At 37.7% G+C, this 72,089-nt stretch overlaps 2 protein-coding genes, 1 non-coding gene and 1 pseudogene across 3 annotated transcripts; 3 read left to right on the top strand and 1 right to left on the bottom strand.

Moving 5' to 3' along the window:
* Positions 1–22,691: 22,691 nt before the first annotated feature.
* On the bottom strand, positions 22,692–22,798 carry LOC145593388 (small nucleolar RNA R71). The gene has a single exon (XR_014102720.1). It is a non-coding gene; the product is annotated as a small nucleolar RNA R71 (small nucleolar RNA).
* Positions 22,799–43,334: 20,536 nt separating this feature from the next.
* Positions 43,335–47,629, top strand: LOC145590935 (protein MID1-COMPLEMENTING ACTIVITY 1-like). The gene is made up of 7 exons (XM_081647320.1): positions 43,335–44,377; positions 44,965–45,350; positions 45,573–45,682; positions 45,856–45,927; positions 46,854–46,960; positions 47,056–47,149; positions 47,254–47,629. The coding sequence occupies exons 1-7, from the start codon at positions 43,970–43,972 to the stop codon at positions 47,304–47,306; spliced, it is 1,230 nt and encodes a 409-aa protein (XP_081503446.1). The 5' UTR covers positions 43,335–43,969; the 3' UTR covers positions 47,307–47,629.
* Positions 47,630–48,716: 1,087 nt separating this feature from the next.
* On the top strand, positions 48,717–49,231 carry LOC145592219 (SKP1-like protein 4 pseudogene; annotated as a pseudogene).
* Positions 49,232–52,711: 3,480 nt separating this feature from the next.
* Positions 52,712–54,270, top strand: LOC145590936 (SKP1-like protein 1A). The gene is made up of 2 exons (XM_081647321.1): positions 52,712–53,020; positions 53,827–54,270. The coding sequence occupies exons 1-2, from the start codon at positions 52,712–52,714 to the stop codon at positions 53,998–54,000; spliced, it is 483 nt and encodes a 160-aa protein (XP_081503447.1). The 3' UTR covers positions 54,001–54,270.
* Positions 54,271–72,089: the final 17,819 nt, after the last annotated feature.

A 72,089-nucleotide genomic window follows, 5' to 3' on the forward strand; every position in this document is an offset into this window, starting at 1 on the left:
CTATGAAGTTCCTTAATGACAATGCTTGTTTTATTACTACATTTTCAGCATATGCATTATAACCACTTATTGTTAGGATCTCTGGAAGATGCCTGTCAATGTAATTTAAGAGGCTTCCTTGATTATTATTACTTATATACTTATCCTGTATAAAAGTATTGTACACTACTTTCAAATTCTATGATTGATATGAGAGTTGCATTTGGCACCATATATTAAAAAACAAAAATGCAGGGTAATTACATTATTCATTACACATTGCCTCATAAGGATCCTTAATCATTATGATCACAAGAGGCAATGCTTGCAAGTGAATGATTCTATCTATTTAGATTCAAGAAAAGCTTTTTTTTTAAAAAAAAAAATAAAACAAACAATAAAAAGTACAAGAAAATATGTAGTTTACATTTTTTTTGATACACTAAACAAATGACTAACTGGGATTATATTCTGCATGATCAGGTCTGAGATCATTACGAAGGCTAGACAGTCACAAATCTTCAAGGAGGTAGATATCAATAATCATTTGTCAATTCTCATTATATTACTTGCATGAGTCTATAGAAATCTATTTAAATTCTTGTTATCTACAGAATATCTGCAAATAAATGATCCAGTTGTTATACTTCACAAACTGATTTGATTTCATGAGCAATTAACATCCCTTATATCCGACTAATGTCAATTAAAATTTAACTATGTTTATTTCAGTTCTCCAACATCTTCTTGACAAAGGGAAATTCGAAAATCACATTTAACTTGGTAACAGACTTTTTGCAAAGGCTTTTTTTCCCTTAAATAATATACGTATTGACATATTAAAATTGTATCCTCTTGTATGTTAAATGGTTGAATTTTTTTTGTGTCAAGGTTGTAGCTAACTTTGAACGTGGACAGCTTCTCAAGCCTGATTATCTTGCTTCATCGGTATTGACTTCTAAACATGTCCTTTATTGATATGAATTTGCAGACAGTAAATTTATTCTGCTAATGAAAGGATTTTTGTTATGGCTGCAAATCAGATATATTCTTCCTTGGCAAGTAACAAAAAGACTTTGGATTTATAGTGAAACAATGTAAGTCACCCGTTCTTTCATTATAGTGTACCTGATATCATACAGGTTTCACAAATGCTTTAGTAAATATAGATGTTGCTATGATAACCATTTATAGAATATTTAAATCTTGTTTTGTTTAAAGGTTTACTTTTTTTCCCCCCACAAGTAGCATATTCAAATTTTAAGTTTACTGATCAGCAATAGAGGTTTTTGTGATTTTTTTATGCCCAAGTATTTGGGTTGTGTATGTTTGGATATATAAAATGGGCTGGGTAAAATGTAGCCCACATTAGAAGTTAGAACTCAGATTTCAAAAGGTAATTACATATGCTAAGTTAATACACTTTCCTTCATATTAAAAAAAGATGCAAGTACTGGTCAAACTCACTGTTCATAGTAACACTATTTTAAAAAATTAGTAAGCCAGCTAGCTGCTGTACTTTACCACACTTCAGCCACAAAAATTATTTACTTACTTCCTTATTGTATAAGTAAAAAGTAATTTCATGTACTTTGACTACAAAAATGTATTTGCTTTTTTAAATTAATGCAACAAATAACAAAATTTATACATTATTATAACACAAATTGCTTCTAGATGTACGAAGATGGTGTAAACAACAGTATCTTATTGTTTGGAACAGTAACCAGGTGAAAAAAAAAAATTTAGCCGCCTCTAAAACCTAGATTTCAGTTATAAATACCCAATCACCTTGTTTTTTTTTCTTCATCACTTAATTCTCTGTCATTCCATTCTCTTCCAAGGTATATTCTCCTTCTTTTCAGATCATTTAGTTTAGTTGCCTTACAAAAAAAATGATATATTTCTGTCACAGATTCATAGTTTACAACTACTAGGGAATAATATTAACTGTCTAATTTAATTGAATAATATTAACTGTCTAATTTAATTAACCACTATAGTAGACTATCACTTTTAGTATTATTCCATCTCCTTCACCTATTAACTTTTTAAATTGCAATTCCCTATTGTAGTTGTAACAAAATATGAATTACATTGCTTTTACATTATATGCACTTCACTGAGATTTACCTAGATTTTTTGCTTTTTTCAGTTGTACATGTTGTAGTTCTTATTAGAGACCTCTATTTGTTGTTATGTACACATGTTTCATGCAATTTCTTTTTCAACTGTATTATATATATATATATATATATATAATACTAGGATTTTTTCCTCAAAAAAACAAAAAATATAGCTTATATAATGATCACTACTAAGTTTGTATGGAAGCCCAAACTTTGCATGATATAGCTTATTTCTACATTATCTAGCCACTTTTTAAAGTCCATAAATACATTAATTTGTTCACCTTGTTTCAAAAATTCTTTAAGACAATGAATACACCTTCAAAAATGAAGCTTGAACCTATTTATTTTACATGAACTTAACACTCAAAGTAAAGACTACAAGGTTAAAGTGACTGTAGCTGAAAAGGGGAGAGCTCAACCTTCACCCAAAAAGCCTGGTGTTATTTTTCAGACAATCATCCCGGAAGATGAAAAGGTAGCTAATTTGTCATAAATTTACTTTACATTTGTTTTCTGTTAAAAGTTAATATGTTTATTGCTAATTATTTGGTTACCAACACTTAAATTAACTTAACAAGAAGCTTTGTAAGCTTTAAAAATTAATGGATCTACTATATTTTGCTATCACATCTACATTATATATTAATCTTTGCTTATATTCAAATACCATGTCCATTAAAGTGTGGTTCTCATTGCCTTACAAAGACAGCCTTACAATTTTTGAATAAGTTTGTGACTAACTTGTATTGTACATGTCTAAACAGAAAACAGAATGCGCTGTGCTCTTTTTGGAGATCAGATACATGCATATGAAGATGTTCTAAAACCAACTGGGCAATATGAATTATCAAAAGCTCCTATAACTGTTGTGGAAGATCAATACAAACTTAACCTTGAAGAAATTCCTCATCAAATGACTATTGGACAACAAACTATCATTCAGTGTTTAAATCCAGAAACTGGTCCAATTGAGCCTAGATATCAACCACTATCTACTACTCCAAGATCACCTGATCCAAATGGCAGATTTGGTAATGATTATGCTTTATTTCATTCCTTTTCACACAAACTTTTATGTTTCTGCCTACAGTTAGTTAGTTTATATTGTTATTAATGTCGTATAATTTCATTCTTTTTGTCTTTAAATAGATATTGTTGGTGTGGTCTTGTTTGTTGAAGATGCACCTCGCATGATATCTAACATCCGAGGTCGGGACAGTCCAGTGCGCGAAATATCTATTACTGACACAAGGTAACCCTGTACCTTTATACCTTTATTAGATATATTTACTTTTATTGCACCACCTAATTAGGGTAGCTAACAACATATAATGCATGATCAATCAGCCAAGGCCATGCTATGACCATTTCAGGATGGAATGATTTCACTGGAAAACCTTGTGATGCGATGAGTAATTGGGCTGAGAGATTCAATGTTGTCGGATTTACTGCACTGAAAACTCGGCATACAAGAGGTAAAATTGTTACATGTACTTTATTTATTTATTTATTTTTTGAGGAAATTTTGTATACTTGAGCAGTAGTAATGAAAATATATAATATAATCTGAAACAACTTTTCAACTAATTTGCAGGATTCACATTGAACACTACTATGTCTACTAGGATAATTATGAATCCTAAAGGAGAAAGAGCAGATATGCTTCGAGAATGGTAATTAATACATCTAACAACAAACAAATCATACATTAGTAAAGCATGTACTTAACTTATTTTATTTCAAATTGCAGGGTCAAATTATACCAACATGTCTTGCTTGATAGACAAGAAAAGATTCTGAATGTTAGATACCCAAGTACTGAGAAAAAAGTTATGACAATCGCTGAATTAAGAAGCAAAAAGGTTTATCCTTCATTCTATTAATTAAATCTGAAAACCAATTCCTGCTCACAGTTTAGTAGTTCTATATATGTTTTTATAAAAGGTTGTCTAATTGTAGGGAATATTTCAAGCATCCCACACTTGAGCCCCACTGTGATCATACACTTAAGCATGGTGGCGTCCAAAGGGAAGGGAGCTAGAGTAAAAGAGTCGCCAACAAGTTTTAGGAACTTGTAAACCGTTCACAGGGTGAAGGTTACACCCCTTAACGATCCAGGATATCGTTAACTTCATAGGTCTGGAACCATGACTGGAAGTTCGGGGATGAAGGTACAAATCCAACCTAAAAGAGATTGAACCTGCCCTAAAAATAGGCCTCTACTTTATTCTTCTCGTATTCATGTGCGCTTTCTGACTAGCATACAATCAATAGATTAACCCTAAACCTGTTTAATCTATGTTGGTTGAATATAATGCACAAGCAAACCTATTATTGGCGATCACTTGAATTCTAATCATATTAGCCTAAACAAGATTATTAATTATCTTATTAAGCGTGATTACAAGTACAAATTCCCTTTAAACATGCATAAAAGGCGTGATCAAGCAATAACAACAATATATATCAAGCAACATAATAATAACAATCATCATCATAATAATATTCTTAATCTCAATAAAGCATAATAATAATAGCAAGATCCTAGGCATGATACTAACAAGATTAATAACAAATCCTAGCATGTCACTAAACATTAAAGATCAAAGCTTTATTCCTAGTATGATACTAACATGATAGAAAGAAAGAATAGGAAGCATCATAGAAACATACATGATATTAGAAATTTTAATTATTATCCTAAACATGATACTAGGAAGCAATAAAACATCCTAACATGATACTAGGAATAATTAAAGCATGATTTCTATATCAAAATAATAACAATTTAAACTACTTACTTCGATGCCTCGTATCTCTTTCTAATAACAAAATACACGCGTTAGTAACTTCAAGGAAAATAATAAACCAAACAATTAAATTAAATAATTGAAATAGAGATTTGGGACCAAACCCTCAGAAATTATAAACCTTTCACGTCTAGGGCGAAGGCAACTCTGAACTTGGCTAGGTGTGTCTAGAACTCGTGAATGTGGAATTTTGTATTAAGGAAGGTTTAGAAAAAGAATAGAGAAGGAGAAAGCTTCTAGCTTTTAGAGAGAGAGAAAGAGATGATTGTGAATTGTTGATGAAAACGGGGAGATACGACCCCTATTTATAGAAAAATAGTCCAGAAACAAATCAAGTCCTATTCGGAATAAAATTGGCATCTGTCGCCAGGCGACAGACATCAGCGCCAGGCGACAGGATTAGCGCCAGGAGACAACAGCAAATTCTGTGTTTATCAAATTAAAATCAGGTTTATCATAAAACACTTATTTTATTCCAAATAAAACTCTTTAAAATATAATTATTAATCCTAATACTATTAGAATTTAAAAGAACCTTCCAAATATTCTAGAAGATTAAAATCAATCCTAATAACTTTAGGAATAATAATTAATAGGCTCTTCTCTAGATCATTGGGCCGCATATAAAATTCATTTCGAGCCAAATTTAGTTTAAGCCATAACTTCCTCATTATTCATCGGAATTGGGCTTATAATATATCGTTGGAAAGCTCTTTTTGAGCCCGACCCAACTACACTATTATTGGACCCTACATCATGGACCAAACTAAATTGGACCGGCTATTTTCATAAATAGAGTAAGAAAAGAAATGTTTTCAAAAACAGAAAGAGAGATATTTTAATAAAAACATCCACATTACTAGACTTTTCACACTTTCACTTCGTTCGATAATCAAATGACGTGAAAAGTATTCATCACTGGGTTTGGTTTTGGGGAGACACATTTGGGTGTCTACACTAATACATGTGTGGCTGAATTAATATAGGCATCAAATGCAATTCCAAATGAGGTAGCATGGATTAGAGTCACTATACCAGAACCTGACCTACAGAGAGTTAATGCATACATTGCGGCCTAGGATGTGGAAAGCGAACACACCTTCCTGTTAGAACTTGCTTCCCTTGCATTTCTTGCAAGAAAGGAGAAACTATGGCTGGTTATAGGTACTTTTTAAAAGCTTATTTATGTGTTATTCTTGACAGAATAAGTTTGTCTAACAATTCTAACTCCTTTATTGCATATATGTCCAGAGTGACTTTCAAGTTCGACGCTGCTGATAATAGTGGAGCAATGTCATTCATAACCTTTAATGATGACACGGAAAAGCTTTTCCGAAAAACAGCACTTGACATTTGGAATATCAAAACAACTGTAAGAATCAATAGTATTATGCTCTTCTGTTTTTTACGGTTTTGTAGGAACATATACCATATAATTTAAGCTGCAATGATACTATGTACTATACATATCACACTCAAAAAAATTAATTAGTCTTGCAACAAGCATTTACTCCGTGTTTTACCTTTTCCTTTTTCAGCTATTCCTACTTTATTTCCCTTTCCTCGGCCTTTTAACGCCGTGTTACTCTATTTGTTATTTCATATATTCAATTTTAATAGTGTATACATTACAGATCCTTCACTAACTATCAATTTTACTATTTCAACATTTCAGGGAAATTGGGAAGCTTTCAGACCGATTCAAGAAACTCTTTCTACTAAGCCTTTCTTCATCCAAGTAACTCCCACACAAGAATTAGCCATGAACAGTGTGCTTCTATAGACACTCAAAAGCATTGAAGTAGAGGATGATGAACCACATGCTCAAATTCCAGCTTCTGCAATGCCTCAAACTATCACTGATAATACAGAACAACTCTACACTTAACCTTATAAGTTCACAGCTAAAGCTCGTGGCAAAGCACATGTTGTTTCTGAATCTGAAATCACTGCTGATCAGAACAAAGATAGTACAATAGCATTTGATGAGGCATTTGATGAGGCATTCGCTGAAGCAGTGCAACTTCAAGAACTCAGGCTAGCTTCACAAGCATTTGATACAAATTGTTTCGATATTCCAGATCAACCACCAAGCAATGGCATTATAATTTCAGAATCAACTACTGAACTGCTTTCTTGAACAAAACTTTCTCGCCCAAGAAGCAATGTCAAGAATAAAGAACCTATGTCTGCAGATCTAGACATGGATACAGAAAATGAAGACCAAGTTCCCAAAAAGAAACTTCGAACAACTCTTTTCAAAGACAGTGCTGAAAAAGATAGTTCTGAAGACAAAGACTCTGCTACACCCAGCCTCAATGATGCATAAATGAAACACCTTAAAGTATAAAAATATACAACATCTTTTGCTCCTAAAATGTTGCTTAAAAGTATCATGGTTCGCTAAGCACTCAGCAACTTTTGGATGTTTAAAAGGAACATTTTGCTCACGTTGTGTTCCATATAAACATCAAATATGTATATAGTAATGTTCTCATGTAGTAAGGCCAGCTATGTAATAACTTTAGTATTTTGGACATCCTACTCAAAGTCAGATTAGAGCTTCTGTAATATGAATGTTTATGGTATCAACTAAAGCCTTATAAAAATAGTTGTAATATATATATTTGTATCCTTAAATCAGGATACATATTTATATAATATATATAAAATAAGTTATTATATTTGTTTGCTTTAAGCTTTTACTTTCCAAAATCCTTCAACAAACTGCATTGCATTACTTAGTTACCTTATCATTTACTTGGCTATAACAGTTAGTATTCATTCCTTTTTTTTCTATCTCAGATTCATGTTTCAGACCTGTAAAATAGACCAAGTAATAAATAAAACTTAAACTTGTAGCATATATGTTAGAACTGGTCAGCTTTTCTTATGCCCAAGAATTTATCTTTTGGATCTTGAAATTGAATCCAGATGTTGGAAATAGACCATGTTAAAAGCTCACATTAATTGAATATGAGTGCACAACTTTTTTTAAAACACAAAAGAGAAACTTATATTATATTAGAGAATACAGATCTACATGATTAAAATCATGAAAGCAAATAAAAAGACTTGAATGCATTAACTGCTCCTCAAAACCATTTGAACAAAAGAAATATACTGAGTGCAAACATAGGTAACTCAGAACTATCCAACTTAAAGAAACACTTAAAGTATTAAAATACTTTTCAGAATACACAAAAAATACACTAATTCATAGCAAAACTAATGTAGCAAAAGCTATTTCCAAGCACACAACTGCATAGACTAAGCTGCATAAACTTGTGGTATTTCAGATGCATAAGTCTGAAAAATCTCAGCTGTCAGGTAATAAAAAATAACTCTTTCTATTAGATTACCTAGATCACTACCCTTATATAATTTCAGGTCCTTGAATGCAGAAAACTTGTTAACTTAAAACACTTACATTGGTCCAAGTAGAAATTCAAATAAAAAAGGATAACCTTGTCGATAAACTACTAAAGTACCCACACCATCAATAATATGCTGCTCTTCATAAAACATGTTAACACCATTTCTTAACGAACAAGCAGTTATTACATTCCTTTCTCGAACTATATACAATTCAGTGCACCATTGTTTAATTCTATGCCGAATCAATACAACGGTACATGGTTGCATCTGTTGAAAATGAGTCCTAGCAAATAAAGCAGGAACAATCTGCAGACAATAGCATTTTGTAAGAATTTAAATATGATAAGCAACTCATATAAATAAAAAGCAAAAATAAACACCAAAAACAAATAATGAAACTAAATAAAAAAAATCACTGTAGACACCCAAACGTGTCTCCCCAAAACCAAACCCAGTGATGAATACCTTTTGCGTCAAATGAGGTGAAAGTGTGAAAAGTCAAGTGTTGCGGTTGGTTTTTATTAAAAATTCTTTCTTTCTGTTTTCAAAAACAACTCTATTTTATGAAAACAGCCAATCCAGTTAGGTTTGGTCCACGTCAAGGGTCCAATAATAGTGTAGTTGGATGGGGCTTGCAAAGATCTTTCCGGCGATATATTATAAGCCCAATTCCGATAAATAATGAGGAACTTATGGCCAAACTACTAAACTGAGTCCGGTTTGATCTTTACATGCGGCCCAATGTTAATTATTATTCCTAGAGTTATTAGAATTAATTATAGTCTTCTAGAATTCTCTAGAAAGTTCTCTTTAATCCTAATACAATTAGAATTAATAATTATATTTTGATAAGTTTTATTTGGAATAAAATATTATTTTATGAAAAATACGATTTCGATTTTCATACGGACTTTACAAATCAATTTTGATTCATAAGTGTACTCCGTGTTTGAAATCGCGTAGGAATCAAGGTTGTCGCCTAACGACAGGCCTGTCGCCACGCGACAGACCCTGTCGCCTGGCGACAAGGTCGGTTTTGCAGCGACAGCGTGGAGTTTTATTCCTTATCAAATTCTACCTATTTCCAGACTGTTTTCTTATAAATAGGGTCCTAAACCTCCGTTTTATTCATCTGTAATCATCTACAATCATTCAATCATCATCAATCATTCATATTCTCTCTATGCTCTTATCTCTCTAGCTTTTCACAAACAAAATTCCGCATTCACGAGATCTAGAAACACCTAGCCGAGTTCGAAGTTGCCTTCGCCCTAGACGTGAAAGGTTATAATTTTTGAGGGTTTGGTCCCTAATCTTTATTTCAATTATTTGATTTGATTGTTTGATTTTATATTTTCTTTGAAGTTACTAACGGGTGTATTTTGTTATTAGAAAGAGATACGAGGCATCAAAGTATGTAATCTTATTGCTCTATTCTTGTAGAAAGCATGTTTAAATTTGTTTAATTCCTAGTATCATGTTAGGATGTATTTATTGCTTTCTAGTATCATGTTTAGGGTGCCTTTTACTCTTTTCTAATATCATGTTAGTATCATGCCTAGGATCTTGCTATTATATTTAAGCTTTATTATTAACATGATTATAATTGTTATGATTATGATTATTATTGTGATGATTATCATGTTGCTTGATGCTTATTATTATTGTTATTGCTTGATCACACCTTTTATGCATGTTTAAAGGGAATTTGTACTTGTAATCACGCTTAATAAGATAATTAATAATCTTGTTTAGGATAATATGGTTATAATTCAAGTGATCGCCAATAATAGTTTTGTCTGTGCATTAAATTCAACCAACATAGATAAACAGGTTTAGGGTTAACCTATTGTTTGCATGTTAGTCAGAAAGCGCACATGAATACGAGAAGAATGAAGTAGAGGCCTAATATTAGGGCAGGTTCAATCTCTTTTAGGTTGGATTTGTACCTTCATCCCCGAACCCTATTTGGTTCAAGACCTTTTGGAGTTGACGATCTCATGGATCGTTAAGGGGTGTAATCTTCACCTTGTGAACGGTTTACAAGTTCCTAAAACTTGTTGGCGACTCTTTTGCTCTAGCTTCTTTCCCTTTGGACGCCACCATGCTTAAGTGTATGATCACAGTGGGGTTCAAGCTTGGGGTTAATGCTTGAAATATTCCCTACAGTATTTGGCGACTCCACTGGGGAGGATTTCTATTTTAATTCCTGAAATTTATTTCGGAAATGATTTAGAATGAGTGGATGAGACTCGAAAAGTTCTAAGTATTTCATGTGCGTAATTTTGATTAGCATTATTGTCATATGCATAAAAAAGGTCCTCATTGGATGTACCATCCGAAATGAGTAAAAACGTAGATACCTGCTGAGGCATGTAGGAACTAGCGTCTAGAAAACAGGGCTTGTCGCCTGTAAAGTGCTTCTGTCACCTGGCGACAGTTCTGTCGCTTGGCGACAGGGGTACTTTTGCAGCGACAACCCCTGTAGTCTGGCGCCAAGTTCTTCCAATACCGAGCCAGAACTCTACCTTCTTGTTTCAACCATTTCTAGCACTGTTGGCTCGATTCTACTTCCTGATTGAGTTTTTCTCACTTTTCTAAAACCCATATGTGTTCTACATATGGACATAACCCTCTGGGGGTTCACGCTCCATCTACCCAATCGAACGCTCCTGGCAACGATGGGTACATCCGAGTTTGTGAATCCACCAAACCGTGGAAGCAAGTTTTGAACTTGCGGGGTCCCATCCACTCGCGCCAACCCTTCCAAAGGTAAGGCTTCCGCGCGGTGCATCCGGACTCATAACCATGGACCCTCTTTGACTAACCCATATCCCGAACTTTAGAGAACTAGAGCCATGGTTAGGTTGCAAACTCATTTCAACATATTGTGACTATTTGAACTATTTGTGCATTCTTTGCTTGTGCATACTCTATATGTGCTAACCGTTTGTTTGACTTGTGTTTAAGTCTAAATAAACCAATTAATGACTAAAAAGGACTTTGTCTAATTAATTAATTAATTGACTAATTAAAGACTAATAAAATAATTAATCTGACTTAGTACGACTATAGGCACGTCCCCTTAGAGTAAACTTACTGGAAACATTCCCAGATTAATGTTCCAGCAATGGCGCAGGAGTTTGGGCTGTGGCGCCGCAGTTTAATGTTTGTCGCCAGCCGACAAATTTGTCGTCTGGCGACAAGCTTTAAACTGTGGTGACAGTTCTGTTGTTCCGGCGACAGTCCAGATTCTTACTCGAGTCATCACGACAAGTCTAATTAACCAGTCTGCTAATCAGTTTAACCAACTTGTTAATGGCTTTAGCCATGTTTAAGTCCTTAATTGAGTCTAGACACTTAGTCCCATGGTCATACATAAGAGTCAAAGCATGTCACTTGCACTCACTTATAAAGCACACACTTAACATGTATGTCACACCTTGACCATGTCTAGAGAGTCTTGAATGCGTGTTTTCCGTCAATTTTTTTTAGGGGGGTAAGTCGGATATTAATCCTCCAATTGAACCACTTGTTTGAACCCATTCCCAAAAATATGCACCTTATTTTTGCTTTTTAACCATAAAATCAAAGTCAACTTGAGTCAAGTCATTAAAACAAATATGGTTTAATCTACAGCGCGTGGTTAAGAAAGGAAGGGCGTTTAATCAAGGATAACACTTTCGTTCAAGTCTCACTTTTTGATAAGCCAATCAGTCGAAAAAGGAAAGCTAAGAAGACAATGGCAAGTCAGGAAGAAGTCAACGAACTCAAGGGACAGGTGGCTAACATGGCTGAAATGTTGAAGAATCTGACTCTTCAAATCAATGACCCTGCGAGACAACAACAAATGGAGCTCATCCAGGAACGTTTGAGCAGATTATCCAATGACTATAGATTGCAGGGCATTAGCTCACAAGGGGTCTCGATGGACAAGGATATTCTTCCGCAGAAGTTCAATGCCAACGACATCCCGAAATTCAAAGCAATGGATAACCCTTATTTTCATTTAAGAGCTTTTGAAACTGTAATGAATATTAAGGGAATAGACAAAAAAGCTTTTCATTCTGTGTTTTCTCTATCTTTAGAAACCGTTTGTCAGCAATGGTACTTTTCTCTTGACAAAGAAAAAACCTCTAGTTGGGAGTCAATTGTAAACGCTTTCATTGATAGATATAAATGCAATAGTCAAGTTGAAACTGATCATAGGGAACTTGAAATACTCAAGCAGAAAGAAAATGAAGGCTTTACTTCTTTCTTTAATAAATGGAGGGAAACTTCTGCAAAGATGGTTGAGGTGCCCAGTGAGAAAGAATTTGTGAGGATGTTCATCAAGAATCTCCAAGAAAAATATTCTAAGCATCTCAAATACCAAAATAACTTGCACACTTTCAAGGCCGTCTATGACATTGGTATCAATATTGAAGACGACTTAGCTAAACAAAAAGCTACTAACAATAGTAACTCCAATAGTGGCTGGAAAGGCAAGAAGAACGACAATCCTTATTCTTCCAAAACCACCCACTCGAACAATGTTAGCACCTTTAATTTGAATGAGGTCCTCGCCATGAATAATCAAGGACAAAAGAAACCACTTGGGAGGAACTTTACTCCTATTGGTATGAGTTATGACACCGCATTCGATCGCTTACATGAAAAAGGTTTTATAACTCCCATAGGACCATTTGGGGACCCACCTGTTGAAAAGAGAACGGCTAGCTGGAACCCCAATGCACATTGCAAATATCATCAGGTTAGGGGCCATCTCAGAGAAAATTGTTGGAAGCTAAAGGAAGCGATCCAAGATTTAATTGATAACAACAAACTTCCATTGCCCCCTGCAAGCAAGAAGCCAAGTATCAATAACGCACCACTGTCGGATTCTTTGGCTATTTCCGATGAGGAAAATCAGGTTGACCCCTCGAACCTCATTAAACCTGTCGAAGTTATTGAAGAAGAGGAGGAAGTCTTCGAAGACGCCGAGGATCATTTTCCTTGTGGACAAGAACCTGGGACTAAACAAGAAGTGTGTATTCTTATTCAGGTTGTATTGGAAGCAAGAGAACTATTACGCGAGGCCATGGAAATGGTAAAGGAACGAAACGAACTACTCAAAAGTAGACCTCTACCTAAAGAGAAGAAATCGTTCTCCCTCCAAGTAATTGACACACCCAAAAGGAGTAATAGGCCAACACTCCAATTGGAACTTCTTATGCAAATATGTTCAAAATGCTCTCCGAGAATGGTAAAATTCGACCTCTCGAACCGAGACCATTTGAATCACTAAAAAGGACAGATAGGTACTACTGTCCATATCATCAATCAGGAGGACATACTATAGAAAATTGTTTCAAGTTCAAAGACTTGGTTCAAAGATTGATTGACAACAAGAAGCTAGTTCAAATCCCACAAGAACAAGATGCTACCATTAATGGGATTTGGGATAGTGATGACGAGGATGTCTACCTCAAGGACGTCGAAGAAACTCCACTTTTGACAATATATCCAGTAGGTGACATTTGGGATGAAGAGGATTCGCCTATAGACGTCCTCACAAGGTCCGGGAGAATGCAACCTTCCATTACTACACAACCTATTCCCACTACTCAGCAAGTTCCCATACCAATCATAGAAGACAATGATGTTGTCAAACAATTAAAAAAGACTAAGGTCGAGATGAACGTGTGGAAACTTCTAACTACATCCCCAGAACATAGAATCGCGGTCATGGATTCCTTAGCTAAAGTAGGAATAGAATCGGACACCACTCCTGAGGGGTTGGCTAACTTCCTCACGAGTGATCTCCCAAGTCCTACTAATTTGATCACTTTTTCTGACAAAGATCTACCGCCGGAAGTTGACAAGCACAAAAAAGCTCTCAACCTCACAGTAATTTGCAAGAGAATGAACGTCCCTATGTTTCTTGTAGATAATGGATCGGCGATTAACGTTTGCCCACTTAGAACTGCGAGGATGTTAGGGATAAGAGATGAATATTTATCTCCATCAACAGAAGGAATAAGAGCCTACGATAACTCACGTCGCCAAGCATTAGGCACAATTACTATGAACATAACGACGGGAGTAATTGAGCATGCCACCACATTCCAAATGGTAGATATTAAGGCCTCGTTCAACTTACTGTTGGGAAGCCTTTGGCTTCATGACCTTAAGGCCATCCCTTCATCTCTTCACCAACAAGTGAAAGCCATAGTTAGAGGAGTACCAATTACAATCGATGCTTCACCCATGAGGATCAAAACAATAGAAAGTCCACTAATCAATGTGGAGCACGATGAGAACGATGAAGATCTGTGGGGCTTTAATGAAGAGGTCTCCTTAATCGAGGAGGATGAAAGGACCCCACTTCGCTATGACCTCCACTCCAATATGATAACCAATGCTATCCTGAGAAAACAAGGACACTTCCCTAGAATGACTCTAGGAAAGAAGAAAGGGATAGCAAAATAGATGGGACTACCTGGCCTCCCTAAATTAGACACTTTCGGACTTGGTTTCGAACCGATTCTCGAAGATCTAAAGCGAGCCCAGGAAAAATCAAAAGCACGTAGAAATGCTCGCGCACAAAAGAAAGTCATCCCAATGGATCAATACCCTCTTACTTTAAATGGATAGTTCATAAGAGAGGGAGAAGAATATCCATGTTATGAATTTCCAGAACCCTTTGTTGTAAACGGCATAAGACAACCTGGGTTCGAAATATTTCTAAATTGTTGCTTTCTAGATGAAATCCCAACTCCTATCCATAAAGAAAAGCACCTCCATGCTTTGACTTTAACGTCATGGGACTTCTCTTTGGGCAAGAAAAGAATGAGCCAAGATATATAGAGGATAACTCTTCACTCATTCAAACAGTCCTACAAAGCGAAAACTTCGATCCCTCCAAGCTCATCACCCCAGCAGAGGATTTAGTGCGCGGATAGCGCAAGACAGTAAAGGTGACTACCGCAAGCGGAAAGAAGATCTTAATAACTACAGGACAAGGGCCAATGTTTGAAGAATCGTCTGAGTTAGAGTCTGAGTTAGAGTCTTCCCCTATCAAGTCCTCTAAGTCTCTAGTTGTAGCACCTCCCTCTAATTCTTTTATTTCAACATCTACTCCTAGGATAGTTAGCAATCAAGTCCCAACAGACATTTCTTTATTCGATGTAATGATTTCTGAGTTTAATAATATGTCTTCTTCCCCTTATTCCTTGTGTTTCTCTTTAGCTCAAGATGACGAGTATTACTTAACTAACGATGAAAATGACAAAGAAATTATTAAAGCAATGGAAACACTTGAAAATAAGACACCAATAATTGAGGACACTGAAACGGTTGATATCTCAAAAGATCCAACCATCAAAAGAGAAGTTAAAATCGGACTCACGCTAAACAAAGATGAAAGAACTGGTTTAATTAATCTACTTAAAGAATTCATCGATGTATTCGCATGGTCATATGAAGATATGCCAGGCATTAATAGAGAAATAGCTCAGCACACTATACCACTAATCCCAGGAATGAGACCTGTAAAACAAAAGTTGCGTCGAATGAAACCCGACGTAGCTCTTAAAATAAAAGAAGAAGTACAAAAACAAATAACTGCAGGTTTTATCAGGGTATCCAAATACCCCGAATGGGTTGCAAATGTAGTCCCAGTTCCAAAAAAGGATGGTAGGGTTCGAATGTGTGTCGACTATCGAGATCTAAATAAGGCAAGTCCAAAGGACGTCTTCCCTTTACCACACATCGATATTTTGGTAGATAATACAGAAAACCACGCACTTCTCTCATTTATGGATGGATACGCAGGGTACAATCAGATTCTCATGGCCGAGGAAGACATGGAGAAAACAACATTCATAACACCTTGGGATACTTACTGTTACACGGTAATGCCATTCGGGTTGAAAAACGCGGGTGCCACTTACCAACGAGCAGCAATTGCCCTACTCCATGACATGATGCACAAAGAAGTCGAAGTATACGTGGACGACATGATTGTGAAATCTAAAGATCGTCCAGGACATCAAGTGGCCTTAAGAAAATTCTTCGAGAGGCTAAGAAAATACAACATGAGGTTGAATCCATCCAAGTGTGCTTTTGGAGTAACCTTAGGCAAACTCTTGGGATATGTCATAAGCTCTAGAGGAATAGAGATAGACCCAACCAAGATCAAAGCAATCATGTCAATGCGACCGCCCAAAACCGAGAAGCAAATTCGAGGATTTATTGGCCGGTTGCAATATATAAGTAGGTTCATATCTAAGCTAACAACAGTATGTGAACCAATATTCAAGAAGCTTAAGAAAAACGTGCCAGTAATATGGGACGACGAGTGTCAAAAAGCCTTTGAAAGGATCAAAGCCTATCTCGCCAATCCTCTCGTATTAGCCCCAGCACTTCCAGGAATTCCTCTAAGGTTGTACTTAACAGTCACCAAAGAAACAATGGGAGCTATGCTCGCACAAGAGGTAGAAGGAAAAGAAAACGGCATCTACTACCTAAGCAAAAAGATGCTCGAATATGAAGCATGCTATACACCACTTGAGAAATTGTGCCTCGCATTGGTGCGGGCCACAACCAAGTTAAGACATTACATGCTTGTTCACACAGTCTTTGTAGTGTCACGAATGGATCCTCTCAAGTACTTATTCGAGAAATCCACGCTTAACGGATGCATCTCAAGGTGGATAGTCAACCTAGCCCAGTTTGATGTGAGATTTATGCCTCAAAAAGCTATCAAAGGATCTGTAGTCTCGGACTTCTTAGCGGACTTTCCGATAGAAGATTCGACACCAATACACGACAATGAATTTCCAGATGAAGACTTAATGGTCACGGAAGATGATACTTGGACCTTATACTTCGATGGAGCCTCGAACCAAAAGGGATGTGGCGTAGGAATCCTATTATTATCACCTAAAGAGGAGCATGTTCCAATTTCAATAAAGTTAGATTTCGACGTTACCAACAACGCTGTGGAATATGAAGCATGCGTGGTAGGCCTCAAAACAGCGTTAGCATTGGGTGTAAAGAAACTTTGAATATTCGGAGATTCTTCTTTGATCATCAACCAAATCTCCAAAAGATGGAAATTAAGGAGCGAAAGCCTAGCCCCTTACCAAACCTATCTGGAAACTCTCACCGATCAACTGGAAAAGGTAGAATACACATATCTACCTAGAGAAGAAAACCAATTCGCTGATGCCTTGGCAAGACTAGCCTCAATGGTTAGGATTCCTAAGGAAATTGAGCAAATGCCTTTAACTATAGAGAAAAGACACAAACCAGCATACATTCAAGCTATAGAGGATGATGAAACAATCCAAGAAGAAGAAGAAGAAGAAGAAGAACCATGGTATACTGATATACTCAATTATGTCACCAAAGGAGAATACCCTCCTCATGCTGACAAAAGAGCAAAACGAGCTTTAAGACTTTTGGCTTCCCAATATGTACTCATAAATAATGAGCTACACAAAAAGGGTACCTAAAGGTCGAGCCCTATTATGTGTAGGCAAGAAGGACGCTCAAAGAACTATGAGAATAGACCACGAAGGAGTATGTGGAACACATGTTAATGGCAAAATGCTAGTCCAAAAGATAATGCAAGAAGGATATTATTAGACTACCATGAATAGGGATTGTCATCAATATGTAAAAAAATGCCCTAAGTGCCAAATTTATGCAAACTTGCAACATATTCCTCCATTTCTTGTCTACACCTACACCTCACCATGGCCATTCTCAACATGAGGAATTGATTTAATCGGAAAAATCACACCTCCTGGAACAGGAGGTCACGAGTACATCTTGGTAGCAATCGATTACTTCACAAAGTGGGTTGAAGCACAATCATATGCTAAACTCACTGCGAAACATGTAGCACTCTTTATCGAAAGGAACATAATTTGTCGATACGGAGTCCCACATGAGATGATAACTGACAATGGAACTCACTTTCAAGCCAAATGTGAAGAATTGTTGCAAAAGTATGGTATTCAACATCACCATTCTTCCCCTTATAGACCTCAAGCAAATGGAGCAGTTGAGGCAGCTAATGAAAATTTAAAGACTATTATCGAGAAAATGACAGAAAATTACAAGGATTGGCCTGACAAACTCCATTTTGCACTTTGGGGTTATCGCACGTCAATTCGAACGTCAACAGGAAACACGCCATTCGCCTTAGTCTATGGAATGGATGTCGTGCATCCTGTAGAGCTAGAAATACCTTCTCTACGCATTGCGTTAGAAAGTAAACTCGATGAAGTTGAATGGACTAGAGCACGGTATGAAGAGTTAATTCTACTTGATGAAAAACGACTAGAAGCTCTACATCATACCCAATGCTACCAAACCCGTATGGCTAGACACTTCAACAAGAAGGTCAAAACAAGAAACATCAAGGTTGGAGACTTGGTAATAAAAGCACTAAGGAAAAATGTTTTGGATCCAAGAGGCAAATTCAGGCCCAATTGGTCCAGACCATACATTGTCAAAACAATCTTGTTAGGAGGTGCAGCTCAATTAACTGACACGGATGGCAATGAATTCTCAAACATGACCAATCTTGACCAACTTAAGAAGTACTACCCATAATTACTTGAGTAGGACACTCAAGAGAGCTACGTTTGGCCTGATTCCTTAAGAAAGGATACGTAGGCAACCCTTTAAAGGGTGCGGCCACTTTAATTATCAAACATTTCGTGTCCCAGCATTGACAAAAGCAAAAAAATAAAAAATAAAAAATAAAAATAAAAAATAAAAAATTGTCGCCAAACAACAAGTGCGTCGCCAGGCGACAAGGCGAAAAGTCCGGCGACAGACTCATATGAGTAGCGCCAATTTTCTGCGAATATCTGGACAACTTTGGCGCATTCTGGAAAAAATTTTCGACTTCCGTACTTGAAGAAATTTTTCGAAAAAAATATTTTAGAGGCTCTACATTCGATTTTAGTATGGATACTCTCTCCCACAGCTAAAACTCCATGCTTCTTCTCTACCCAAACCTTCTTTTCTGTAGAGTCCACCATTCTTTTCCCTTTGTCTTTTTTAGCACTCTTCTTCTTAGGCGTCACAGGAGTCTTAAACTCAATTCTTTCACCTAGGCGTTCCTTAGCAGGAAATTTCTTGTCACCAAGGCGAGTCTTCACATTGGTCTTCTCTACTTTGGCTCGGTCCTTTTGAGATCTACCAGTCAACCACTGCTTCACATCATTGGACAAAGAAGGTGGAACCTTTTGGGTAATTACTTCCCATAAAGGCCTACCACACCAATACTTGTCAAATCTTTCAACTTCTTGTGAAACCGGGAATTCATAAGGGCGATGAAGATCTCCCGTAGGAATGGTTTGCGCAATCCCATATTGCCTCTTTACTCTACAGGGATAATAAAAGGTCAATTTTGACAAACTAGGAAGACGACAAAAGGGTTGGGCATTACAACCAATCATCTTTTCAAGCTTCCACCAGGGAACGACCCATTTAATGGAGAGGTCACAACAAGCAAAAACTTTGCCCCACTCTCGGCGACCCATCTTCAAGGAGAAACGCTTCTTTCGTCGAACAAAGCAATTGGGGGTATATTTGTCAATATTATCAGGAGGACTAATTAATTCTAGTCTCTCCATGAGCCACATCTGTAAAAATCATTGCACATAATCAGTATTGCTATACAAAAATATGTTATTAATTTTCGAAATTAAGAATATTATTTTTCTACCTGTAATAAAATTGGGGAGCCTCGAAGAGGTGCTTCTGGATTCTTTTTCAATTCATCAAGACTAAGCATAGTCTCTCCAACGATTAATGGCATTGGATTTCTCCCAGATTCAATTTGTTCTAGCACAGATATTATAATTGCTTGACCATCATTATTTTTACCATTAGTAAGAAAATATTGGCTAAGCATGCAAAAGAGGAAAGCTCTTCTCCTATAAACATGAAAAGATTCAGAGCGTGGTCTATCAAAATAAAAACGTTCAAATTCTTTTAAATCAACATTATTTCCATGCACTATGTTTTTGATAAGTGTTTTATTTGTCCACTTATCATGGCTTTTTAAAACACAATTTTGTACTCTTTCCCCTACTTTAATCCCTTTTTCTAACTCCTCTTGTGCTAATTTGCATCTTTTGGCTTCCCCGTTTCTTTTTATGTGTGTGCTCGTGCTTGTAGGTACGATGAAAAATGGGCTAATAGCATAAGCATGAAGAAATACTCTTTGGAAGCAAAGGAAAGCAGGAGCGGGCGTGCAGCCTTTTAGGAGCGGGCGCTCCTGCCTGAAATGCCACATTCTGTCTCCCCTGCACTTTTAGGAGCGGGCGTGCACCTATTTAGGAGCGGGCGCTCCTCCCTGTTTTCCTACAAACTGCCTCAAACTGGTGCAAGAGGGGAGGGGGTGCGGAGAGCCCAGGAGCGGGCGCTCCACACCCAGGAGCGGGCGCTCCTCCTTATAGGAGCGGGCGCTCCTTCTGTTCTGAAGCTCGATTTTGACGGATTTTACGATGTAACTTTTGGGCATATAAATACGACCCTTGGCTTCAGTTTTCGGCATCTTCTTTTCCTTTTAGTTTTCTTAGGCCCTTAGTTCTCTCAACCCTCATTTATTAGCTTAGAACTTCTCAACTCAATCATTGTAGTAGATTAATTGAAGATTGTTCTCTTGAATTCAACAATTTCTCAACTTTGAAGCATTTTAAGTAATCTCTTTCCTCTATCTCTTACTCTTTAATTTCAGTTTTTATTTACTTTGAATTGTTAATTTCTCTCTTGATCTTGCTTAATTGTTGTTGCATGTCCAATCTACTTATTTCCTACTACTCCTCTTAACTTGTTAACTTAATGTTTGGATTAGAACTTGTTGTTTTGATGTCCCTCACCATGTTTAGTGAGTAGTTAATTAGCTAGGGGTTGGGTGAAGACCCAACCAAGCCATGGGTTGATTGATGTTTGTGCTTGCATGTTCATTTTGGATTGATAATTGATTGTTAAAGAGATGGTTAATTGCATGTGTAATTGGATGGCCACTTATTGCTCATGTATTCACTTCTATGCTTGCATTGAGAGATGAAGTCTAGTTGTGAGCCTTTTCTTATATGGTTATGCTAATCTCCTCTTGATTATGGTTCCTTGTTTGAATGATGTAGTAGTCTTAGTTGCAACAATTAGGTGAGAAATCTCAATTGCTTGTGCTTTAATGCTTTCTTGGACCGATCGAAAGACAAACCCGAGTTAGTAGTCTACTTCTCATTGTTAAGACTTGGTTGGCCTATCTTGTTAGTTGAGTTTGGCTTAGGAATGCTTAGTGTTGTGGCTTCGAAAGAAGGTAACATTGAGTGCCCTCTCTATCACCCAATTTGTGTTCGTGCTTGCCTATTGATTTGATCCGTTGGTTTGGTTGGAGTCGATCCCTATTCCCCCCTAGTGTTTGTCTCCATAGTAGTTATCTAATCAAAACCCCCAATTTGTGACCGAACTAGATTGCAACCGTTTCATACTCTCGGTGTACTTACCCATTCCCTGTGGATACGATCCTCTACTTACCCTAGACTTGTCTTAGGTTGGTTTAGGTAGAAATATTGTTTGGTTTTAGGGTGATCGTCCAACGACCGATTATTTCCCTCTACGAAAATGGCGCCGTTGCCGGGGACTGGCGTTAAGCATTGAGTTACTTATGAGATATGTGAGACTAGTTCATTTGTATAGTTTTATTTTTCTCTGTTTTCTTTGACTAACCTACTAATCTCCCTTCTAGTCTTCTTTGTTTATGCCCAAACGCAGCAATAGGACACTTCCTCTTGTGCCGTTGAATCTCGAGCTTGAAAAGGTAGTAAGGGCAAATCGAAGAGAAAAGAGGGCTATAGCTTGTGGTGCCACATCAAGTGAGGCACAAGTGGTAGTTGAGTCCGATCATTCTAGTTCTAGTGAGTCTAGTGGAGACACCATTCCATTAGAGTCACCAAGGACAAATTCTCCAACTTCTCCACCTCTTCACCAATTTGAAATGGCCGCTCCGAACAAGACTTTGAGAGAGTTTGGTGTTCCTCCTCCATATCAAGAAGCAAGTGGGATTGCTACTCCCTCTATTGAAGCAAACAACTTTGAGATAAGGCCCGCCCTTATCACCTTGATTGAGGGTCATCAATTCTCCGGGTCAAAGCATGAAGATCCCATTGCACATCTCAAGCAATTCACACGGTATTGTAGTACCGTAAAGGCAAATGGGGTGACTCCGGAGTACATTCTCTTAAGCATGTTCAAATTCTCTTTAACGGGCAAGGCAAGTGATTGGCTTGATAGATTGCCTCCAAACTCATTGAATACTTGGAATGAGGTGACTTCGGCATTCCTTGGGAGGTTCATTCCTCTTGGGAAAACGGCGGAGTTGAGGTCCAAGATTTCTAACTTCCAACAAGAGCCCGACGAATCCCTCTATGATGCTTGGGAGAGATTCAAGAGCTACCAACAACAATGCCCCCACCATGGCATGGAAGATTGGCTCTTGCTCCATGGGTTTTATAGAGGACTCTTGAGATCGGACCGCATACTCTTGGATGGAGCATCGGGAGGACCTATCATGAACAAGCCACCCACGGAGGCACTAAAGATCATTGAGGATGTAGTTCAAAACTACACCGATTGGAGCCCCGATGAGAGAAGCACTTCCAAGAAAGGAGGAAAGTATGAGGTAAATGCTATAAACATGATTAATTCAAAATTAGATGCTTTATCTTCTAAGTTTGATCAATTGCAATCCTCTTCTCTATCCCCTTCCCCACGCCAAAATTCGCATGTATCTAGTTCTTTAAATGATAACATGTCAATACAAATGATGTCTTGTGATGCTTGTGGAAGTAATGATCATGTGACTTCGGAATGCTATTTGCTAAATGATGCATGTTCCCCTTCCCCTTCCATGGAACAAGTAAATGCAATAAACAATGGTCAAACCAATCCTAGGTATGACCCTTATTCCAACACCTACAATGAGGGATGGAAACATCACCCAAACTTTGGTTGGAAAGGGGGCCAAACCCAAGGAAATGGTCAAGGTCAATATAGTGGCCAAAGGAATGTTCAAAATAATCAAGGAAACTATAGGAACCAAGGTAATGGTAACTATGTGTCAAACAACCAAGTTAATCAACAAAATGACAATAGGTATCACCAAAGAGGTCAATATTCGTCTAATCATAACCCACCCGGTTTTAATGGAGGAAATAGACCTACCCTTGCTCCTATCCCTCAACCTCCTCTCCAACTTCAAGCTCCCCCTCCTAATTCAAGTCTAGAAGCAACAATGGAAAAATTTGTTAATTCTCAAACCAAGAAAACCAATGACTTAGAGGAGTCCATCAAGAAAGTGCAAGTTCACAATAAGATGCTAGAAACTCAATTAACTCAACTAGTTAATGCACTTAAAAGCAACAATTCTAGCATCTCTTCACCTAGTCAAGAAGAACATTGTAAGGCAATCATGACTGGATTTGGGACTAGCATAGATGAAACTCCACCCATGAGCCTGCAAAAAAAGAGTGAAAATGAGGAGGTTAGAGAAGAAAAACAATGTGAGGAGTCTAAGTCAAGTGAGGATGAGATGGTTGTCATGAGTGAGTCCACCACGGTGAGCTTAACCGAAAATTGTAGTGCAATTATCAAAAACCACTCTCCCACTAAACTAAAAGATCCCGGAAGTTTCTCTATTCCTTGCTCTATCTAGAACGTTTCCTTTGAAAATGCCCTATGTGATCTAGGAGCTAGTGTGAGTTTGATGCCTTTTTCGGTTTATGAGAAGCTTGGTATAGGTGGTTTGGTACCCACTAATGTCACTCTTCAACTTGCCGATGGATCCACCAAATTCCCTAAGGGTAAGGTTGAGGATGTCCCTCTCAAGGTAGGTAATTTCACCATTCCGGTTGATTTTATTGTGCTAGGAATGACGGAAGATGCCCTCACCCCTATTATCCTAGGTCGGCCTTTCTTAGAAACGGGTGGTGCAATCATTGATGTTAGGGAAGGAAAACTCACATTAAATGTGGGTGATGATGAATTTTGTCTTACCATTGACCCTAAGAGAGGATGTCCTTCCCCCATGAAAGATTGCATGACCTTAGATGCTATTAGTGATAATGATTTGCATATGTTGAGAATGCTTTGTGCTACTAATCCTCTTTTCAATGTTCATGAGTCAAAGCAAAGTTTGGATAGGTTTGATGAGGTGATTGCCATGCTTGCTTGCCTCAAGACTATGCTTGAAGATGGTGAGTCCGACGCTCACAAGGATGAAGGAGGTGACATCAAGGCTTCCAAGAAGAAGAGGAAGGGAAAGTCAAAGAGAAAAAGGAAGAAGGATTCAAAGAAAGATGATAAAAATGAATTTGTTGTAGGTGTTAGTCAAGGAAACAATTTGGTTTTGCCCAAGATGGCAAGTTGTAACAATGAAAACAATGGTGACAATTTGGTTTCGAACTTTATCCCACCTTGAGGATACTTTTCGAATTTGCGTCAAGCTAGTGACGTTAAAGAAGCGCTCCCGGGAGGCAACCCGAGTATTTTTGCTTTTACTCAAGAAAAAAAAAACGAGAGAGAGAGATGAAAGAGCTTAAACTAACACTTAACATTTTGAATGTTTTGTTTAGTGTTTTGTTTTGATGTAGGTAATTTGCTTGGAGAAAAGAAAATGAGGCAGATTTGAGACTCCAGTTAGGAGCGGGCGCTCCTACCCGAGTGCACGCCCGCTCCTACTAGTAGCAAATAGAGCAGGAACTCCAGCAAATTTAGGAGCGGGCGCTCCTGAAGGAGTGCACGCCCGCTCCTGTATACTCAAAATTGGGCAGGAACTATAGAAAATGTAGGAGCGGGCGCTCCTTACCACCTGCACGCCCGCTCCTATATTCAGCTCTCGAAAAAAAAAAAAAAAAAAAAATTGAGTTTTGGAAAAATGGCAGAAACTTCAGAAATTGTAGGAGCGGGCGCTCCTAACACCCTGCACGCCCGCTCCTACTGACGAAAAGCAGGCAGTAGCTTCCTCCAAAGGCAGGAGCGGGCGCTCCACTCTACCGGAGCGGGCGCTCCACCCCTGCCGTGTAAAAAAAAAAAGATTTTTTTTCCTTATCTCTTTTTACTCTCTCTCATTCTCCACCTCTCATTTACCCATATTCATCTTCTCTCTCCTCTTTACCCACCTCTTTCTCACTCTAAAAACCCCATCTTCTCTACCTTCTCTCATCAAAATCATCATCAAACCTTCAATTTTTTCACTCAAAATTCACATATTCTTATTCTCCTTCCAATTCTCTTTCTAAAAATCACAAAAATTCACAAATTTGGTCAAAAATTCGAAAACCCACAAAATCTCCATTGAAGAACAAGAGCAAAAAGGTGAAGGATTGAAGAAGGAGGAGCAAATTTGGGTAGTCTTGGAGGATTTTAGAGTATTTTCATACTCTATTTGGTATAATCCACTTCTCTACTCAACTTTCTTTTTCAAATTTTCTTAATTATTGTTTATTTCATACAAATTGTGTAGTTCATTGCATGATTGGTTGGAATTGAACAATTATTGATGTTTTATGGAGAATTGTTAGAGAAAATTGTGAATGATTTTTAGAATAGTTGAAATTATGATTGAAAATTTGCTTAAACATTGTGATCTTGTGAATGTGATTTGTGTGAAATTAGTGAAGTGCATTGTTGTTGGGAATTTGTGTGTTGGAATATATTGTTGGTTGTGTTGTGGAACAGGTACATTTGGATTTTTAAAGGGGGTTTGAAGTTAAGGGTGTGTGTGGAGTTGTTTGTTGTTGAGTGTTTTTCCCAATTACCCTTTTCCAAACTAAAAAAAAAATGAAGAAATTCATTGGAGGGATTAAGAAAAGAAAAACAAGTGAGCCTCAAACATCCTCATCCCCTTCACAACGAGAAAACCCTAACCCACCACCAACTTTAAAAATCGATAAACGATTTAAAAAGCCTTTCGATGACCTTTCCAAACGAAAGATTATTCCAACCCGATTCTATCATCAACATTCAATGCGACTTCTAGGGGTCGATGAGGGAATTAGAAGAGTAGCCGAAAACTTCGGTTGGCTAGACTTCTTGGACCTTGCGGAAGAAACATTTTCTTCCCTAACTCTTGAATTCCTTTCATCGGTTTCTATGAAACGCATAAGCCTTGAGGATGAGCCATTGGAATGCGAAATAAAATTTAGAATGTTCAATGTCGAAAAAACCTTAACTTTGACGAGATTGAACGAAATTTTTGAATGGCCCACCCTCAACCAAGTCTATGACCCCAATGGTACTTACTTCTCAAGTTATGAGGAGCAAGTGTGGTGGAATACCATTGCGGGGTATCCCAATTTCACAACCCGGTCTAGCCATGCTAGCCACATTATCCACCCCGTCCTTCGAATTTTCATGCGAATCATGAGCTATGCTTGTTTTTCTAAACAAGACTTAGGGAAGCTAACTAAAGAGGAGATCAAATGCCTCTTTCTAGCTTCAAGATTCGAAGGAAATGTGGAAGGGCATGTGAACATGGGATACTTGTTCATCAAGAGATGTATTGAAATAAGAGAAAGTGGAGAGATGAGCGGAGAGATTAGATGCGGGGGAATGATTTCAATTATTGCGAGGAAGTTAGGGTTTGGGTCTTTTCTAGACCAAATGACCCCGGTCCAAAGTTCTAACATGCTTGATCTTAAGGCACTTAGTGATATGAAGTTCCTTAGTGAAATTCCGGGCCGAAATCTTCGCTATAGTTGGAAGGTCAATGGGGTGCACTATTGCACTCTCCCAAATCCGGCGGTTAATAACTCGGTGGGGGACACATGGCAAGTGCCAAGAGATCAACTCCCACGAGGTATGGCCGGTGGTGGCGAGAATGTACCCATACCCCGTCGTATGAGTACATCCTCCATTCCCCAATCTAGGGTAGATGGTTCCTCTTCCTCCTCTTCTCTCTTTGATGTGGAAATTGCTTTCAACCAATTAAATCTAACCAATCAAAGACTTCTTGAACAAAATGAGTACCAAAGTTTTGTAGCGGAGAGAAGCTACCAACATCAAGTTGAGAGGGGAGACTTTCTCCCTTACCTCAACTATCCCAACCGTCCCGTTCAAGAAGGGCCGGTAGCGGGTTGGAACAATGGCCAACCCACCTACCCCTTTTGGCAAGGCCCGCGTAGTTCAATTGAGGAGCTTCGCTCCTTTCCCCCTTATGACTACACACAACCAGGGGGAAGTGATTATAGGGGCGACCCTAGCTATTACTTTTTCCCCGAGGTTAGTGGAGATAGTTCATCTTCGGAGGTGCTCGATCCCCCCCTAAGGGGGCATTACGGGTTCCCACCCGGCTATGATGGTGGTTGGGGTGAGCAAGGTGTGCCGGACTTTGGCCATTACCGCACTTGCCCCAACTATGATCTGCCTCCTTATGTAGACGCCCCGGCCACTTCTAGTGATGTAGATATTAACTACAATTATCACTATTCGCCGGGACGCCGGCATAATTAGATGATCTAGGCATTTTAGTCACCGTTTCATTGCCCCTTTTCACTTCTTGGGACACCGAGGACGGTGCCAATCCCAAGCTTGGGGGAGGTTACTTCATTGCCTATTTTGTTTCATTGAAACGGTGACTACATGTCTAGCTTGGGGGAGTATTTAGGCCTTGCATAGGAGTTGGGATTTGATGTTGCTAGTTTCGTGCTTAATTTGATTATGCTCCGTTTGTCTTGATTGGTTAGTTAATGGTTGAATGTTTGCATTTTGATGAGCTTGGTTTGGTTTATGTGCTTCTCTGTTGATAATGATATTTGTTGATGAGCCTCCTCTCCTTCCCTAAAATCCAAAACCCAAAAATCCAAAGCCCTTAATCCAAATTCTTTAGTTAGTTTCTCCTTCCTGCCTCTTCTCCTTCCCTCTCCTAATCTTCTTTAGCTAGTTCCTCCTCCCTTAATCCAAATTCTTTAGCTAGTACCTCTTTCCCCTCCAAAAAAAAAAAAATAAAAAAAAAAAAAAAAAAAAAAAAAAAAAAAAATTGGTAATAAAAAAAAAAAAAGAGTGCTTCCTTTAATTAGTTTAGACTTTGTATATATTATCTTTGCTTGTAGTCATTTGGCTTGATGATTCGACTAGTGTCTTTGATAGTAAAATGAATTCAAGTGAGCTTGTGATATAATTGTCCTAGTTTTGCAAATGACGATTTATTTATGAATTGTGGAATGATTGTTTAACTCGTATGTGTATGATCCACTCATAATAGTCCTTGTTTGCTTTGCTACTAATCACTACTCTTTTATCACCTTGTATATAAGAGACACTACTACATCAAGATCAATGGTAACTCCTTCCCTTCTTTTCTTGTTTATATTTTCCTTTTAATCCCTTTTTCCTCTAAAAAAAAAAAAAAAAAACATTTTTGCTTTTAGAATAGTCCTCAATGATGATATTGGATTGCATGTGATGGATATTTGCTTTCTTTTGGTAATAAAATTTCGAGTATGGTTTAGATGCCCTTGGTTGAACATAGAATTGGCTAGTTTAGGCTAGTGTGAGAATAACCTTACCGAATGTACGAAACCAAAAGTCTAGGATTGTGGTAAGAAGGTGTCGCCCATATCGAAGGAATTTGAACCCCGAAAGGTAGTAGTTGATCCCACATTGTTCCCAAAAGTGAGGTTGTAATATTTTTCAAGCCTACTACATTTTGAATGAGTGGCAAGGATCCTCTTTGATTTAGTACCTAGATCGAGAACTTGAGTCTTAACTCCCAAGATCGCGGCCTAAACTACTCTTAGTGATTATGAAGGTTGTTATGTATTGTTCATTCGCACAAAGTTAAGGCATGTCATTCTTGTTTCATTAGTTCAATCTTTAAGTTGTTATAAATAATAGTTTGTGATGAAAATGCCAAGTTTGAAAAAAAAAAAAAAAAAAAAAAAAAAAGAAAAGAAAAAATAGAGAAAGAAAGAAAGAAAAAGAAGTGATGAATAGCCACCACCCCAGCAATTAAACAAGCTTGGGGGTGCATTTTTGTTTCAAGTTTATTCATAGTTTGTAATTTGGGTCAAAGTTAGAAACCTCTTTAGGTTTGCTCTTAGTATTATATATCTTAGCTTGACTTTAATTGCAAAGCACTTCTAGTTTTCTCTATGCCTTAACTTTGTGCCGTAATCTTTGAGTCTTGTAATGTTAGTAGAGTAGTTGAAGCCATAGTCGGTGGAGGGAGTTGGTTCACAAGCATATGGAGAGGGTACTTATCATTGAGATGTCGAGTGTTCTAAACCTTCTTTTGTTTATTTATTTTCTTCCGGCTCCTTCGAGGAGTCATGAGACACTACCATTAGGGGGAATTTGAACTTTGTGTTGGGGACGCGGTAAGATTGGTTGAATGGACCAAAGTTGAGTACATTCGGGAAGGTTAGCTAGGCCTTGGCTAGTCATGACCGTGGTTGATCTTAGGCATATACCTCATACTCGAGTTTTTATTGCTTAAGGATTCTTTTATCTTTACATGTGCTTTTCTTTGAGCGGACTAATCTATTGGTTTCTTTTGCGCCAAGTGAATTGCTTAGGGACAAGCAATTGGCTAGCTTGGGGGAATTTGATAAGTGTTTTATTTGTCCACTTATCATGGCTTTTTAAAACACAATTTTGTACTCTTTCCCCTACTTTAATCCCTTTTTCTAACTTCTCTTGTGATAATTTGCATCTTTTGGCTTCCCCGTTTCTTTTTATGTGTGTGCTCGTGCTTGTAGGTACGATGAAAAATGGGCTAATAGCATAAGCATGAAGAAATACTCTTTGGAAGCAAAGGAAAGCAGGAGCGGGCGTGCAGCCTTTTAGGAGCGGGCGCTCCTGCCTGAAATGCCACATTCTGTCTCCCCTGCACTTTTAGGAGCGGGCGTGCACCTATTTAGGAGCGGGCGCTCCTCCCTGTTTTCCTACAAACTGCCTCAAACTGGTGCAAGAGGGGAGGGGGTGCGGAGAGCCCAGGAGCGGGCGCTCCACACCCAGGAGCGGGCGCTCCTCCTTATAGGAGCGGGCGCTCCTTCTGTTCTGAAGCTCGATTTTGACGGATTTTACGATGTAACTTTTGGGCATATAAATACGACCCTTGGCTTCAGTTTTCGGCATCTTCTTTTCCTTTTAGTTTTCTTAGGCCCTTAGTTCTCTCAACCCTCATTTATTAGCTTAGAACTTCTCAACTCAATCATTGTAGTAGATTAATTGAAGATTGTTCTCTTGAATTCAACAATTTCTCAACTTTGAAGCATTTTAAGTAATCTCTTTCCTCTATCTCTTACTCTTTAATTTCAGTTTTTATTTACTTTGAATTGTTAATTTCTCTCTTGATCTTGCTTAATTGTTGTTGCATGTCCAATCTACTTATTTCCTACTACTCCTCTTAACTTGTTAACTTAATGTTTGGATTAGAACTTGTTGTTTTGATGTCCCTCACCATGTTTAGTGAGTAGTTAATTAGCTAGGGGTTGGGTGAAGACCCAACCAAGCCATGGGTTGATTGATGTTTGTGCTTGCATGTTCATTTTGGATTGATAATTGATTGTTAAAGAGATGGTTAATTGCATGTGTAATTGGATGGCCACTTATTGCTCATGTATTCACTTCTATGCTTGCATTGAGAGATGAAGTCTAGTTGTGAGCCTTTTCTTATATGGTTATGCTAATCTCCTCTTGATTATGGTTCCTTGTTTGAATGATGTAGTAGTCTTAGTTGCAACAATTAGGTGAGAAATCTCAATTGCTTGTGCTTTAATGCTTTCTTGGACCGATCGAAAGACAAACCCGAGTTAGTAGTCTACTTCTCATTGTTAAGACTTGGTTGGCCTATCTTGTTAGTTGAGTTTGGCTTAGGAATGCTTAGTGTTGTGGCTTCGAAAGAAGGTAACATTGAGTGCCCTCTCTATCACCCAATTTGTGTTCGTGCTTGCCTATTGATTTGATCCGTTGGTTTGGTTGGAGTCGATCCCTATTCCCCCCTAGTGTTTGTCTCCATAGTAGTTATCTAATCAAAACCCCCAATTTGTGACCGAACTAGATTGCAACCGTTTCATACTCTCGGTGTACTTACCCATTCCCTGTGGATACGATCCTCTACTTACCCTAGACTTGTCTTAGGTTGGTTTAGGTAGAAATATTGTTTGGTTTTAGGGTGATCGTCCAACGACCGATTATTTCCCTCTACCAGTTTTTTAGATCTTTACCCCTAAGGTCAAGGAAACGCTCATAATCTTTGTAATAATACTCACTCACCGTAGGCATTACCACAAGATTTAATGGAGGAAAGCCTAGAATGGCACCAAACTCTTCTGGTAAAGGGCAAATTTCATCATAGCCTAATCTAAAACAATGACTATTAGAATCCCAATATTCTAAGGCGGTATGAATGAAGTCTATATCAAGATCTACCCCCTTGATGCCATAAATACCCCCCATATGGAAAAAGTCAAGTTCTTTTCTCTCCTTAGCAGTTAAAGAACGACACCACTCACAAGTGAAATCACAAAAACTCTTCTTAATTAAAGCCATGACTAATTTTTGAGTTAATCTGTTCGAATTATACAGAAATCGTCAGATTTGGGGGCTATTTATAAACAATTTTTGGCAGATTTCGAATTATGAAAGGATTTGGAAAAATAAGGTTGTCGCCAAACGACAAGCTTGTCGCGTGGCGACAAAAGGACACGCTTGGCGACAACGCGTCTAAGCCAGCGACAATTACGCGTTATGCAAACCGCGTTTTTCTGACTTCGATTCGACTTTGACTTTGCATACTACACCCCGTTATTCAATACCCATATATACAAATCCATTCCATATTGCCTTTGATTAAATTAAGCTAAGGCTTATTTTTAGTCGAAATCATTTTATTTTTCATTTTTTCTTTTGGGGGAGAAAGTCGGATACCCTCCATTGATAATAAAAATGACGGAAATTTTTGCGCAAAAATTAAGTCATAATTGCACACACTTATATGCACATGAAAAATAAAATGAAAAGACAAAACAAGCTTAATATAAAAAGTTTGTATATACAATATGGGAGTCATATAATACAAAAGACAAAGTCCTATGAAGTCAAAATAAATAAATAAGCACAGGTACAAACTATGGTGCCGGAGGCCGCAGATGTTGAGGTACGCCCATCATATCAAAGAACGCTGTAGTTCGGGGTGTATGCCCCTCACCATCTCCTGACCCACCAGTCGGTGGAAACCTCAGCTCAGGAGCAGTCTACCCAGGCTCACCAATCGACAACGGCTGAGGCTGCAAGGGCTGCTGCGACGACGAGCCAACCTCGTACGTCCCACCACCCATCGAAGGAGCCGATGTCATGCCTCCTTGGCCCAGCAAAGACATCCTCAGGTGAAGAAGCCGGGTTGGAGCAGCCTCAGACCGGCCACCTCGGCCGCTGTCAGAAGTGCGGCGACGCCTTGAGCCAGATCTACTCGGCTCTCTCCTAGCCTCGAGTCTCGACCGAGTGCGGGGTGAAGGAATAGGCTGTCCCTGCAAAGGTAAATCAAGTCAGACACCAAGGAAAGAATATAATGAAAGGTGATACAAAAGAAAGACAAGAGAGATACCTCCTCAACGTCGTTCCCCCGACAGGTAGCTTGGTTCCGTAACCTCACGAGCTAGCTGCGAAAGGCGTCTATACACCTCGCCATAGCTGTCACCACCTCGCGAGAAAACTGTCAAAGGAATAAAGTCAGTGATAATACGGAACAAATACAAAAGCAAGAAAATAGATAAGCTCACCCGAGTCTGGTGACGAGGAATGGAACGCTCCACAAAACGTTGATCCTCGGGGGTTGGAGGAATCATCTCCTCGATCGGTCCGAACGTGCCCTGGTAATAGATAGACATCCTCGGAGGGACGAACTCCCTAGGCCCAGCCTGACAAAATTCAAATGATCAGAATTCACTTGGGGGCTACCTAAAGAAACATAAAAAACTAAGCATACCGCTGCCTCCTTAGAAAAAACAGGGGCCGGCGCTAGCGAAGGCAGCAAGTCATCCTCGTAACTCTGCTCCAAATGGACATGTGACCGCCAGGGAGTGCCAGGAGACGACCGACTCGCGCAGTCACGCATCAACGCCTCGTGAAACATATGTTGAGGCGAGCAAGCGGGGACGACGAAAACATCCGAGGAGTGTTGAATAGCTATCTCTCGCCAAGATACACTGTAGCGTCATACGTCCCCTGAAAATAACGATGCTCAGTAGTATACCGCGCGGCCAGCACAGGTATAGCCAAATCAGCCCATGGTCGGTATACCACGTCGTGCTCCTACAAAACAACTATGTAAGATAAATGCACTAAAAAGGGTAGTATAAAAAAATAAGTGTTCATGAGAATTTATCGACAGGATCAGATCTCGAATACGTGCAGTCTCAACCTGGCCAGTGCGACCTCCCCAACCAGCGCCAATGGGGAGCTCGCGAGGTGAAGGTCTCACTAGCGCAAGCGAGGGGAAGTACTCGTAGAACCAAATCTACATAGATAAGGAAAAGTCAGCAAATGCTTGCACAAGTCTATACCTAATTTCTAAAGGATAGAAATATACCTCTACGACCCTTCAGAAACTGGAAAGTGCGACCTCTCCAGACAAGGCCCTGTGACGGCAGGAACGTCGCAAGCCCAGAAGAAAGTCAGCATAGGCCAAGCTGGCCCAGTCATATGTCCCGACCAGAGGAAGGTCGCGAACAGCTCTCAGGTAGTAGAGGAGCACTCGTCTACCCTTGTCAGGAGAAAACGTCCCTGACAGCAAAATAAGAACAAAGATGTGCACCCGCTGCTCGCGAGTGGTCGCATCATCCTCGAAAGTCGCTACCAAGGTGGAACGGCGGATGCACCGGGAACTAAGCTGTCCCGGCTGAGCCTCGGCACGGGCCCGAACAGCAATCAGACCCAATAACTCCGAAACCATCGGTGAGTAGACAGTAATATCACTGTCAAACGACAGTGGAGAAGAACGAAACTCCAAACCTGTGATGAGACTGAAGTCGGCAGGAGTGACCATCATTTCACCCCAGGGAAAGTGAAAGGTGTTGGTGGTTTCCCAAAAGAACTCCACCAAAGCTCGAACGACGAGGTTACCCCTATCATAGGAGTACATGGCCTGAGTAGCCCGAAAGAGGGGAGTCAACCCACAGGACTCCCACAGCTGTCGCAGCACCTCGTCTCTACTGAAGTACGCTTTGTATAGCGTACCAATGATGTTGTTGCCAGAACCATGACTGCGAGTTCTCCCGCTGATGAGTCCGCGTCGCACCCGCTCGGAAATATGGTGCTCGATAGAAAAGAAAAGAGTGTGCTCATCCCACTCCGGAAAAGGTCCAAGTCTAGTAGAGGGGTCCTCACCCTCGCCGACGGGCTCGTCCTCCTGGCGTGTGTCCCTCGACTGAGAACCAGAGCCGCGTTGCCTAACTATGCTATATTATGCAAATAATAAAGATTAAGGCTCTATAGTATTGGTAGAGGGAAATAATCGGTCGTTGGACGATCACCCTAAAACCAAACAATATTTCTACCTAAACCAACCTAAGACAAGTCTAGGGTAAGTAGAGGATCGTATCCACAGGGAATAGGTAAGTACACCGAGAGTATGAAACGGTTGCAATCTAGTTCGGTCACAAATTGGGGGTTTTTATTAGATAACTACTATGGAGACAAACACTAGGGGGGAATAGGGATCGACTCCAACCAAACCAACGGATCAAATCAATAGGCAAGCACGAACACAAATTGGGTGATAGAGAGGGCACTCAATGTTACCTTCTTTCGAAGCCACAACACTAAGCATTCCTAAGCCAAACTCAACTAACAAGATAGGCCAACCAAGTCTTAACAATGAGAAGTAGACTACTAACTCGGGTTTGTCTTTCGATCGGTCCAAGAAAGCATTAAAGCACAAGCAATTGAGATTTCTCACCTAATTGTTGCAACTAAGACTACTACATCATTCAAACAAGGAACCATAATCAAGAGGAGATTAGCATAACCATATAAGAAAAGGCTCACAACTAGACTTCATCTCTCAATGCAAGCATAGAAGTGAATACATGAGCAATAAGTGGCCATCCAATTACACATGCAATTAACCATCTCTTTAACAATCAATTATCAATCCAAAATGAACATGCAAGCACAAACATCAATCAACCCATGGCTTGGTTGGGTCTTCACCCAACCCCTAGCTAATTAACTACTCACTAAACATGGTGAGGGACATCAAAACAACAAGTTCTAATCCAAACATTAAGTTAACAAGTTAAGAGGAGTAGTAGGAAATAAGTAGATTGGACATGCAACAACAATTAAGCAAGATCAAGAGAGAAATTAACAATTCAAAGTAAATAAAAACTGAAATTAAAGAGTAAGAGATAGAGGAAAGAGATTACTTAAAATGCTTCAAAGTTGAGAAATTGTTGAATTCAAGAGAACAATCTTCAATTAATCTACTACAATGATTGAGTTGAGAAGTTCTAAGCTAATAAATGAGGGTTGAGAGAACTAAGGGCCTAAGAAAACTAAAAGGAAAAGAAGATGCCGAAAACTGAAGCCAAGGGTCGTATTTATATGCCCAAAAGTTACATCGTAAAATCCGTCAAAATCGAGCTTCAGAACAGAAGGAGCGCCCGCTCCTATAAGGAGGAGCGCCCGCTCCTGGGTGTGGAGCGCCCGCTCCTGGGCTCTCCGCACCCCCTCCCCTCTTGCACCAGTTTGAGGCAGTTTGTAGGAAAACAGGGAGGAGCGCCCGCTCCTAAATAGGTGCACGCCCGCTCCTAAAAGTGCAGGGGAGACAGAATGTGGCATTTCAGGCAGGAGCGCCCGCTCCTAAAAGGCTGCACGCCCGCTCCTGCTTTCCTTTGCTTCCAAAGAGTATTTCTTCATGCTTATGCTATTAGCCCATTTTTCATCGTACCTACAAGCACGAGCACACACATAAAAAGAAACGGGGAAGCCAAAAGATGCAAATTAGCACAAGAGGAGTTAGAAAAAGGGATTAAAGTAGGGGAAAGAGTACAAAATTGTGTTTTAAAAAGCCATGATAAGTGGACAAATAAAACACTTATCAAGTATCTAAGGTTTGCCTAGCCACATGATACTATGTTCGCAAAAATGGAGTACGTAGTACTAAAATAGAGCACAAATTCAACATAAGCATAATCAGCATTTTCGAGCAACCATACAATTTCTATGACAAATATTGTGACAAATTGTACAAGAAGAACTAGTAAAAACACAAAGAACGGATCACATTGTTCTTCACGACCTCAAGAGGTCCAACAATGGTGAATTGCTCATTTCTTCACCAAATTGAGTCAAACAAGTCTCAAAACACTCCCACGGCAATGCATAAGCATAATCAAGCAAGTTCAAGGCATAAAATTCAACAAACGAAGCGAATTAAGGAAGAACATATTCGAATTTTCAGAAAATTCGTGAACAAAGAACGCATAATTTAGCAAAAACCGAGTTGATTTTGAATAAAACTTACATGGAACGGGAAAATAGATGAAATAAGCTTTGATTTGTAACAATTTTGAGCGAATTCGGTTGAGAATTGAGCGAGAACGAGAAGATCGAAGTTTTTGCGCAAATGCGAAAAAAACAGAACAGCAGCAGCGGAAAATGAAGAAGAAAGGGAGGGTATTTAAAAACCCGACCCTGTCGCCAAAAGACAAGTTTGTCGCGTGGCGACAAGCAGAAATATCGGCGACAAGAAGTTCCGACTAGCGCTGGAGCGGCGACAGAGTACAGGGCTCCGTAATATGGTTATGTGAACCTCGTGCAGCGGTTTGGGTTCCTTGGTACGCCACTTAGCCCCTCTAAGCAACTTGAAATGATTTAATGATCGGCTCGATTACGATTAAATCAAGTGATCGACCTGATGAAAGATCTTCTCACTTAGCTTAAAGCGCCTAAACATTGGCTCATCGCAAAGGCACCGACATAATGGTTCATAAACAGCAAAGGCACCGACATAATGGTTCACAAGCAGCAAAAGTGCCGACATACTGGCATAGCGGAAGCAAAGTTCAAGCGAACTTTAAAGGATCAACAGGCATTGGTCTTCGGTGATATTCTTCGGAGTATTGTCGCAACAAATGAGGATGGCTACAAGCAGAGTTATCTTCGACAGCGTTCCCTAGCTTGTGAAGAGTTGTCACAAACAACTGAAGATGGCTACAAGCAGAGTTGTCTTCAATCGTGTTCCCTAGAATGTGGAAGATGGTCACAAAAACTGAAGATGGCTACAAGCAGAGTTGTCTTCGATCGTGTTCCCTAGCGTGTGGAAGATGGTCACAAAAAAAACTGAAGATGGCTACAAGCAGAGTTATCTTCGATCGTGTTCCCTAGGATGTGGAAGATGGTCACAAGCGGCGGAGAATGACTACAAGCAGAGTCGTCTTCGATGAAATAGGAGGCAGCTACAAGCAGAGCGGTCTTCAACAAATGCAACAAAAATCAGTTACCTTCAGAGACGTGTGCTCGACGGTGCAAGATACGCGTTTCTTAACTCTTTTATCTGTTTAACTAACGCTAGTTTGCAGGTATCGGTGTTACAAGAGTGATTTAGGATCGTAGAACGTTCTGAATCATTCTCTGTCCCTATCGATACTTTGACTTTCGTTTTTGAAACTTGCGTTTCTCCAAACTCAGTCAAAGTGGGGGCTTCTGTAGACACCCAAATGTGTCTCCCCAAAACCAAACCCATTGATGAATACCTTTTGCGTCGAATGATTATCGAATGAGGTGAAAGTGTGAAAAGTCAAGTGTTGCGGTTGGTTTTTATTAAAAATTCTTTCTTTCTGTTTTCAAAAACAACTCTAATTTATGAAAACAGCCAATCCAGTTTAGTTTGGTCCACGAAAGGGGTCCAATAATAGTGCAGTTGGATGGTTCTTGCAAAGAGCTTTCCAACGATATATTATAAGCCCAATTCCGATGAATAATGAGGAAGTTATGGCCAAAATACTAAATTGGGTCCGGTTTGATCTTTACATGCGGCCCAATGTTAATTATTATTCCTAGAGTTATTAGAATTAATTATAGTCTTCTAGAATTCTCTAGAAAGTTCTCTTTAATCCTAATACAATTAGAATTAATAATTATATTTTGATAAGTTTTATTTGGAATAAAATATTATTTTATGAAAAATACGATTTCGATTTTCATACGGACTTTACAAATCAATTTTGATTCATAAGTGTACTCCGTGTTTGAAAGCGCGTAGGAATCAAGGTTGTCGCCTAACGACAGGTCTGTCGCCACGCGACAGACCCTGTCGCCTGGCGACAAGGTCGGTTTTGCAACGACAGCGTGGAGTTTTATTCCTTATCAAATTCTACCTATTTCCGGACTGTTTTCTTATAAATAGGGTCCTAAACCTCCGTTTTATTCATCTGTAATCATCTACAATCATTCAATCATCATCAATCATTCATACTCTCTCTATGCTCTCATCTCTCTAGCTTTTCACAAACAAAATTCCGCATTCACGAGGTCTAGAAACACCTAGCCAAGTTCGAAGTTGCCTTCGCCCTAGACGTGAAAGGTTATAATTTTTGAGGGTTTGGTCCCTAATCTTTATTTCAATTATTTGATTTGATTGTTTGATTTTATATTTTCCTTGAAGTTACTAACGCGTGTATTTTGTTATTAGAAAGAGATACGAGGCATCAAAGTATGTAATCTTATTGCTCTATTCTTGTAGAAAGCATGTTTAAATTTGTTTAATTCCTAGTATCATGTTAGGATGTCTTTATTGCTTCTTAGTATCCTGTTTAGGGTGCCTTTTACTCTTTTCTAATATCATGTTAGTATCATGCCTAGGATCTTGCTATTATATTTAAGCTTTATTATTAACATGATTATAATTGTTATGATTATTATTATGATGATTATCATGTTGCTTGATGCTTATTATTATTGTTATTGTTTGATCACACCTTTTATGCATGTTTAAAGGGAATTTGTACTTGTAATCACGCTTAATAAGATAATTAATAATCTTGTTTAGGATAATATGGTTATAATTCAAGTGATCGCCAATAATAGTTTTGTCTGTGCATTAAATTCAACCAACATAGATAAACAGGTTTAGGGTTAACCTATTGTTTGCATGTTAGTCAGAAAGCGCACATGAATACGAGAAGAATAAAGTAGAGGCCTAATATTAGGGCAGGTTCAATCTCTTTTAGGTTGGATTTGTACCTTCATCCGAACCCTATTTGGTTTAAGACCTTTTGGAGTTGACGATCTCATGGATCGTTAAGGGGTGTAATCTTCACCTTGTGAACGGTTTACAAGTTCCTAAAACTTGTTGGCGACTCTTTTGCTCTAGCTTCTTTCCCTTTGGACGCCACCATGTTTAAGTGTATGATCACAGTGGGGTTCAAGCTTGGGGTTAATGCTTGAAATATTCCCTACAATCACACATACTAAAGTTCCTTGATTAATATGTGCAGCTTGAAATATATACTTGAAAGATGGAGCAGAGCATTTTTGCTGCATTGCAGATAAATGAACTTCAAGTTCTGAAGTAGTTAGTGGGGGTCTCCTTTCTAGGTCAGTAGCCCTTGAGACCAAGCCATTTAAATGGGTCTTCTCTTCACCATGAGTAGCATAAATTTTAGTGTGAAATATACCGTACCATTACCTTTAAAATACATTATTGATATATCTCCAACTACAATGTCATTATCCAAAATAAATTTACTCCACCCTTCTTCAATATACAGGCCCCTAATTCCACTCACGTTACATGTTTTCCTAATAGTAACATTCCATGAAAGCCCATCAACACCACGAAAGACCTTGAATTACCACATCGATTTGCTAAAATGTGGTAAAAATTACCAAGAATTTCTTGAACAAAAGTGCACAACAAGTTAACAGAAAAAATATTGACAAATAAATAAGGTGCTTAGAAAAGTAACCAAGCAAAAGCATCACATACTGCAGAAGACTGATGCTCTTCCTCAATTCTGATTATCCATTTCATTACAAAATCCTCGTTAGCCTAGCAAAATAAATGCAGTTAAAATTCAATTTGCATGCTCCAACAATAAAACAAGTAACTTAACTGCTTAACTAAACACACATACCATTATTCGGAACAATTCTATTACTACAGCAATACACATTACAATTTCTAACCTACTTTATATGGAAACTACAACCTCCACAACAACTATGACCATGTGAGCCTTTAGAAACATCAAGTACATTAAGACTATACCACACTATAGACTCTTAATCATTACAAAAGTACACCAGCATCAAGTTTCAACAAACCATCTTGATTAATGCAAATATATTTTCCTATTGTCAACTACAACCATCAAGTACTGTAAACTTGCTACATAGTTGCTACATTGTTAGGTCAAATCTGGACACAATATACCAGTCAAACCATAATAATGTAAGCTTAGTAATACAGTGTTAAAACTCTTACTATCCTAGACTTTCAATAAAATACAACATTGTTCCTAATTCATAAATACATATAACAAAAAGAGTATTTGACTCTCTAACAAGTCATCTAACCAAATGAATGCTTTTTACACAAATAATTGAAAGTACAACTTGAAATACTCTAGATTCCCTTTACTACATTTGAATTACAAAAATTTATAAACATCTCAAGAGTTATTACTTATAGCTAATTGCTAATACAATTTAAGAGCTCTTACTATCTTACACTTTCAATAAAGTACATAACTCTTCCTAATTCATAAATAGATATAATAAAGAAAATATTTGACTCTCTAACAAAGCAGCTATCCAAATGAATGCTTCTAACACAAATCATTGAAAGTATGACTTTAGATATTCTACAATCCCTTTCCTACGTTTGAATTTCAAGAACAAAATTATCTCTCAAGACTATAACTTATAACCAATTGCATAACTTCAATGCCATGAAACTTCTTTCACATAGATTATTTGAATTTCTATTTAGCATAGATATTCTACGCTCTTATATAGTTACTGCACATAAATATTAAGCACAAACAACACAATTGATTTCACATAACAAACCATCATTATCCACCAAATATAAATAAACACACAAATATTAACAATCATATATTAATAAAAATTAAACAACACAAACTAATACTTTTAAACCAAAATCAACCATTCTTTATACATCATAGCTTCAATCATTAGTAAATTATAACCTATTATACTACCTTCATACTTACATGCATATCTTTCTAGCTAAATAATTACATTCTTTAATCTAATACAAAAAAGGCCTGACCTCAACGCTTTAACTTGATATTGTTATTTCTAGAGATAAGCAAAAGATAACCCCCCTTCTTCCAACCCCCCCCCCCCCCCCCCCCCCCCCCCCACCCACAAAAAAAAAAAAAAAAAAAAAAAAAAAAAAAAAAAAAAAAACCTCAATAATCAAATTATGTTGTTAAGACCTTCCCTTATGAACTTTTCCTTTTAAACATGTCAAAATCTTCACTTGTTTCCTGATTTCATTCAAAAGAATCCCCAAAATAAGAATCAAAATCACTAGCATCATCATCATTGGAGTAATTCCCAAAATCAGAATCACTGTCTGATTCAAAAAATACATCTCAGAATTAAAGTCACTTTCCTCTTGTTCATCAGTCTCATCATCTTCCTTAGTCTCAACTTCTTCCTCTAACTCATCTTCATCCTGAATTTTGCCTTTCTTATGTTCATTATCAGGTTTAGGCAAAAATCGCTTTCTGTTCACGCTCATCACTTTCAAACCCTTGCTTCCTTATACTGCTCCGTTAACCTTCTTCCATTTTTTCCCCTTTAGTCGAACTCCCTTGTCGCAATATGTCCAGATGACTGTTCATCTGCTTCGTAACATCGGCAAAATACAACAGAAAACTTGATATATTTTCCTCCTTTGATTTGTTTCCATTGGGCTTCCAGACAGGAAACGAGAAAACTTTTCCAGAAGTAGCTGTACTATCAGTACTTGCCATTTCTATCACAATAAAAAAAAAAAAAAAAAAAAAAAAAAAAAAAAGAACAAAACAAAAGAAACCAAAAAAAGGGAAAAAGAAAGACAGAGAAGAAGATAAACCAAAATGGAAAAAGATGTTATAAACTAGTCAATTTCAAGTACCCGATTTGACCAATCAAAACCAATATCATAATTATAACACCCTTTTGCAAGAATATTTCCATATATCTTCCACACTACAATTTTAAATTGTCGCAAACATTTTTTTTATACACCATGTATTTACTACACTAATATTAACTGCACGCCCAAACATTGCGCTCCATACAAACCATCTAAAAAAAAAGCTTACCTCTTTAAACAACTTATACAATAACACACCCTCATTATTAAAAAACCGAACATAATCACGAATATCACATAACCAAACACATTCCCGAAAATTTCTTATCCTGCCGTCGGGGGCACGCGCGTAGTGCGTGCACCAACGGCTAGTATATATATATATATATATATATATATATATATATATATATATATATATATATATATATAAGTTGAATCTAACAAATATGATGATACTCCCTCCGTGTTTTAATAAGTGTTATAGTTTGACTTTTTTTCACTATTCAATAATGGTTTTGACTTGATTAACCAATATATAAAAAAAAAAACAAATGTTATTGTATAATACATTATTGGATTCGTTATAATGTATATTTTCATATTATAAAATTTTATATGATTATACTAACATAATATAATTAGATAAATTAATGGTCAAATTAGTGTATCGACATACCACATACGTGTTTGAACAAGGTGTAACACTTATTAAAACACGGAAAGAATACATTAATTAAAGACTAAGCACGTATCTTGCTACGAGTCTACCACTGGACCAACGTGATAGACATAATTAATTAATTACATAAAGCATAAGCACATAAGAGTTTAACACAGTGAAAGTGATAGTAGTCTGAGTATCAGTGCTCCGTGGTGTAACACAAGACCCAAGTACGTACGCACGATTTCCAGATTTACAGATTTCCAAATAATTGTTGGCAGATCACAAACCGACACTCACAAAGTCTTCTGATGGCAAGACTACACCAGCTTGACGAGACTGAGGTTAAAGCGAAAGAGAAGAAGAATATAAATCATGGATCCACTAAATTCTTTGTGTTTGTAGATTATCTTTTTTTCTTCATTTTCTTCGCCTTTCTAGTCTTCATTCTCTTCAAGTTGTTCCCTTTCTAGATTCATATCTCTTCATTTTCTGTACTCTTTTCCTTTTCCATTTTCCAATGATTTGTTGGAATTAACGAATTCAATTTATTGATTTTACTTTCGGATTTGCGATTGTTTGTTATTATTTATTTATTTATTTATTTATTTATTTTTAATTTTCTCTCGTTTAATGTTCGTTTTAGATTTACAGTTTGATCCCAACAAAAAAAAGCCAACTTTGATCTATTTATAATTGATTTGGGCTTTAATTCGTCTAAATGCATTCTGGGGTTATTGATTTCATGCTCTACATTGCGCAATTTATGCTTAAAATAGTCTCAATTTGTTAGAAATTGTACCAAATTAGCTTGGGGTTTAGTTAGTTAGGTGTCTGCTAGGTGTTTGATAAAAGTCCTAAAAGAGTGAAAATGCCAAATTGGGATACTTTGGAAGATATTGGGAATGTTGGTCAAATAGCTGGTGTTCATGCGGTTGGGTTAATAGGGTTAATAGTAGATGCGGCGAATAGGGCTAGATTGCACAAGAAGAATTGCAAAAAGTTTGCTCATCACTTGAAATTAATTGGGAATTTGTTGGAGCAGCTTAAGATGACAGAGCTGAAAAAGTACCCTGAAACAAGTGAACCCTTAGAACAGTTGGAAGATGCACTGAAAAGGGCTTATTTGTTAGTTCATAGTTGCCAGGATAAAAGTTATCTGTACCTGTTAGCAATGGGGTGGAGCATTGTGAACCAGTTTAAGCGCATTCAAGACGAGATCGATCGCTACTTGCGGATTATGCCTTTGCTGACTCTTGTTAGCAATGCTCGCTTCAAGGTGAAGATCATTCTCTTGTTATTTATTATTTGCATTTGGTTCTTTCTTGGAATGATTTAGTATGTAATATCTGATGGCTGTATTGCGGCTTTTATTGCAATGTCATATGTTTCTTAATAGTTGTTTAAGCTTTTCCTGATTGTGGATGAGGATGTTACTTGTTTGATGATATCCTTTGATTTGTTGTTGATCAATTGCTCATTTGCTCATATGCTGCAAAGTTGCATGATTTACAGTTGCTTTATTATAATTTGTCGCAAGTTTTCGTTGGTCCCTGGCTGTTTGTTGGTCCTTGGCAATGTTGATGCCAATGTATTGAGGATTTGAGGTGATGTAACTTTACACGATAGTTGATATTATCCGTATAGAACTTGAGAGAAAAAAATAACTGAATGATTTGAGTTGGTGTAAATTTACATGATAGTGCATATGATCTGTATAGAGCTTGAGAGATAAATATAACAGAATGATTGTCTAACTTTATCTGGGTAATCCTTCGGGATGTAATATGTTTCAATTAAGGGTGTGTGTGTGTTGGGTGGGCTGTGTGTCTGGTGATTTAATATATTCCTTCTTTTGATGGACAGGAAAGATTAGAACGTATCCAAAACGATCAATATGACTACACATTAGAGGAAGAGGACAGAAAGATGCAAGTTGCAATTTTGAATAAAGAACCATCAATGGCTGATACTGTGCTGCTCAAGAAGACCCTTTCTTGTTCATATCCAAGCATGCGATTTGAACAAGCCCTTCTAGAAGAAAATGAGAAGCTTCAGATGGAACTGCAGCGGTCTCAGTCTTCCATGAATGTCCAACATAGTCAAGTGATTGAACACTTGATTGAGGTAACAGAAGCTGCCTCTAGGCACTCTAGAAATTTGGAGGCTAGCTATTCAAAATCTCATGATGGAAAAGCATTCTCTGGCGTTGAGACCTGCCATAAGAGTATTGGTGCTTTGTCTACCGTCAGGTAATTCAAGCCCTGTCCCAAAAGATTGATTTATGCTTAAATTTGAACTCTTATTGCGTTATCTGTCCTTTTTTCTGCATAATGTATTTACGCTAGCATGTTTTCTTGCCTGGGTAACTAGTTAAGTCTATTAGATTTATCTGTTGAGGCGTGGTCCTTGTGGAGCTTGACTGTGATGTCTAGGCTAAATTGTTTTGCCCATATTTGTACAATTGGGTGCAGAAATACTTCCATACCATCTCCAGAATATGAGGTGCAATATGCCAGGGGATCAGATGATATGGAGGACTGGCACACTGACCTGCTTGACTGTTGCTCCAAGCCCAAGTTGTGTATGTTTTCTCTGTTTATATTCCTGATATTACTACTTATGTGACATATGCATACAAATATATAGCCTTTCAATTATAATAATGAATTAGATCTGATAAACTATATTGCGATCGAGTTTGGATTTTTTCACTTGCAAAGTAGGGCATTTATTCATTGATGTTTACATTGTCAGGTTTAAAAACATTCTTCTTTCCCTGCGGAACATTTTCAAGGATTGCATCAGTGGCAAACAATAAGCACATGTGTAAGCAACACAGTTTTTGCTTTACTATTCTCAAGTTAGGATATGATGGTATCTTAGTAATGTTAGAATATAGCTTCATAATAAATTTGGCACAGTAGGTATTATACTATCCTGTTCTTAGCAAGCTTTCCTTTGCCCGTTTAAAATGGAAATTCTGGAGATGATCACCAAAGATCCCAATTATATTCTCGTGCTATAAACCTCGTAATCTGATATAAAATGTAAGTTTGCAGTGCCTAGAATCATATTAGGTGTATTGTTTATTGTTATGGAAAAAGAAAATCTATAATAGGTCAAGAAAGAATTTTGGTGGAGATTCATGTTTATATACACTCAAAGTATTTAAGATTGTTTTTGACCTCTTCCATTTTCCTTAAAATGAGTCTTGTTGTGTAATTCAGAAACAAGATCTGGGCTGAACCCTGGGTGTATTTCAAGATAGAAAAATCGCGGCTATGAAAAGGAAACTCAGACTTTGAATAATAACTTTTAACTGGCACAAAGTCTCTAAGCGATTAATTTGTTGTAAATGTCAGTCTCCTCTGAAGCACCAGACCTTTCTCTGCATTCCTCATCAGTTTAGGTCGGCTACCTCAGCCTGGCTTCACAGTCTCTTCAAATTCACATGTTTTGAAATTATCCTTTGTTTTGACTATTACAATTACATTAGAAGACTATTACTTCATTCAGAGTTTCATTGCCACCTTTTTTGTTTTGGCATGTTCAAATAAAAATCATATGATTCATATCTAAAAATCAGTTTCCTTATGTATAATGGTTTCTTTCCTCTTTTTGTAATGTTTGAAAATGATGTAGTACAATGCTATTAGAGTTAAAGTAGAGGGACTGTTAATGAGTTTGTCAATGATAATGGACCATGAAATTTCTAATTTTTCCCTGATTATTCCTGTGTCTTATTGCTACAGCTTCAGGAGATGCATGCAATGAATTGACAGCATACTCGTTGGTATTGTCATGTTGTTGCTACACTTGCTGTATTAGAAAAAAGCTTCGCAAGATACTCAATGTCAAGGTCTTACTCTTTCACTAAGCTGATCAACATGTCTTTAGCCTTATGTCATAATTTCTGCTCTCCACACATTTGCTTAGCTCCAAATTGTTGTTCAGGGAGGAGCATGTGACGATTTTCTCTCACATTTATTATGTTGCTGCTGTTCTCTTGTCCAAGAATGGCGAGAAGTGGAGATTAGGGGAGTGAAAGGTGCTTTTTACTGTAGCCTAACCAGCAATAACTGTCATTTTTGTTTTTGCGTCGCATGCTAGTAGTATTAAAATTAATCACCTCTGTTTAAACCATGGATGTAGGTCCCATGAAGACCATGGCACACCCACCTTCAGCACAGCAGATGGAGTTCTAATGTGACTGGAAAATCCATCTTGGATACTGCCTTCCACTTACATGCTTCATGCAATATACTCCGTGAGAGCTGCTCTTTACAAAGGTTGGCTGTGCAATCATCTGAAATCCTCTTCTCTGCCACCAACCATAGAGGGTGGGATGGGGAGAGACCGAGAACTTAGGCGGTTGTTTCTATTTGCACTTAGAAGTAGAAAATGAGGATATTACATGGTAGTGTTATGTAAATAGTTCAGTGCAGGAAACATAGCGCAGAGTAACTATGCAAAATTGGAGTATAAACAACCCTTTTATAAGTCCAGTTTATTACTCCTCTCACCGTAATGTTTAGATTTGAATCCTTCTCTTACCCAAATTAGCATTATGTATGTAGTGCTACATCCAGGAGCAGAGAAGCAGAAGTTCCAAAATACAAACATAAAGAATATTTGTAGTAAACCTGAGAATAGGTGTGAATTATGCTGAAAGCACAATTGCTCAACAATCTCAGGCAGTCTCTTAACTCAGCAAAACCAATCAAATCAAGATTACAACAATATTACAAAACTAGTATTTCCATTTATGTATGCGTGGTAAGCATTCTTAAATGTAAACACGCGCGAGTTAATGATCATATAGTCCATATTTGAATACGTACACCAGAACTTCAACTATTACGGTAGAGAGGTATATACTATTGAAAAGGCTTATGAATTAGACCCTATTCAATTTACATTAGGTTAATGTACGCCTTTTACATTTTCTATTGAAAAGGCTTATGAATTAGACCCTATTAACTTCACTTTAAAAAACACAAGTAATATTAAGTGAAAATAATTTAAGTTTAATAAAAATAAATCTAAAAATTAATCCAGCTCAGTGAAAATAATTCTAATTCAGTAAAAATCAGTAACATTAAAGGAGAAATATCATGTACTGTATTTTAGATCAACAAATAAGGTGAAGTGAACATGTTCTTACTACAACTCTCTCTCTAGGCTAAGACTTAATTAAGGAATAATGATTGAGGTCAGATAGGATTTTATTTTATTACCGACATTAGTTTACTTAATTAATTTGGGATAGTATTTTCCTAAAAATAAAACAAAATAACTTGTGTTAAAAAAAAAAAAAAAAAAAAAAAAAGGAAAGTTTACTTGCTTGTGCACCAAGAACTATAGATGAACTAGGATTAGGAAACGTGAAACCCTTGTTCCCGTATTTTCTATAAATACTCCAAATAATCCTTCTTTTCTTTCACACTCTTTCAAAGTTTAATCATATTCTCTCATACTCCAATTAATACTTTTTTTCCCTCTAATATTCTAAACTTTTCAATAGCAATGGCATCAACCTCTTCTTCAATTTCGTCAGGAAGATAATCCTTAAGAGTTCCGATGGAGAGAAATTCGAAGTTGACGAAAACGTTGCAATGCTTTCTCAAACTATCAAGCACATGATTGAGGATCTCGACGACATCAATAGCCCGATTCCGGTGTCTATTGTTCCCGGAACAGTACTCTCTAAGGTCATTGAATATTGCAAGAAACATGCTACCGAAGATTCTGACTCTGACGAGCAACTTAAGCAATGGGATATGGAGTACGCCAATAATATGGACTTAAACACCCTCTATAATCTCCTCCTTGTAAGTATTTTTTTTTTCTTTTTCAATATATCTTGTTTATTAATATTTATATTTTTTTATGCATTAAAATGTCTGTTTCATTAAATGTGTATACTAATGAAATTATATGCGATGATATGCAGGCTTCAAACTATATGGAGATAAAAGGTTTGTTGGAGTTAATAACACAATGTGTGGCTGACATGATTAAAGGAAAATCGCCGGTGGAGATTAGGGCTCATTTTAACATCAAGAACGATTTTACACCTGAAGAAGAAGCAAACATTCGAAATCAGAACCCATGGGCATTTGAAAATTAAAGATTGGTAGTTCGATACATCGATTAGAGTGTTATCATCTAATGTTTAAATTGTTTGTTAACACATTGTGATGATTCTTTTGATTTTGTGTGTGTGTTTCTGTTTTTAATGTAAAGTTTTTTGTTCTTCACTTGCTACTCAGAAAAGTTTGTTTGGAATAAAATTATGTTTTATGGTTAAAAGGACTAAATTTTTTTTTCCTAATCAATTTGTTTGTTTTTAGACAAGATCACAACAACATTCTTAAACAAAGAATTAAGCTCTATAAAAGATCTCATCGTTGGATCACTAATGTAATGAAAAACCTTATGCTTAAAGTTAAACTCAAATGTGGATGATCGACTAGTATAGTTGGTTAAAATCTTGAGAGGTGATAGATGAGATCAAATCCGAATTACATCACTTGCCATTGCGACTGTTTTTACAACCAATAAAAATTTAAACTGAAATAAAAATACCTAACAACAAAACAAAACAAAATAAAGAACAATTTTGCAATGACTACAATAAAATTGTGGTCATTATAAAAACAAAATCTACATCGTTAATTTTATGTCAACTTAATTATGTAAAATAGGACCATTGATTTAATTGACCGAAAAACTACCTTTTTTTTATTTATTTTTTATTTATATTTTTTTTATTTTTTTAATAACTTGTTTTCCAGAGTTTATCCTTATTCCTCTACCAAATTAACTGCTGCGAAAGCTTGATTGATAATGTCTATGCAAAGTTTGAATAACTAATTAACATAAAATCCATCAAACAGTGCAACAATGATCAGGATGAGTTACGGAGAATAATATGGAGTAATTAAAACTATGAACTGTACGACTTAAAGTTGGAACAATTTTATTTAGGTTATATTTTAATATTATCCATGTATAAAACTATCTAATGTATAAAATCATACCTTTGTTTTTCAGATATAGGGTAGTATTTCATTGATTGTTTGGTTATATTATAATCCTATCAATGTTAATTGTTCCTCTTTTCCTATTTAATGGAAATTTAAACTTAAGTTGAAAGATGGATACTTGTACAAAATGGCAACGACAACCAATTATAATTTTATTTTTTCAAAATAAAGTAGTTTTTAAACTTTTTTATTTTTTTAAATAATTATAAGTCAAATGTAATGTATGAATGGACGTACAAGATTTATCATGAATATATAAACGGTTGAGATTGAAAACAGTTACAATAGCTACAATTTTTATGTAGCCATTGAAAAGTATTCCCAAAATAAAACCTTATCTTTTCTAGTTTTCTAATATTTTTATCTTGATAATTTGCCTATGCTTTGCTGATGCGTGCACGGGTAAAGTGTTAAAATTTTAGTGTTTTTAATTTAAAAAACTAACAATCCCGTCATGTTTTAATGCTATTATCTAATATCATTTGGTTTTGTTTACATTTTTCTATTCGTAGATTAGTATATACACACAGCATAGCACAAATTCCTTATAGAGAATGAAGTTTATCAATTTTTCATATTAAAGTCTCTTTTTAATGTTAATTTCTTGACCACCTGAATAATTACACAATACATATCCTGGCTACCTCAATTCTATGGGTGCATTATGTTCAATTTATAAAATTAAGTTCATCACTAATAACAATATAAGTAGAGGTGTCAAAACTGACCTGACCCGAAAAAGTATATGTTTCGATCGAGTTGTAACTTGAAATTTAAGGCCCAAACTCGATCTTAGCCGATCTAAACTCAAATAAAATTTAAATTTGAACTAACGTGATTTTAAATCGACACTGATTTGGCAGGGCCTGAATTCAACCCAAAATCGATTAGACTAGACTTGAACTCAAACCAGACCGGTTTGACCTGATCTACACTCAACTTGACCCAAAATTGACTCGACAAATACCGGATTCAATATGATTCGTTTTAACCCAAAATGATATTAACCTGACCTGATCCGATTTTATCCCTACCTGATTTCAACCCAATATAATTTCAAACCAACCATTTTAAAACTAACCATAATTTTAATCCAACATGTTATTTTATTTCATGTTAACCATAATTTTATACCCATCCTAAGAACTCTAACTAATATCTTACACAAATTGAATTAGTAATAAAGAAAACCAACAACGCTCATAGCCTGGTAAGATCGTACGGTTGAAGAGTAATAATAACCTAAAAAAATGACATTATTTTGTATCTGTATATATCACCATATGTGGCTATCATCTATCAATCTATTACTAGTTCATTACTTATCGTCTTATCACTTACGTAGGTAAGAAAAAATCTTCGATAATTCAATTATAATTTGGCTTAAAGATAAAAGTGGTACAAGAAGTGATCAAATGAGAAAACTAAGAATTCGGTACTCTTTATATTTACGACACAATATGAAAAATGACACATGAATAACCCAATATCGACCCAATAAAAAGGTCATGACTCAATAATTACTCTAGTTTAAAAATGACCTTATTATTTGAATATTGAATTTAATCAACTCGACCAATATTTAGCCAAACCCAAAAAGGATTTGAAAGGGAATCGACCTAATACTAATTCAACCTTATCTTAATCAAACTGAACGTAATCGAATCAAAATCTACCAAACTGGAATTAACCCACCCAAAGTCACCTGCCTCACCGGAATCGTAAAATTGTCAAGCTTGTTTTGAACCCAGTCTAAATTTATCATAATCGAATATGAATTTATTCAACACAAATCGACCTTGGCTCCAGAGACCTTGACCCAAAATCAACGCGATCCTGAGGTGAATTAAAAGGGTAATCTTGACCTGAACATACCTAATCCGACCCGAATATATATATCTGACCCAAACTCCATTCGATTATCCGAATTGACACCTCTACTTATGACGTGGCGCTAAAGTTAACAGTTCAATTAGGTGTATTAATATAAAGTGAAATTCATTTTTTTTGGTGAGATAAAAGTGAAAATGATAGCTAAAATTTAACTAGTTGGTCAACAAATTTTTTTTTTATTTTTTTATTTTTTTTTGTTTTTTGTTTTTTTTGAAACAAGTTGGTCAACAAAATTATTAATTTTTTTTTTCCTTTTTTTTGAACGAAAAGTAATAATATCATTAAATAATAGCCATACGGCATTTACAAAAATAAAGATTTGTTAACCACATATTTAGAAAAAATATCATAACTTTTCTCTCCTCTCTTTTAGGATTTTAGTTTAACAAAATTATTAATATCAAATAAGTTGATATGGATAGAGCACAGATAATAATACAGTAATAATAATAATCTTTTACCACACTCCTTTAAACCCTAATAGTCAAATTCTGCAAAAGGAAAGTATACTTCAACTAGAATTTAGTCAAAAAAAAAATCTATAAATACGAACGAAGTCTTACCAAAGTCTCATCATCAATTCATATTCTTTCATACTCCCAACAAAAATTCTCTCTCTAAAATTTCTTAGCTTTTCCTCAACCTTAAAACAGTCAACCTAATTAGCAATGGCAGCATCAACCTCCTCTTCATCCAAGAAGATAATCCTAAGGAGTTCCGATAAAGAGACTTTCAACGTCGATGAAAAGGCAGCTATGCTTTCGCAAACAATAAAGAACATGATCGAGGACCTCGGCGACAGCACCGATCCCATCCCGCTGCATAATGTCACCTCTAAAATTCTCGCTAAGGTTATCGAGTATTGTAACAAACACGCTAATGATGATAACTCCGAATCACCTAATAATGATGAACTCAAGCAGTGGGATAAGGACTTCCTCAATGTCGACCAAGACACCCTCTTTGATCTTATTCTTGTAAGTATCTTTCTTTTAATTTGATCTATTTTCTTTATTTTTGTTGATTTGTGATTGACTTTAATTTTTTTTTTTTTTGTTGATTTAAGATATTAATAGGGCTAATTTTACGATTAATCGATCTTTTTAGGGCTTAGGTTCGGATGTGTATATATGATTAATTATTTTATATTTGAAAGGGTTTGAGTTAATGTGTAAAATAATTTTTAGGGTTTAAGGGTTCGAAAGTATAATAATACGACTACCTTAATCTTTTCTTGTCTTTATAAAATCTAGTTAGTCTTTAACTTTTGGGCTTGAATTATTTTACAAATAAAATAAAATTGATTATATTTGTACGATTAAATTATATTAAATCTTGATTTTGGGTCTGATTGGGTCGTCCATATGAATTCAATGAGCAAATTGGAGTTCTACGAGTTCTTTGCATTTTTATTTTATTTTATTTTTTTTTTTTTTTTTTTTTTTGTGTGTTTGTTAAAAGGCTTTAATTAAATATTAGCTAGTTTTTGTTTTGGGATTATATTAGTTAGTTATATAATTTTATCATATATGATTATCATAATTTTTAATAATATGATAATAGTTTAACACTTTGACTTCGCAATCATCGCATTAAACATAATATTGTACCAAACTTTTTTGCTTAGATGTATCATGTATGAGTTGTTTGTTAATATAATTTAAGGATTGTTACAACAGATAAATATAAGCGAACATGTTCTTTAATCTTTATAATATATACATTTACGTGGTCAAACGATAGAGCAATAACAAAATTAATTATGCGTGATGATGGTATGCAGGCTGCTAATTACATGGATATCAAAGGTTTGCTGGATTTAACTTGTCAATGTGTGGCTGATATGATCAAAGGAAAGACACCCGAGGAGATAAGGAAGACATTCAACATCAAGAACGATTTCACACCCGAAGAAGAGGAAGAAGTTCGCAAGGAGAACCAGTGGGCTTTCGAGTAAAATTCAAGTAGTAATGGAAGCATAAGAACAACTTTATCTAGCTACATACGTTTGTTTGTTTAATGTTTTAGTACTCATTATGTTTACTGCTTCATTGAAGAACTCACTATGTTTAGGATTTTTTTTACTGCTTCATTGAATTAATTTCAAAGACCTCACTACTATTAATTGTTTACTGCTACATTTAATTAATTTCAAGCATTATAAGTTTATTGTATTTTTTTATTTTTTGTGTTAAATTTATTACTTGTGTATTTCAAGCATAAGAACTCACTATGTATACTGCTAGACTAAGAATAGGGTGATTGTTATACTTGTTACAAAGTGGGCTATAATCAGAATAACACTCAAAATTAAGAAAACGTCTAAGCTATTACGGATTTGGTTCTCAATGTTTTATATTGAATCTTTTATGACTTTATTTAAGGGTGTGTTCTTTTCATCATAAGAAACAAAGTCTTAGGTTAGGTTCAATCAATTATCTTGCGATAAGGTTAAATGAAGTCTAGTAGGTTTTATTCATGTTTAATTGATTATGTGTAAATAAGTTACATTACACAAATATATATTCCCAAATTGATACAATCAATCAAGTTACATTACACAAATTAATATTCATTCTAAAATTAATTAATAGGTTCCATTCAAGTTACTACGTATGTATAATAGGTTCCATTTAAGTCTAATATATGTTCCAAAATCAATTATATTATTTTCATGTCTCTAGCAACTTCATTCAATACTTAAATACTACAGAGTAAAAACTATATCTTAAATATTATATTAAAATAATATGTTTGTTAAGGAGCTGAGTATATATATAACTTAACTAAATGAATCAATTATATAAATTTAGCATATAGAACCTGAAGGTATGATAAGTTGTTTATTATATAGAAGCTCTAGTGATACTAGTGGACTAGTGGTTTGTTATAATGTTTGAGCAACTGTATTGAAAAATCGCAAACTATTAGGTGCGGGCACCCGCACCCAAGTGTTTGTGCGTCCAATGTTATTTTGCTTTTTCTTTCTCTCTCCTTCTTCTCTTCCCTTCTCTTTCTCACTCCTATGCTCCTCCTCCTTTCTAGATCTAAATTACAATCAGATTTTCACATCAATTGCATAAACAATTATAATTTTAATCAAATTAAAATTGATGATTTGCTATGTTTCAAAATTCACTGGTGGTATTGGATGCGTGGCTGGTCGTGGCTGCGGGACGAAGGAGATCGAGATCGAGCTAAGTGTAGTGGTGTTTGCGGCTGCTTCAGGGGGACGAAGGAGATCGAGATCGAGTGTGGTGGTGGGTGCGGCAGGGGCTGCATCAGGGGGCTGTGGTAGTGGTTGTGCTGCTAATTTGTGGTGGAATGGTGGTGTCGTTTGCTAATATGTTGCTGTGGAGAGGAATTCATAATTTGCTTTTTGGTTATGTTTAGGAAGAACATAATTTGATATGTTGCCATGGAGAAAGAAAAAGAGGAAGAGTGGAAAAGAGGAGAGGGAGAATGAAATATTTGTATATAAGCTAATATAAGTATTATATCAGCCAATTGATAGTTCATATCAATCAATATTAAAGACATTAATAAAAACGTATCAGCAAATAAAAGGAACATATAAGTCAACAAGAGATACATATAAGCTAACAAGAGGAGTATATCATCCAACAAATGATACTTATTAGCCAACAAAAGGGACATATCATCTAGCAAATGAAGCATATAAGGCAACAAGAGGAGTATATCAGCCAACAAAAGATACATATAAGCCAACAACAGGAATATATCAGCTAACAAAAGATAAATATAAGCCAACAGAAGAAACATACAAGCCAGCAAATGATGTGTATCATCCAACAAAAGCCAAAGGTAAGCCAACAAAATAAACATATCAGCCAACAAAATGTAATATATAAGCCAAAAATTAAACTATATATATATATATATATATATATATATATATATATATATATATATATATATATATATATATATATATAATATCAGCCAACAAAATAAATATATCAGCCAACTGAAGAAACATATAAACCAAATTATGTCTGATATAAGCCAACAAAAGGAAAAAAAAATTATATCATCCAACAAAAGAAATATATTAGCCAACACAAAAAATCATATCAGCTAACAAATGAAACATATCAGCCAAAACATGAAACATATAAGCCAACGAGTAAAATATATCAGCCAACCCTCTCGCACCAAACAGTTCGTGCGTCCGTACGCACGCAATACCTTCTCATTGAAAAATAATGTTAAATAAAAACAACTAATATTAATAACTATAAAATAAACCGCTAATGTTAGTTGCAATTTTATTCAACCTCCGTTTCGCATTAGTTGCAACAGTAGGTTTGGCTCATAGTTTAAGAAAATTATGGACTAGACTTATAGACTTATAATATAAAGTATTGTTAATAAGATATAGAAATAATATTTAAAAAAAAAAAAAAGTAGTGTGGGTGGGATTGGTAGGAAAGAGAAACAATAAAATATTTGTGAAAGTGGGGTTAGTGGAAGAGAGAAATTATAAACTAATAGTGGGTCCTTTCCAAATGTAGAAGTGTTACAACAAATATGAAATGATCGAAAATAAAAAGTGTTGTAACTAATGCGAAACGGAAGAAGTATATTAAATGAATCGTTAATAATGGAATTATTAGCGTGTTATTTTTTTTTAAAAAAACCGCTATAGGTTATTAGCGGATTTTAGCCCTAGATAAAAATAAAAACAAAACAAAAAAAAATTAAAAAAAAAAAAAATTTATTTAAACATCTACCTATCCTACGTGAATTATACCATGGAAAATATTGATTCACGATATTTTTCCACTTGACTTGTGATAATCCAAATAAGATCGGACCAACAAGAAAATAAGTTGTCATTAGTTTTGTTACCCCATTCATATTTTATTATTTGCTTCGATTCTCCATGCGCGTAGTTTTAAAAGAAATATTTTAAAGTATTAGAATATGTGAAAGAGATAAAATTTGTGAAAGTGGGATTAGTTGAAGAATAAAAAATCTAAAAAAGAAAAAGTGAGTGTGAGTAGGGAGGAGAAAGAATATGAAAAATATTAAAATATAATATGAGCGAACCACTAGTGAAGAGGAAAATAGTAACATATTGTGAAAAGTATTCAACAAAGAAAATGGGACAAGTAATAAAATACGACTACAAAAGTAAAGTGGAGCAAGTAATAAAATGTGGAAGGAGTACCAGTTAATAAAGGATTATCCAAATTAAACGTGTTTTGGGTGTTTTTGTCCCTCGAGAGAGTTACGTCACAAAGACTGGTCTGGCTCGAGTTGTACCTGCAAAAACACGGAGACTCCGGGTGGTGGAGCTCCGCCTCCGAAGATCAAGTTAGTAACTTGAAAGAGAATAAAGAGTACGGAAATTTAGGTGGGGATCTACTTGGATTCCAAGCTCACGTGTTTCTCCGATGAGAGAGAAAGTAGGTGTAATAAATGATTGAATGTGTCCCCAAAATGGGGAAATATCTCCCTATTTATAGGGTCATTGGTAGGTGTGCCCCTATCTAGGTCACTTGACCTAAATTTTAGTGGGATGCGCCGAATTACGGCGGTTTCTAGGGATTTGGGCCCTTGAAGGCCGCCATTTCAGAATCTATCTGAAGGAGCCACGTGTCTGATGGCTAGGGGACCACTTGGGTCAGCCTGGTCTTGACACGTGGCCTTCTCTTATTGGGACACCTGTCTAGGGTAATTTTTACCCTAAACATTTGCCCCTCACAGGGGTCACGTGGATGTCACGTAGGACCTGTGACACGTGTCCACCTATCATAAGTGAACAGTAACAACGGCTAGTAAAATTTAAAATTCAAACGGGATACCCCGTTTTCACCTTCTATAAATAGAAGTTTATCCCCCCTTTCTCTCACTTCATTTTCATTTGACTTTCTAGAGAGAGAAAAAGAGATTTTCTGACTCCGTCTGCATCAAATTCTCAAGATTTCCGTGTGCTAACCTTGCAACACCCGGTCACCGTCTGTAGCAGTTTTCAGAGTTTCCAGAGTTAAACGCAAGGTAACCGCCTGTACCATTTTTAGCTTTTCTTTTCCAACTTGTATACATTCTTTTTTCCGTCTGTATACATAGTTTTTAAAAATAAAATGAGCTCTCAATCCACACACTCGGTACTGCATAGGACACTCAGCCGGTCTCCCGAAACGGTTGAGTCTAGAACAAGGGGTGCCTTTTCTGGACGGCCAGAACTGCAGTGCTCATCCCCGAATTCCTCCCTCTCTGTGTCTGTGCAGGACACAATGGCCAGAGTCAAACAGACGGCCAGAAGGTCTAGGAGCCGGCGCACTATGGAAGTGCCTGCCAACGAGGTTGTTCCGGATGGGGAACATGAGGGTTTGGAGGAGAGCAGCAATTCTGATGAAGAGGCTCCCTCTTCTTCCGGGAGCTCAAGCGTACGAGAGGTAGACGGTGAAGAGGCCACCTCCTCTAATGGATCCGGGGAAGGATCAGGCGGTACTGAGGCCGCTGAAAGATCGGGAGCCGAGGCTTCTGGCTCCAATCAAGATAATTTCGCGGCTAACTATCAACAACCGGCGAAAGTTGCTGACAACCCTGACCCGAAGAAAATTAGGATGCTTCCGGGTGACATAGCCCTGCTGAAGAGTGGCTTTAGGGCTTTCAAAGAAAAGCACCCCTTTGGAAAGGGGTGGGATATTATCGTTCCGCCTGGGGACGTAGTGATGGCTTGGGACGACAAAATAGAAAACGCAGACAACTATTTTGTCTGCTACGAGGCGGTAATAGAAGCTGGCCTCCGGTTCCCCCTCCATATTGGGATTAGGAAAATCCTAAAGGGGTATAATTTGGGAGTTTAGCAGCTCACCCCAAACTCGTGGGTGAACATTTTAAGCTATATTGCCGCCTGCGAGCTCCAGAACCTTGCTCCCAGTTTCTCTGCCTTTGCTCATATGCACTAGTTGAGCAAGGTCCCAGGCGGTCATGGGGCATGGTATACTCTTACCACCTTGCCACAGTATTTGATGACCTTGGACAAGGTGTCCAAGTGGTCCGGGTGGAAAGACAAATTTTATTTAATCTCCTCACCAACCCTGAGGCACAACTGGACACTGCGCCGGTATAATCAGGAACCGGTTCTCCTTGGCAGGAAATGCCCTCTCCCGGCACTCTCTACTAGGGCCTGGGAGCAAATAATGGAGCCGAGTTTCTTCGAAACCACTACTGAGCCCTTGGGGGATGGGACTCACATTATTGTTCCAAAGAACTGGATCACCCACCCGGACTTTCAAAGATGAATGCTTTCTGTTCGCCTGTGGGTTAAGCCCTATGTTTCCCAAGGGTAGATCCAGTTGTATCCGGTTTTTCTGTAGTTTTTATTTTGTACTTCCAATTTTTTATGATTTTCTCTAAGTTTTTGTTTTCTTCTTGCAGCCGACGCCTTGAAAATGGTTGACCCGGCTAAGACTCCGGCTAAGTCAGCAGCGCAGTTGCGCAAGGAAAGTGCGCTCTCCAAGAGAGCAGCTGTTGAGGCCAAGGAGGCCAAGAAAGGCGGGGTAAGACCGCCTGACTTCAGTTTTTTCTTTAAATTTCTCGCAAAGGTTTTTTTCCGGCTGATAACATTTGGCTCTTGATTTGCAGGATGCCGCTAAACTTGTTCCACGCTCCGTCTCCAAGCTTTTCAAAAGGCAAGGGGAGGAGCTGGACAAAACTCCGGCTGCCAAGGTCGCCAAAAAGAATCTTTCCCAGACAACTCCTGCTGCCAATCCGGATCATCCTACGACCGGTGGCAAGTCCCCTTCTGCCCTGAAAATTCTAAGCGAAAGCTCAGAACGCTCGCAGAAGAAAGCGCCGGATGCCTCTACGGCATCGAAGGGTGGCCAGCCACCCAATGTTGCAACCGGTGCTGCAAAAACCGGGGAGGAGGATACCTCTAAGCCCCATCCGAAGACCCAAGGTAAGAACAAGATTGAAATACCTTGGCCACTTGACTTTATGAGAGTCAAGACTAAGGTTGACCCTTCAGGGGGTTCAGTCAGCAGCCGGCAACGAATGAATGCCAACTACGCTGCATCCCTCTTACCAAGTACTTCTTTTGGTGCAGATCTGACATCCGACGAGCCGGATCTTCTTGGGTTTGCCAAGCGGATGGTGAGGACCCTCACCCGGTCGTAGAAGAATTCCATACCTGATCTGCAGGTGGTGGACTTTGACCGGATAATGGGCCAACTAGCTGAGGTAAAAGATTCTTCAACTCAATTCTGATATTTTTTCTTCATTTTTTCACCAAGTGTTTCATAATCCGGTTGCCCTTTTCTCAGGTAATGCTGAGAGTGGATGGGCTCCGGGGCCCCTTCAGGCGGAAACAAGAAGAGGTAAATGACGCCAAAAGGAGGGCCCTTGAAAACCTCAACTCTGCTGAATATGCTAATTATATGTGTGATTTAAAGATTAAAGTAGTAGAGTTGGAACAGGAAGAGATGATCCGGAGTTTGACGGCTGCGAACGATGAAGCTACCAGCCGGGCTAATGACCTTAATCAAAAACTGAAGGATGCTAAGGCTGAACTCAAGGTATTAGAAGATACTGACAAAGAGAACACGAGGCTCCGGGTAGACGTCACCCGGTTAGGGCTGGAAATTATCAACATGCGGAGTCAGCATGCAGATGAAATTTCCAAGGAGCAGATGCGGCTGATGGAAGAGAATGAGCGGGACAATGCAGCCCGCCTGAAGATCACTTGGGGTCTCCTCTATCCAGATATAGACTTTGAAGTCTATAAAGTTAGGTATGATTACGCCACTGCGGTGTATGATGCCCAAGTGTTGGGAGAGGCAGCTCCGCCTCGCTTCAAGGAATGGGCTGCAGAGCTGGGATATGATGTCTCAGATAATGAGGAGGAGCCGGTGGAGGATGAGCAAAATGACGGCGGCCAGCTTGATAACCAATCAGAAACCCTCCCAACCGGTCAGAACCAGCCGGATCAGCAACCTCCACCTCAGCCTTAGGCCAGCCTCCCCAAATTCAGCGGCAGTATGCCAAGTTTCTTTCTTTTTCGGCTTGTAAGCCGAGTATATTGTATTTTTACCAACTGTGGAGTTGGGTTAACAATCATTTCCTTTCTTCCTCACCGGATGTGATTCCGGTTAACAGTTATTATGGCCTTAGTGCCATTTTTAATATTTATATGAAGTATTCCGACTCAGTCGGTTGTTTATACATGTTTGTGTTTGAATTTTTGCTTTTTTGAATTTTGCGTATATAATGCAATTCTTTGATATTTAGCCTAACTTAAAAAAGCATGCGGCAATTTGCATTCCGGCTGTTCTTGCCCCTGGACGGCTGTGTGGTTGGTTTCATTTCAATATTGATTGATTGGCTTGAAAACACTTGATACTTGAAAAGTATGAGGTGTTTTAAGGCCAATCAATCACAATGGTGATTGCCCCAAACCAAGTGCACAGCCGACCATTAAAACGGGTGCTTCGAGCCTCTTTCCCAGGCAGTAATATTCCGTCTGGGATTATTGCATAGCCATCACACAAAACTATTTTGCCCCGACTGGGAAAGAGTGTGCAATTTTGGAATAAATAATCTAAGTAAGAACTTCAGCCGGTAACCGACTGAAGCCTCAGGGCATCCGATATTCGGAAACTTAATCGTTCTTGTAGACTATTCTGGTCAGACGGCTATGAGTTGACCAATTTGGTCGTTTAATCTTTGCCGTCTTCATAGGTACGTAGAGCTGACAAAGAGTCTGCTCTCTGCAACGATTGCACCCGGAGGGGTGTCGCCGGACACCATTGTCCATGTCGGGACAAGCGATTTTGTAAATTAAGCAACCATCCGGCCATTGGCCTTTGGTCTTGTTTGAGATCGGTTGTATAGCTACTAAGCGTTTTTGTGCTTAGGTTTTTCAATTTGGCCATTGGCCGCGTGTTATTTGATCATTAAATTTAACACTAAGTATCAAACTTAGTTGGTTAAGCAAATAAGCCGTTTGGGTATTACCCAGACGGGTAAGTAATTATAAAGATAACAAAACAATTTTGAAAACAAAGCCTGATTTCTCATAGACTTTTTGTTTACAAATATTTACAATTATCAGAAGTAGTACTTTTTTAAGTTATCTACATTCCAAGTTCTAGGTAGGCGTCTGCCGTCTGGGGTTTCCAGACGGTAGGTGCCATCCCTGACTTCTTCATAGATCCGGTAGGGGCCTTCTCAATTGGGGGTTAGCTTTCCAAGCTCATTGGCCCTACCGGTTGCCTCCATTTTCCGTAACACAAAGTCGCTAGCTTTCAAAGGGCGCTTGCGTACCTTCTTGTTGTAGGCTCTCGTCATTCTCGGACGGTATATCTCATGACGCAGGGCAGCATTGCCCCTGCGTTCCGGGAGGGACTCCAATGCCAGCCGCATGGCCTCCCAATTTGCCTCTTCATCATAAAGCATGACTCTAAGAGTCGGCTCGTAATGCTCAATGGGCAAGACGACTTCAACACTGTACACCATGAGAAATGGGGTTTCACCGGTTGCCCCTTTGGCAGTTGTCCGGATGGCCCATAGGACGTGAATCAGTTCTTCTGCCTATAAGCCACCGGCTCTTTCAATTTTCTTTTTTATGCCGTCTGAGATAAGCTTGTTGAAGACTTCAACTTGGCCGTTTGTTTGGGGTCGCCCGACTGATGTAAAACAATGTGAGATTCCTTGATCTCCCAACCAAGTCTTGAGGTGAGGCGTTTCAAACTGAAGGCCATTGTCGAAAACCATAGACATAGGTACCCCAAATCGGGTGATGATGTTCTTCCAAATGAAAGAGATGACATCCTTTGTCTTGATGTTCTTGACCGGCTCAGCCTCTACCCATTTGGTGAAGTAATCCGCAGCCACCAAAATATAACGCTTTCCGCCTGGTGCAGGCGTATAAGGACCCAAGATATCCATGCCCCACTTAGCAAACGGGACTGGGCTGTGGATTGTCGTCAGATCAGTAGCCGGACGGTGTATAAGCTTGCCAAACCTCTGGAATTTGTCACACCTCTTCACCATTTCTTTAGCATCTGCTTCAAGAGTAGGCCAAAAATAGTGCCGCCTAGCTCTAATGGCTAGGGACCTGCCGCCTATATGAGAGGCGCAGTATCCCGCATGCAATTCTTCGAGAATTTCTTTACCCTTTTCTGGGGTAACACACTTCAATAGAGATTTAAGGAAACCCGCCTGGAAGAGCTCTCCATTTCTCATATCGAAATTTGCTGCTCGTTTCTTCATGACGGCTGCCTCCTGTGGTGAATTAGGAAGCGTGCCGTCTGTTAAATATGCCCGGATGCCATGCCATCCATCCAGGTAGTGCTTCGGTCCAGAATTCCAATGGGCTCTTCATATATACTTCTTTTTTCCAGAACTTCCCAAAAGACTGACCGAGGCGTATCACAGCAGGCGGAGGATGCCAGTTTGGACAATGCATCCGCCTGGTTGTTATCTGACCTGGGCACTTGACTCAACGGAATTATTCAAGTGCCCTAGCCTCTTCTTTGACTGCCTGAAGATACTTGATCATAGCCGGATGAGTTGCTTCATATTTTCCTTCATACTGGCTTACGACCAACTGTGAATTAGAGTAGGCGTCAATTTTTGTTGCCCCTGCTGCCTTACACATACGGATTCCGGCTAGCAGGGCTTCGTATTTCGCTTCGTTATTCAAGTCCTAGAACTTAAATCGCAGTGCATATTCAAATATGTCCCCCTCAAGGGACTCATATATAATTCCTGCACCGCAGCCGTTCTTCGTCGAGCTCCCGTCTACATACACTTTCCAAACCTGATCAATGTTATCCGGTGGTACCAGTCGTGTCATTTCAACAATGAAGTCGGCAAACGCCTGACCCTTCACTGCCTTTCTGGGTTCAAAAGTGATTTCAAGACTTTGCATTTCAATAGCCCATTTCAACATTCTGTCGGATGACTCCAAGGTAGACATTGGCCGCTTGAGGGGGTGATCGGTGTAAATTACAACTGGATGTGCCAGAAAGTACGGCTTCAATTTCTTGAATGCCATATATAGCGCAAGGCCAAAATTTTCAACCATGGGGTACCGGAGTTCGGCATTTTTTAGCACATGGCTAATGAAATAGACCGGGAGCTGGACGCCGTCTTTCTCAGCAAGGAGAACAGCACTGAGGGCATGGTCTGAGACGACTAGGTACATGTATAACGTCTCTTTGGGCAGAGGGCTAACAAGCCTTGGCAAAGAGTGTAGGTGTTCTTTCAGCTTTTGAAAGGCCGCCTCAGCATCATCCCCCCATTCAAATCTGGTCTTCTTCCTGATTGCTTGGAAGAAGTAAAGGCATTTGTCACCTAACCGGCTAAGGAACCTCCCTAGTGCCGCCAGGCAACCGGTTAGTCTCTGTACTTCCTTAACAGTGCGGGGTGACTTCATGTCAATTACCGCCTGTATCTTCTCAGGGTTAGCATCTATCCCCCTTTGATCAATCAGGAATCCGAGAAACTTCCCAGACTCAACACCAAAGACGCATTTCTTAGGATTTAACATGACCTTATGCCGCCTAAGTGTGGTCAAGGTTTCTCGGAGATCAGCAAGGTGATCTGCCTGCTGCTTGGATTTGACTATCATGTCATCTATGTACGCCTCCACATTCCTCCCAATTTGATTAATGAAGACCTTATTAATCATCAGTTGGAATGTAGCCGGCGCATTTTTCAAGCCAAACGGCATCACAGTGTAACAGAACAACCCCTGATTAGTGACGAAAGCCGTCTTCTCTTGATCTTTTTTCCACAGGGGTATCTGATGGAAGCCGGAATAGGCATCCATAAAGCTCCTTATCGGTGTTCGAACTACTAGCAGGCTGGGGTGTCTTAGATGATTGCCCCGGGTTCTTCTTATTTGTCCCTTTGGACTTAGAAATGTAGGACTTTAACATCCCTTTGTCAGCCAGACGGTCCAACGCCCGTTGAAGGCTGAAGCAGTCGTTGGTGTCATGGCCAACTTCCTCATGGTATTGGCAGAATTTATTTTTGTTCCTTGATTGAATGGAACTTTTCATTGGATTCGGCTTCTCTAGAGACAACCGGTCCTTGATCTCCATGAGGATGAAGTTGCAGTCCATGTTAAACTCGTACCTGGGGACGTACGGTTTAAATTCTTTCTTTTTCTTCTGGGACGGCTGGTCAGAATCACTCACCGCCCGGACTTCTTTTCTCTTTTTGCTCTCATCTTTTTTCTTGACCGCCTGAGCAGGCCGGCTATCTTTTTGCCTGTCAGACTTCTTGGAGTCCGACAGGCTACCAGGCGAGCAGAGGTCGGTTGCTTGAATATAGCTTTCCGCCTCCCTCAGGGCCGCCTGCAAAGTAAAAGCCCCTTTTCTGACAAGGTCGAACTTAAAGGTCGACCCGTCTCTCAGACCCTTAAAGAAGTCTGTAAAAGCTACCTCATTAGACAGTCCTTGAATCTGAATTCTGGTCAGATTTAACCGCCTGACGTAGGAGCGCAGTCCTTCTCTCTCTCCCTGCTTAATGGTGCTCAAGTCAAGACTTGTTTTCTTCGCAGGGATGTTCTTTGAGAAGTTGGAAGCAAACATGAAGGCAAGCTTCTTGAAACTATCGATGGAGCCGGCTGGCAGGTTGCCAAACCATTGTTAGGCAATGCCCTTCAATGTAGCCGGAAAGCATCGACACCAAGTGGCATCATCCAACCCCTGTAAATACATGAGGTTAGTGTAAACCATGAGGTGATCTTCCGGGTTGGAGGTACCATCATAAGTACCCACCAACACATTTTAAACCTTGGCCGGCTGTGCCGCCTCGGCTATTTCCCGAGTGAACACAAAAGGTTGTTCACCCAGGCGGAGCAGACGAAGCTGCCAGTCTAGTGGCTGGACATTGTTGAATGCCGCCTGACCTCCGAAGAGGGCTGGCTGCATGTAATGAGGAGAATATAGGCTGTAGACCATAGGTGGCACATACGGTGCATTCGAATCATCTGAGGGCCAGAATGGACGGTATTACCGCCTGTATGGCTCTCATGCAAGGATTGCACATTCCCTTCTGACGTATTCTTAAAGCTGTCTAGAAAGCTTGATGTAGAAGCTGACTCAGACAACTGTTGATTCCTCCTGCGGGAGATGATCTCCCGGGCATCAAGAGGTGATTTTTTGTTTCCCACCGGCTGTTCACTCCGGCGGGTATTGTTGGTGTTCCTCTTAGGCAGAATAATCTTGGACCAATCAATGGTCCCGGCTGCCTTCTCCTTTGGATGCGAAGTTGGCTGCCTATTTCTGACTGACTTCCCCTTCTCCAGAGGAGTCTTCCTTGCCGACTGACCCCTGCTTGGGCCAGCCCGGCTCTTGGCGATCAGATCCTTAATTTCACCCTTGAAACTAGTCATGAATTTCATGAGTTCATCTCGAGTGACGGGAGCAGATCCACTGGCCGTATGGGTTTCCCCTTCTGGCTGTCTAGGGGGTCGATTTGTACCCGCCTGGCTGGCACCCCGCTCCAGAGTGTCTCTGGGCCAGATGCGCTTGGTTATCAGAGAGCCATCACTGGCTATATAAGTTTCGACCTGAGGATCGTCGTCCTCTTGGTCAGTAAAGACTTCCGATTGGTCTACCGGACGCTCAGGAGGTGGTACAGACTCTTGAACCATCCTTGAGGTACTCTTCCCACAGACGGCGCCAAATGTTTTGGGTGTTTTTGTCCCTCGGGAGAGTTACATCACAAAGACTGGTCCGGCTCGAGTTGTACCTGCAAAAACACGGAGACTCCGGGTGGTGGAGCTCCGCCTCCGAAGATCAAGTTAGTAACTTGAAAAAGAATAAAGAGTACGGAAATTTAGGTGGGGATCTGCTTGGATTCCAAGTTCAGGTGTTTCTCTGGTGAGAGAGAAAGTAGGTGTAATAAATGATTGAATGTGTCCCCAAAATGGAGAAATATCTCCCTATTTATAGGGTCATTGGTAGGTGTGCCCCTATCTAGGTCACTTGACCTAGATTTTAGTGGGCTGTGCCGAATTACGGCGGTTTCTTGGGATTTGGGCCCATGAAGGCCGCCATTTCAGAATCTATCTGAAGGAGCCACGTGTCAGATGGCTAGGGGACCACTTGGGTCAGCCTGGTCTTGACACGTGGCCTTCTCTTTGGGACACCTGTCTAGGGTAATTTTTACCCTAAACAAAACGTGTCAACTAATTTAAGGCTAAGCGATTTCAACGAATAAGGCTAAAATATTAACTAATTCCTTATATGCATCAGTTCAAAAACTAATTCCATGTGTAATGTCCACCTAGGCTCAATTTCAAGCTTTATTTATTTTTAATTTTTTGCCAATGTAGAACCCCTAATGATGATGGTGGTTTTAGTATATGTACATCCTCTAAAGCGGTTCATTATATAAAACCTCTAATGGTGTGTATTAAAGGTTCTTTACATAAAACCGCCATTATAATTGCGAATGGATTCATGATAATTTTCATTTTTGTTATGATGATCTAAATAAGATAAGAACAACAAGAAAATGAACTATTATAAGTTTTTATTCATGTTAAAAAAAGGTTGTCCAAATTAAGATCCGCATGTAACATTCATATAGGCTCGGTTTCAAGCTTCACTTCAGCACTTCTTTTTTAATTTTTACCAATGTATAACTAATTAACTACGAACGGTGATGGCAAATTTAATGAACGTAGAATCTCTAAAGGTATAAGCAGTTTAGTATATAGAACCTCTAATGGTATTTGTGGTTCTTTACATAAAACTATCATCATATTTACGAATGGATTATTCGGAAGTGACATAAATGAGAATTCGAATTTCAGTACTAATGTTTGAGCAGTTATATGTGAAAATATAATTAAATGAAAACCGTGTGCTATAACAATACGATTTTACACTACTACAAAAATGAGCAAAGGAACCACTCTAAAGGCACCATATAATTTAAACTACCGGTTTCTTTGATTAAGAAACCACAATTAAGAGAAATCCGGTTTATTAGGTAAAAATAAGGAACCGCAAATCTTGAAAATATGGTTTCTTTGTGTTTATTTGATTTTTGAAAATAAAATCTTAAAAAATTAACTAAATTAAAAAGTGAAAACCTAATTTATTGTATAAAATAACAAACCACCCACCTTCCCCTAAATTATTATACTAAAAAGTAAAAAAGAGTAAAATCAGTTTTTCATTTAACTTTTCAACTTCCTCTAGAATCCCTAGATCTCTATTTCACCTCCATAATTTATCAAAAATTTTACTCTACACTTTCTCAATCAAAAGATTAGTTGTTCATCAATTTCATTACTGTTTTACAAGCAATTGTTTGGATTTCTTTCTTCATCACCGTGGAATTATCACCATTCCTTCATATTCGCTGTCATCTGCTCGTCGTGTGTGATTTGGCGTCGCCGGCTTGCGGTGCCGTCAAATCTGTTGTCAAGTGTTCGTCATGCTATCATACCCATGCTTTTCCTTTCATCCTCATAACTGGGTAAGAATTTTTTCCAACTAATTTTAATCATTTTTCATTGATTTATTTTTCTCTCTATTTCAAATTCGCTAATTATAAACTACAAAGTAATTAATTTATTGGTGAATTGTGTGTTTGATTCAATATCCATTGAATTTTAAAAAGAAATATTAAGCATGCTACTTGGTGAGATTTTATAGTACTAAGCATGTCACCTAGGTGAATTTTTTTAATTTTAGATCTCTTTTTGAATTAGAATTATTATATTGCTGTGATTATTATACTGAATTATTCTAGAGGAAGTTGAAAAGTTAAATGAAAAATTGATTTTTTGCAAGTTGATTTGATAATTCTTATTATCTTTTTTGTAATTTTGCAGTGAAATGGATCCATACAAAAAGAGCATATGTGCAGTTGACGGAAGTAATCAAGCGAAGCAGATTAATGCTAATGGATTGAATGGTTATGGTGGAGGTTGTAATTAGAGTATAATAGTGTAGTTGATTTGAATTATGTCAAATATTTTTCATGTTTTATGTCACCGAATACTTATGAAATATGAATAGATATGATGTATTTTAATATCTTTGTACTTTAATATTTTCAAATTTAATTATAAATTTGTAATTGGGCAATTTGTTGGTATTCAATATTCCATTATTCCTTGTTGAGATTTTATCATGGACATAGGATCAAATTTGATCTAGCATTATTATTAATTTTTATTAAAAAAAAGGGCAAAGAGACCGGTTATCTATATACATTGGTCTCTTTGACTTTATCAATGAAACCGGTAAAGTAAAGATGCACGATGCCTTTGTCTCAATAATTTAATGCTTTTAGTAGGACCTAAGAGACCCTTTATAAGAAAGAACTGGTCTCTTTGATTAATCAAAGACACCGGAAAAAAATACGGTTTCTTATGCTAAGAGACCTACTACCTAGGCACCAGATTTTTTTCAGGTTCCTTAGGCCTTTTTTGTCAGGTTTCTTAGGCCTATTTTGTAGTAGTGTTATGAAATAAAATGCTAATGTCACTAATTTTATTTATAAAAAAAATAAATTAAAAAAAAATGAAGTTAGCTTAGTGGTTTATTTTTTTTTCAAAAAAAACCCCTATTATTATTAGCAGGGCGATTATAGGCTCGGATAATTTAAAAAATGAAACTTTCATCAATCCTACGTGGGTGGTACAATGGGAAATATTTTTAAAATCAACGCAAATAAGGAATTATTTACACTTTATCATAAATTAAGAAAACCACTCAGTTAAGTCTTGTTTGATTCACGGTATTTTTCACTTGAGTTATGATGATCCAGATATTATAAAATTTTATATGTGTAAATGGGACTTTGAGTTTAAGTAATAATATTTGAGCTATTATATGTAAAAATTAAAAATTGTTAAATGAAAATCGCTAATAATAATGACAATTTTATGAACTAAACTGCTAATATCACTAGCTATTTTATGAAAAGAACCGCCAATGAAATCAGCTGTTTATTTAAATAAAATAAAATAAAAAAAAAGAGAGAAGAAAAAAAAAGCTAATATATTAAGCAAGTTTTATTCAAAACTAAGTCAACCTTTGCGTGGTTACCCCACCTACGACACCCACGCGCGCCCCCCTTATCTCTCTCCTTTGTCGTACGTCGACCCCTTCCCCTTCCCCTTCCCCCTCCCCAGCCAGAACCGTCGCTCGAAAACCCATGAACCAACACATTTGACCTCGTTGAAGCAATTGAAATCGTTTAAATTTGATCGGAGAATAAACTGGCGGAAGAGACTAACATAAATCGGATTCCAGTGAGACTCAATGATGACTTTATTGCCGTATTTTGTGCGGAAAATTTCCAGCGAATAGAGTGAAAGAGGAGATAAAGAGGGGTGGATGTCGCGGTGAGGGTTTGGGGAAGCTAGAAAGGGAAAAGGGGAAAAGAAGAGATGGGGGCGTCATGGGTGAGGACCGGGAAAGGGAGTCGCCGGCGTCATGGATGGGGTTGTCGGCCGGCCGAAGGCAGAGGAGCTAGTAGGGAGAGGGGCTGGCAATGGGTAGGGCCGTAAGGGATGGCTGAGATTTTTTTTTTTTAGTTTTTTTTTCATATTATTGTTAATTGCACTAGTAGAAAAAACTAATTGGGAAGCGGTTCAAACCCCCCAATGGCAAGCGGTTTTGAACCGCTCCCTAATGGGGGGCTTGCCAATGACCATTTAAATGGAAAGCGGTTCAGAACCGCTTGCCTTTTGATGAGAATGGCAAGCGGTTTGGCGCCAAAACCGCTTGCCATTACACATGACATATTCTTATGTCAATTGTAATGGCAAGCGGTTTTGGCGCCAAACCGCTTGCCATTTTCTTCAAATGGGAAGCGGTTCTTTACCTAAACCGCTTGCCATTCTCTTTTTTTTTTAATTTTTTCCTAAATTATTATTAATTTGTAAATATGTAATATAATTATTGACCTGTTTTAATATAAATAGTCATGTCTTAATTATAATAGGGACCTGTCACAATAATATTAATATTATTAATAATAATAATAATAATATTATTATTATTAATATTAATATTATTAATAATAATAATACAATATAATATATAACATGAAATAAAAATTACATATATATATATCATATCAAAAGTAACATCATTGTAATATTGAATTAACAATAATATGTAAGTACAACAAAATGTGTAAAGATATATAACACCATCAATAGCTACGTACTAATCATAATGAATGTTAATATAAAAAAAACATATACTAACTAAAATAATGTTCATCATACTAATAACTAATAAACTCAAGCTCACTAATTAAGTTGGTGTGTGTGCACCCACTACGACAATACTAATAGATGCCATCAAATGTCACGAAATAAGCCCACATGTCGCGAATTTCATCGATTTCTTTGCTTGTTAACGGGCCTTCCCTTTGAATCGCGCAAACCTTTAGGAAAAAAAAAACAAACATTATATATATAACACTTGACTATTATAAAAAAAATTAAAATAATTAGCTAGCTAGGACTAATTGATGCCATTTACAAATCACATCAAAAGAGCATTATGCCATTTACAAATCACATCAAAAGAGCATTACGCATTTTACCCATTGATGCCCCATTATAAGTCCTATATGACTTGTACTTTTCCCATTTTCTACATTTCATATCATATGCACTAATTCTCTATCAAAACAAGTCAATATTCCCTAATCTTAGGTGTCTAAGGCTTCAAATCACATCAAAAGAAAATTTTACTAAGTTTTAGGACGCAATTTATACATGATGCCCCAAAAAAGGCCTATATGACTTATACTTTGTCCATTTTCTACATTTTTTATCAAATGCACTAATTCTTTATCATAACATGTCAATATTACCTAGGATTTGGTGTCTAAGACTTGAAATCACATCAAAAAAACATTTTACTAAGTTTTAGGGCCTATTTTATCCAAGGATGCCCCAAATAAGGCCTATTGTACTTCTACTTTGCCCATTTTCTACTATTCTAGTCAAATGCACTAATTCTCTATCAAAACAAGTAAATATTACCTAGTCTTAGGTGTCTAAGGCTTGAA

The sequence above is a fragment of the Chenopodium album genome, chromosome 18, assembly GCF_948465745.1.
Source record: "Chenopodium album chromosome 18, dcCheAlbu1.1, whole genome shotgun sequence".
Classification (NCBI taxonomy): domain Eukaryota; kingdom Viridiplantae; phylum Streptophyta; class Magnoliopsida; order Caryophyllales; family Amaranthaceae; genus Chenopodium; species Chenopodium album.

Coding starts and splice junctions, on each gene's coding strand:
- LOC145590935 (XM_081647320.1), top strand. CDS start 43,970: ATGCCAAATTGGGATACTTTGGAAGATATTGGGAATGTTGGTCAAATA. Junction 44,378..44,964: donor TTAGCAATGCTCGCTTCAAG/GTGAAGATCATT, acceptor TTTGATGGACAG/GAAAGATTAGAACGTATCCA. Junction 45,683..45,855: donor TTGCTCCAAGCCCAAGTTGT/GTATGTTTTCTC, acceptor TTACATTGTCAG/GTTTAAAAACATTCTTCTTT.
- LOC145590936 (XM_081647321.1), top strand. CDS start 52,712: ATGGCAGCATCAACCTCCTCTTCATCCAAGAAGATAATCCTAAGGAGT. Junction 53,021..53,826: donor CCCTCTTTGATCTTATTCTT/GTAAGTATCTTT, acceptor GATGGTATGCAG/GCTGCTAATTACATGGATAT.